The sequence below is a fragment of the Acartia tonsa genome, chromosome 2 (assembly GCF_053477335.1).
Source record: "Acartia tonsa isolate MP-2025a chromosome 2, ASM5347733v1, whole genome shotgun sequence".
NCBI classification, from domain to species: Eukaryota; Metazoa; Arthropoda; class Copepoda; order Calanoida; family Acartiidae; genus Acartia; species Acartia tonsa.
The window spans coordinates 54812140-54884228 of NC_137261.1; the positions used below are offsets into that span (position 1 = coordinate 54812140).

The 72089-nt window shown below is 33.9% G+C and overlaps 2 protein-coding genes and 3 long non-coding RNA genes across 5 annotated transcripts; 1 reads left to right on the top strand and 4 right to left on the bottom strand.

Annotated features, from left to right (window-relative positions):
* Positions 1-1958: 1958 nt before the first annotated feature.
* On the bottom strand, positions 1959-12743 carry LOC145312183 (UPAR/Ly6 domain-containing protein rtv-like). Its single transcript, XM_080151372.1, has 5 exons — positions 12629-12743; positions 11993-12067; positions 5891-6021; positions 5321-5429; positions 1959-2213 (listed from the first exon to the last, which is right to left on the bottom strand). The coding sequence occupies exons 2-5, from the start codon at positions 12064-12066 to the stop codon at positions 2063-2065; spliced, it is 465 nt and encodes a 154-aa protein (XP_080007498.1). The 5' UTR covers position 12067; positions 12629-12743; the 3' UTR covers positions 1959-2062.
* LOC145312870 (uncharacterized) lies at positions 8491-9633 on the top strand. Its single transcript, XR_013877153.1, has 2 exons — positions 8491-8645; positions 8830-9633. It is a non-coding gene; the product is annotated as an uncharacterized LOC145312870 (long non-coding RNA).
* Positions 12744-27924: 15181 nt separating the features above from the next.
* Positions 27925-57019, bottom strand: LOC145312622 (uncharacterized). The gene is made up of 9 exons (XM_080151882.1): positions 56850-57019; positions 55737-55853; positions 54821-55195; positions 54090-54188; positions 45919-46038; positions 44573-44680; positions 30227-30336; positions 29105-29173; positions 27925-28142 (listed from the first exon to the last, which is right to left on the bottom strand). The coding sequence occupies exons 1-9, from the start codon at positions 56998-57000 to the stop codon at positions 28065-28067; spliced, it is 1227 nt and encodes a 408-aa protein (XP_080008008.1). The 5' UTR covers positions 57001-57019; the 3' UTR covers positions 27925-28064.
* A 1565-nt stretch (positions 57020-58584) lies between these two features.
* LOC145312871 (uncharacterized) lies at positions 58585-59962 on the bottom strand. The gene is made up of 3 exons (XR_013877154.1): positions 59814-59962; positions 59241-59303; positions 58585-58753 (listed from the first exon to the last, which is right to left on the bottom strand). It is a non-coding gene; the product is annotated as an uncharacterized LOC145312871 (long non-coding RNA).
* A 1789-nt stretch (positions 59963-61751) lies between these two features.
* Positions 61752-64544, bottom strand: LOC145312872 (uncharacterized). Its single transcript, XR_013877155.1, has 3 exons — positions 64478-64544; positions 62871-62900; positions 61752-61859 (listed from the first exon to the last, which is right to left on the bottom strand). It is a non-coding gene; the product is annotated as an uncharacterized LOC145312872 (long non-coding RNA).
* Between the last annotated feature and the right edge of the window lie 7545 nt (positions 64545-72089).

A 72089-nucleotide genomic window follows, 5' to 3' on the forward strand; every position in this document is an offset into this window, starting at 1 on the left:
TATGTCTAGCATCGTATTATATCCAGTTTTCTACGAATATAGAAATGTACAATCATAAAATTAAAACCAGTTTTTTTAGCCGTTGCCTTCGGCACCTCGGGGCTAAAAAAACTAGTTTTAATCTTATAATTGTACATTCTATATCCGCGGAAAGCCGTTTATAATACGATACGAGAAATAACTATTATGTTATCTTGGCATTTTTTCAGAAGCGCATCAACTCAAGAAAAGTCGATTTATAGGTCCCACAGTACCAGATTTAAATCTTAGATCATTTTACAACCGTTGAATAGTTCTCTAATAAAGTGAATCACGCAACGGGCTAAAATAATGATTCCCTATTCCACCCCCATTACTCCACCCCCTCCCTTCCTAGTAGATGAAAAAACTGACCTAGTGGATGTTCCATGTTATTGACGACAATTTTCCCCTGTCATAATATCCACGTATATTCTACATCTAGATTGCCCTAAGGCATTATATCAGAAACATATTTATATTTTTTTTAAATTATAACAAATTCTATTATGGTCATATAATCATATTTATTGATCAAAACATACAGAAATCAAATATATTTAATATAAATTGTATTTTATATAATATCTTTACATACAGTAATTTTAAATGATGGAGTATTATATTTTTTAAAATATTAAGCAATTCAAGTTTTAAAAAATTAAGGTAAAGGGATAGTTTCACGAAGTGCATTTAAAAAAAAATATTGAACTGTAAGTTTTTTCTATTTTAAATAACGTAGTAGTGCATAACTTAAAGTTATTGATTAAAATTAAAAGATTTGACCAGGGATTTTCCTTAAAAAATGAGTTTTTCATTTTTATTTTCAACTTCGTTGCGTGTTATATATGGCAAAAACTTTTTTCTCATAAATACAACTTTAGATAGCATTTACTAGTTAATAGAACTTCAAACTTTTTATACAACAAAATACACATAACAACAAAGAATGACCAATAAAATATTTAGTATGGTACTTAGAGTAGTGATCTTTTTATATGTCTTTGTAGAATATATTAGGCATTGAATAGATATGATTGTGATAAAGAATTTTAACATTGACCTGACCAAACTTTTTTTATTTGACAATATCTAAAAGAGTTAGTGATTTGCAACATAAATTACATGAGAATGGTCTTTTTATATATATATATGTTGTATGGTTAGTTGGTATTTCCGCGTGAGATAATGTGTATATTGTAAGTAAACCGGACGGTTTTCTTTATTTTTTTTAAAAAGAATCTATAGAAAACCTGTCCTATAATGAACCGGACGTTATTTTTTATGTTTTTTAAGTAACTTGTCCCAAGGGGAACCCCTGTTCAATTTTTTTATAACTCTTGTGAAATATGTGGAAAAAGATTCTCTGATATTGGTGTTTTGGCTATACATATTTGGAAAAAAATAGACCATTCTCATGTAATTTATGTGGCAAATCACTTTAACTTTTTTCGATATTGTCAAATAAAAAAAGTTTGGTCTGGTCAATGTTAAAAAATTTTTAACATATAATCATATCTATCCAATGCCTAATATATTCTACTAAGACATATAAAAGTTCACTACTCTAAGTACCTTAACTCTTTAAATACACTTCATAGAACTATCCCTTTTGTCGTTTTAGATATAAAATATTTAGTTCAAAAGTAAAAATTTCAGTAAAAAAATATTAGAATATGGTAGTTGTTTTTGCATTTAAACTCTGTTTCAAATAAGATTTTAAAACTCAAGTTTTAGGAGAATCCTTTATTCCAGCTAAATATGAGAGTCAAAAATTTGAAAATAACAATTTCCCCCTCTAAATTCTAAAAATATTCGATTTACTCTAAAACCTTTGAAAACCCTTATTTTACCCCCCTCAAAAAAAGCTTGGACGTCCCTGCTAGCATAGCAATATATTTTTGGTTTTATATTCCTTCCAAATAATATTTTAAGTTCAATATAATCAATCTTTATAGGTCATCTTGAAATAAAACAAAAAAATGTAATACTAGGAATGCGCAATTTAATTATCAAAAAATCTGGGAAAATATTGAGGAGATTATCACAGCCAGAGGAGGGAGAGAAGGATGGAGGGGAGGATTGTTGCCACCAGGGCCATGGTGTTTAGGGAGGGGGCGGAGTTGCAGAGGTCCCCCCGACACATACACATGAACACCTCACGATGTTGCTCCTCAAGAAAAACATTTCCACACCTGACAACAACAAAAAATAATATTAATGTTAATACCCAATGGTTTATCTGTACGTCTTTTATAAAATTAAACCATTTAAGAATCAGTCTCATTCGAAACATGTTGATTTAGTTTTTATACAAATTCATCTTCTAAACATTTGATATTTTTATAAGGTAAAGGGGTTTAGACTCTAGCAACTCTATAAAATGTAAAAAAGGTAAGTATGCTCATGTTTAAAATCTTGCATTAATCTATTTCGCTGTATCTTAAAGACAATAATTTTCTAAATTGTGTAATTTCCATATATATTACTAGCGGTTGCTCCCCTAGCATCTAGGAGCTCTAAATTCGAAAGGATATGGAAGGGCAGAAAAATAGGTTAAAACCATACAAAGACTTAGTTATAAAAATAAAAAATAGCCTCAAACCATTTCAGGGCCTATACAAAACTTCCCTCTAAAGGAGAACCATATCGGTTCAGTGGTTAGCGAGATCCTTCCCTACAGACAAAAAAGGTTAGTACTTTATATAATAGGATAACTAGAATTAGATTAAAAGAATTTTTAATAGTTATTTATCGCATCGTATTATAGACAGCTTTCCGCAGATATTAATATGAAAAATTATAAGATCAAATCAGTTTTGCTTCCCCCGATGGGCCAAAGCCCGGACTAATAAAACTGTTAATATTCATTGAAAATTATCTGTACTACTGTGCTATACATGATATTTTAGAATGGCTGAGAACAGCGGATATTAATCTGTTTAGAAGCCAAACTGGAAAATTAAATGGGGAGGTAGGTTGTGCTAAAATTCCGTAAGTGTGAGTTTTAAGGCTTAAAAACAGTAGTAGAACTATAATATTCAGTAAATATAAATATAAAATTTTGTCTATAGTTCTATTCAATAAGGAATATACATATTTAGTAATATTATCGTTCTACTACTGTTTTTAAGCTTTAAAACTCACACCTTTACGGAATTTTAGCACAATCTACCTCCCCCTTACACAAAAAAAAAATAAGTGACTGTATCTCTGATACTGTCAGACAAGTAATCAAAACCTATGAAAAACAGCTGTAATTTAACAAACTAGCAAATGATTAGATTTCTATACTTTTTTCGTACCCAACTACACTATAGGTGATTGTGACCGTCAGTCTCTTAGTCTCTCATTATGTCTGTCTGTAATGCTACGTTGGTCCGTTTTTTATAGGTCCATAATCTTTTACCACAAGAATTTTTGCAAAATAAGGAGAATAGTTGTTTCTCTCGTCGTATTTTAAACAGCTTTCCGCGTATGTAGAATGTACAATTATAAGATTAAAACCAGTTTTTTTAGCCCCGAAATCCCGAAGTCACGGGCTAAACAAACTGGTTTTAATCTCATGATTGTATATTATTATATTCCTAAAAAACTGGGTATAATACGATGCTAGACAGTTTTTTCGTATGGATGAGAACCGGTTCTAATCCTTAGGATATTGATAAGTTTCGAAAAGGGGGGGGGGTTTAATGCAACCATCTCGTAATCAATGTATAAATGGCACTTAAAATTAGATTTTTTATATGAAATTTTGCATGAGTAATCCTTGGTAGGTCTATTCTCCCTAAATCGAACAAAAATATGAAAAAGTAACGGCTAACGGCTCAGCCGTTTAGCCGCTTTTTTGGCTATTTTTAGGGCAAATCTGTCATAAATTACGTTTGTAAACGTTTTAGAGCGGGAAAGAGTATTATGTTGAGATAGGTTTCGTGGTGGATTTAACTTCAAAATAGCTTAAAAATGGCTATATGGCTGAGCCGCCAGCCGTTAGCCGTTACTTTTCCAACGTTTTGTTCGATTTAGGGAAAATAGACCTACCAAGAATCCTACTCATGCAAAATTTATTCGAATTATATGTAAGTGCCATTTATACATTGATTACGAGATGGTTGCATTAAAAAAAAAACCTTATTTAGGTTACTTTTTTTGCTATTTTTTCTTTTCTCAATTCTCTTGGTGGTTGGCCATACTAGTGGTCATAATTTTGAATAGTATCGCTATTTTTGGCTATAATCACCCTTGTAAGACTGAAACAAATCAACTTTTCCATAACCATAAATTATATGTCTACAAAAAATTGTACTTAATGTAAGAACTATAAATTAATTAATTCATTGATATCCCATCATATAAAGTAGTAAGGTTTTTCTGTCTGATGCTTAGCTTTCAATAGCTACTTCTACGATTAAGTTCTCCATTTTAGAGAAGCATCAAATAGATCCCAAAATGGTATTACACTATTTTATTTTTTGTTTTCTATACCGATATATTTCTCTTTTAAAAAGTAGCTTCTCAGAGGTCATGGGAAGGTGTATAATTATTTTGGGGGAGGGGTAACACGTCCACCACCCACCCAAGAGAATTCGCCCCTAGAAAATAGATCAACTAAAACATAAAATCAACCCTTTTTGATTACATCATAATATAGAAACTATTTGCTAGACAGCCCCACAGGAAGTACCAAAAATCCAAAACCCTACAGGGCCAAAAGGGATAATTGCATTAAGTGCATTTCAGAAAATTAATTTCAAGCCTAAGCTACATGTAAACCAACAAACATATATAATTTTGTATTACAATAAATAATAAACAATTAGACTTCAAAAAGGGGGGGGGGGGGGGGGTTAATGCAACCATCTCGTAATCAGTGAGCAAATGGGACTTAGAATTCGAATTTTGATCTGAAATTTTGCATGAGTAATCCTTGGTAGGTCTATTTTCCCTAAATTGAGGAAAAAGTTGGAAAAGTCACGGCTCAGCCGTTAAACCATTTTTAAAACTATTTTCAAGGCAAATCATCACGAAACCTATCTCCACATAATACTCTTTGCTGCTCCAAAACGTCTTCAAACGGTTTTAGCCGCTAGTTGCTGATACTATAAATCTAAAAATGTTTTTTCTTTTTGTATCATATGATTTGAAGCAAAAATATGTTTCAAAAAGTTAATTGCTTCATAATTTATGGCAGATTTCTTTTAAATATATGCCCTATAAATGTAGTTTAAACCATTGAACAGGATAAAATATGCGGTTCACTAAATGCAAGTTTAAATGCATTTCGTGCAACTACCCCATTTACCTTTCTTGTCCATCACTAGGCCCTCTGGCCAGACAATCCCTTTCCGTTGCCAGATCAAAGTTTTCAATTGTGTTCTTGTCATTTCCATCTAGAACCTTTGAACACCATCCTGAAAAATAAATCATTTGCCAGTATGGCTCCGAAACCGATTATTATTCGCTGGATTAGAACCGGTTGTAAGCCATACTGAACAATCATGTATCGAATCGTACCATATCCAGATTTTATGAATATAAAAATGTACATTTTATAATAACCCCCAGATTCGATACTCTAACTCCCAAGGATTTTAGGTAAAGTATTATCCAACAGACAACCAACTCTCACTACTAGTGTCACATGCAGGACATAGCAGCAGAAAGTACTATTTATAACGTCTCTAGTATGCTGTAGATTACAATTAGTGGTTGTAACGTTTAGACACTCAACTTAATAAATAAACTAATTAAAATTCATTAAAAGTCCCCATAGTTGTTGAGCCAACAAATAAAAAACGTTATTAGTAAACTTTAGGGACTAGTGTAATAAACAGCTATTGTCCCCGCCATCCCTGGGATTGCTATACTTTACCTGAAGAACATGGAAGCTCTGAAATAGGATTTGAGTGTGCCTCAGTTAGGGCCCCGGGTACTTTAGATTCGGGGGTTATGAACGGGTCCCGACAATCACCTTTCTCGCCCCGGGAACGGCAAACATAGCACCTAAAACAATAAATCATATATCCTTGAAATAAAGGAACAGTTTTTCTGTCTGTCTGTACCGAAAGATCTCGCTAACCACAGAACCGATGGTTCTCATTTACAGTGTAGCTTTTCATAGGTCCTGGGAAAGTTCAAAACTATTTTGGGGGAGAGTATTACCATTATCCCAAGAGAAATTGTCCCTAGAAAAAAAGATCCCCCAAAGAAAATTTTTAAACTATAATATAAGGTGTATAGATTGACTAAGAACAATAGTCAGAGAGAAGGGATAATTACCTTCTTTGTGTAGTTTGACTAAGAACTATAGCAGGGAGAAGGGATAAGGGGGGGGGAAGTTTTGCCACTTTCGCGTAATCCGTGATTATTAGGCTAGGTATTGATGTGAGACTATAGGTTATTTGGGATAAAAGTTTACTTTTGGGTAGTACTTTACGTATATTTAATCATTTTTTGGATAGGTCTCCAGGTTCAGGTGCTGCAGGCTGGAAGGTGGTTTCTGGACAGGTAAAAAATTTTTAAAATTTTAGTTTGAAGAGTTAGAGATCAAATTATAAAACAAAATATGCATCTTTATGGATATTATTGACATATCAGAAGAAAAAATTAAAATCAGCCTCCAGGTTCAGGTGCTGCAGGCCCCCAGGTCCACTCTGGACAGGTAAAAAACCAAGTTTTTTATTTGAAGAGTTAGAGGTTAACTTATAAAACAGAATATGTATATTTTTTTTATATTATTGACATATTTGAAGAAAAAATTAAAATCGGCCTCCAGGTTTTGGTGCTGCAGGCCTCCAGGTCCACTCTGGACAGGTAAAAAACCAAGTTTTTTATTTGAAGAGTTAGAGGTTAACTTATAAAACAGAATATGTATATTTTTTTATATTATTGACATATTTGAAGAAAAAATTAAAATCAGCCTCCAGGTTTTGGTGCTGCAGGCCTCCAGGTCCACTCTGGACAGGTAAAAAACCAAGTTTTTTATTTGAAGAGTTAGAGGTCAACTTTTAAAACAGAATATGCATATTTTTTGATATTATTGACATATTTGAAGAAAAAAATAAAATCGGCCATCAGGTTCAGGTGCTGCAGGCATCCAGGTCAACTCTGGACAGGTAAAAAAATAAAAAATTTTATTTGAAGAGTTAGAGGTCAACTAATAAAACAGAATATGCATCTTTTTTGATATTATTGACATATTTGAAGAAAACATTAAATCGGCCTCCAGGTTCAGGTGCTGCAGGCTTCCAGGTCCACTCTGGACAGGTAAAAAATCATTTTTTTTATTTGAAGAGTTAGAGGTCAACTTATATAACAGAATATGCATCTTTTTTTTATAATATTGACATTTTACAAGAAAAAATCAAAATTAGCCTCCAGGTTCAGGTGCTGCTGGCCTCCAGGTCCAATCTGGAAAGGTAAAAAATCAAAAATTTTTATTTGAAGAGTTAGAGGTCAACTTATAAAACAGAATATGCATCTTTTTTGAAATTATTGACATTTTTGAAGTAAACATAAAATCAGTCTCCAGGTTCAGGTGCTGCAGGCCTCCAGGTCGAAGGTAATTATCCCTTTTCCCTGCTATAGTTCTTGGTCAATCTACACAACGAAGGTAATTATCCCTTTTTCCCTGCTATAGTTCTTAGTCAATCTACACAACGAAGGTAATTATCTCTTCTCCCTGCTGTAGTTCTTAGTAAATCTACATAACAAAGGTAAGGGGGGGGGGGAAGTTTTGCCACTTTCGCGTAATCCGTGATTATTAGGCTAGGTATTGATGTGAGACTATAGGTTATTTGGGATAAAAGTTTACTTTTGGTTAGTACTTCACGTATATTTAATCATTTTTTGGATAGGTCTCCAGGTTCAGGTGCTGCAGGCTGGAAGGTGGTTTCTAGACAGGTAAAAAAATTTTAAAATTTTAGTTTGAAGAGTTAGAGATCAAATTATAAAACAAAATATGCATCTTTATGGATATTATTGACATATCAGAAGAAAAAATTAAAATCGGCCTCCAGGTTCAGGTGCTGCAGGCCTCCAGGTCCACTCTGGACAGGTAAAAAACCAAGTTTTTTATTTGAAGAGTTAGAGGTTAACTTATAAAACAGAATATGTATATTTTTTTATATTATTGACATATTTGAAGAAAAAATTAAAATCGGCCTCCAGGTTTTGGTGCTGCAGGCCTCCAGGTCCACTCTGGACAGGTAAAAAACCAAGTTTTTTATTCGAAGAGTTAGAGGTCAACTTATATACCAGAATATGCATATTTTTTATATTATTGACATATTTGAAGAAAAAATTAAAATCGGCCTCCAGGTTCAGGTGCTGCAGGCCTCCAGGTCCACTATGGACATGTAAATAATCAAATTTTTTATTTGAAGAGTTAGAGGACAACTTACAAAACAGAATATGCATCTTTTTTTATATTACTGACATATTTGAAGAAAAAATTAAAATCAGACTCCATGTTCAGATCCTGCAGGCCTCCAGGTCCACTCTGGACAGGTAAAAATTAAATCTTTTTATCTGAAAAGTTACAGGTCAACTTATAAAACAAAATATGCATTGTTTTGGATATAATAAATGTACTTGAAGATAAAATTGAAATAGGCCTTCAAGTTTAGGTGCTGCATCTTTTAACATATTTGAAGAAAAAATTGAAATCGGCCTCCAGGTCCACTCTGGAAAGGTAAAAAATCAAAAAAATTTATTTAAAGAGTTAGAGGTCAACTTATAAAACAGAATATGCTTCTTTTTTATATTACTGACATATTTGAAGAAAAAATTAAAATAGGCCTTCAAGTTTAGGTGCTGCAGGCTTTCATTTTCAGGTATTTTTGCTTTTTTTCTAATTTTTTTTCCTATTATGAGGTTTTAAAACATGGTAGGTATCATATACATTGATACTTTTTTATATGGACAGTGACACTTTTACCTGGATCCTGGTGAACGCTGGTTGTTGCTGGCCAGGTGAAAATCTCAAATTGTTATTTTGGAATTTAGAAGAAAGAATTTGAAATAAAATAAGGTTCAAATATAATATTATAGTGAAATTTAAGGACCTGGAGCCTGTCTGGACACACATTTTGAAGCCTTACATGATCAATTCTACTATATTATCTTATTTTAACCATTTTTTATATACATACCTTTCATCTAAATTCAAAAATTACCTTTCTGGATATTTTTCTTCAAATATGTCAATTATTTAAAAAAATGCATATTCTGTTTTATAAGTTGACCTCTAACTCTTCAAATGATTTTTTTTATTTTTTTACCTGTCCAGAGTTGACCTGGAGGCCTGCAGCACCTGAACCTGGAGGTCGATTTTAATTTTTTCTTTAAATATGTTAATAATATCAAAAAAGATGCATATTCTGTTTTATAAGTTGACCTCTAACTCTTCAAATAAAAATAAGATTTTTTACCTGTCCAGAGTTGACCTGGAGGCCTGCAGCACCTGAACCTGGAGGTCGATTTTAATATTTTCTTCAAATATGTCAATAATATCAAAAAAGATACATATTCTGTTTTATAAGTTGACCTCCAACTCTTCAAATAAAAAACTTTGTTTTTTACCTGTCCATAGTGGACCTGGAGGCCTGCAGCACCGGATCAGTAATATTTGACATAATATTATTTAACATAAATTCATTTCACATAAAACATTTGACATAAAATCACTTCACATAAAGGTACATTTGACATAAAAACATTTGCCATAAAGGTACACTTCACATAAAAACGTTTCACATAAAGGTACATTTGACATAAAGGTACATTTGACATAAAGGTACATTTGACATAAAGGTACGTTTGACATAAAGGTACACTTGGCATAAAGGTACATTTGACATAAAGGTACACTTGGCATAAAACATTTCACATAAAGATACATTTCAAAGTCTACCCGAGGTTGTCATTTTTTCCCCCGAGCATGGCAACCGGTGAACAGAATCTCAGTTCTGCACCACAAGCCTCGCACGACTGAAGTTCCCATGTCTATACAGTCATATTTATATGAAAATATTTTTAGAAGATTTTTGAATTTTTTTTTGAAGATTTTCCATTTTTTTTAAAGATTTTAAAAATTTTTATTTATTATTAAAAGAAAATCTTCAAAAAAAATTCAAAAATCTTCTAAAAATATTTTCATATAAATATGACTGTATAGACATGGGAACACTCAGTCGTGCGAGGCTTGTGGTGCAGAACTGAGATTCTGTTCACCGGTTGCCATGCTCGGGGTACCTTTATGTGAAATGTACCTTTATGTCAAGTGTACCTTTATGTGAAATGTACCTTTATGTCAAATGTACCTTTATGTCAAGTATACCTTTATATGAAATGTATCTTTATGCCAAATGTACCTTTATGCCAAATGAGTTTATGTGAAACGTTTTTATGTCAAATGAGTTTATGTCAAATGATACTTTATGTCAAATGTTTTATGTGAAATGAATTTATGTGAAGTGATTTTATGTCAAATATTACTGATCCTGCAGCACCTGAACCTGGAGGCTGATTTTAATTTTTTCTTCAAATATGTCAATAATATAAAAAATATGCATATTCTGGTATATAAGTTGACCTCTAACTCTTCGAATAAAAAACTTGGTTTTTTACCTGTCCAGAGTGGACCTGGAGGCCTGCAGCACCAAAACCTGGAGGCCGATTTTAATTTTTTCTTCAAATATGTCAGTAATATAAAAAAGAAGCATATTCTGTTTTATAAGTTGACCTCTAACTCTTTAAATAAATTTTTTTGATTTTTTACCTTTCCAGAGTGGACCTGGAGGCCGATTTCAATTTTTTCTTCAAATATGTTAAAAGATGCAGCACCTAAACTTGAAGGCCTATTTCAATTTTATCTTCAAGTACATTTATTATATCTTATTATATCCAAAACAATGCATATTTTGTTTTATAAGTTGACCTGTAACTTTTCAGATAAAAAGATTTAATTTTTACCTGTCCAGAGTGGACCTGGAGGCCTGCAGGATCTGAACATGGAGTCCGATTTTAATTTTTTCTTCAAATATGTCAGTAATATAAAAAAAGATGCATATTCTGTTTTGTAAGTTGTCCTCTAACTCTTCAAATAAAAAATTTGATTACTTACATGTCCATAGTGGACCTGGAGGCCTGCAGCACCTGAACCTGGAGGCCGATTTTAATTTTTTCTTCAAATATGTCAATAATATAAAAAATATGCATATTCTGGTATATAAGTTGACCTCTAACTCTTCGAATAAAAAACTTGGTTTTTTACCTGTCCAGAGTGGACCTGGAGGCCTGCAGCACCAAAACCTGGAGGCCGATTTTAATTTTTTCTTCAAATATGTCAATAATATAAAAAAATATACATATTCTGTTTTATAAGTTAACCTCTAACTCTTCAAATAAAAAACTTGGTTTTTTACCTGTCCAGAGTGGACCTGGAGGCCTGCAGCACCTGAACCTGGAGGCCGATTTTAATTTTTTCTTCTGATATGTCAATAATATCCATAAAGATGCATATTTTGTTTTATAATTTGATCTCTAACTCTTCAAACTAAAATTTTAAAATTTTTTTACCTGTCCAGAAACCACCTTCCAGCCTGCAGCACCTGAACCTGGAGACCTATCCAAAAAATGATTAAATATACGTGAAGTACTAACCAAAAGTAAACTTTTATCCCAAATAACCTATAGTCTCACATCAATACCTAGCCTAATAATCACGGATTACGCGAAAGTGGCAAAACTTCCCCCCCCCCCCCTTACCTTTGTTATGTAGATTTACTAAGAACTACAGCAGGGAGAAGAGATAATTACCTTCGTTGTGTAGATTGACTAAGAACTATAGCAGGGAAAAAGGGATAATTACCTTCGTTGTGTAGATTGACTAAGAACTATAGCAGGGAAAAGGGATAATTACCTTCGTTGTGTAGATTGATTAAGAATTATAGCAGGGAAAAGGGATAATTACCTTCGTTGTGTAGATTGACTAAGAACTATAGCAGGGAGAAGGAGAAGAATTAATGTTCTTACATTCCAATCCATTCTAAAATAATCATAAAGAAATAAGTAAAAAGACAAAAAAATAATTCAATACAAACTTTTGTCTGCTACAAATTGTGTTTATTTTTCTTGATTGTTGTCTGCTAGGATCATAACTAATTCAGTGGCAATTGTGCGCTAGTCCCTAAAGTCAATCAGAACCAGCAAAATCCTTCACAAACATTTCATATTGAATATTAGATTCATTGTCCTATCTCTAGGGCCCTATAATTGCGCCAACCTTAAAAGATTTTGTGTGAGAAAAAAACACTATCTCCCTATAGTAAAAAAATCAAAATACAAAAAATGCGAGTTGAATAGTTATTTCTCGCATCGTATTATAAACAGATTTCCGCAGTTATAGAATGTACAATTATAAGATTAAAACCCCCGAGATGCCGAAGGCACGGGCTAAAAAACTGGTTTTAATCTTATGATTATACATTTCTATATCCGTAGAAAACTGGTTGTAATGCGATGATAGACATAGTTTTTTCTTATGATGGATGAGAACCGGTTCTAATCCACCGGTTTCGAATAAATACGAGAAAATATTTTACGTTACCTGTAGTTATAAAATATGTGTATTTTTATATTTTTATAAAAATTCTTTAAGCAATAAACATCTAATCTATTGTCTAAATTCTTATTTCACTTAAAACATTTTTTTTTCTGAAAAAAAAATAATTATAGTATTCCATTATATAGTAAGGTTTTTTGTCTTATGTTTTATAGGATTTCGTTAACTGCTCATTGATATCTCCATTTTATGGAAACTTATTATATGGTTTTAGGCTTTTCAATTTTTATATCTAAGTTTAGATTTGGTCTATTTTTCTACTTTTCTTTCGAATACACTGATCCAAGATGCTATGAGAGTAACCGCTAGTAGTTTAAATGGCACACTTCAAATACGTTCCTCCATGGTTAGGGTAGGGGGTGGGGTAAAGTCAAAAGGGGGAAGATTATTGATATATTAGCCAGCTCGGAAAAACATTTTATTATTGTAGGCGAAAATCTTTAACAATGTCTATATATTATACTAGCGGTTGCGCCCTTAGCATCTTGGGGTTCTATATATTCGAAGGGTAAAAAAAAGCATAAAACAATACCCAGACTTATTTTTAAAAATTAAATAGCCTAAAACGATCTCAGAGCCTATAGGAGGCTTCACCTTAAAGAAGCACCATATCGGTTCAGCAGTTAGCGAGATCCTTCGCTACAGACAAATAAAGCTTCATACTTTATATTATAGGATATCCATTAATAAACATGAGCAAACAAGGATGATAACATCCATAAAAGCGAAGCTCTGAAAGGGTAGGACAAACGGACATTAACACTTGTATAATGTCAGAACTGAATAATCAGAATACGAATGTATAAGAGTCAAAGCAAAATTGTAAGTAAATTTGTTAAAAAACTGCTTGATACAGGATAATGATTATGGACATACTTACATTTTTAGTACTTGATTATAGAGTTGCTTCGCTTATAATGTTGTACTTTGTTGTCCCAGTAATCAGTATACCAAAAATCTGACCAATCGGATAATTAGGTCACATACAAATTTGTTGTTAAAATGTAAAAAAAATCAACATGTTTAAAATGGACGTACGGACATTCTAGTAATGATTATAGAGTTGCTACGCTTTTTAACTCGTACCTAATTATCACAGGAATCACCATGCAAAATTTTAAATCGATAGGACAATTCTAACATGCCTAAATTAACGAAAAAAGCTTTTTTAAAAAGTAAAAAAATCAACATGTTTAAAATGGACGCACGGACATTTTGGTAGTGATTATAGAGTTGCTACGCTTTCTAAATTGTACCTAACTACTAAAGTAATCACCATGCAAAATTTGAAATCGATAGGACAATTCTAACATGTCTAAATTAACGAAAAAAGCTATCCGTTACGGACGGACGGACGTACGAACGGACCGACCCTAATTATAGAAAAGCTTCGCTTTTAAAAATGTTGTTTTTTACTTAAACACGAAATGATAAAATGTATTTAGCAAAAATTTGAATAATTACGAAAAATGTTCAAAATTTCACATAATTTTCTTGTATATAATTAATTATGTAGTGTTGCAAGCAAACAGAAAGTGAATAGATTAACAAGGATGACAACCTCCATAAAACCGAAGCTCTTTAACGGTAGGACAAACGAACATTAACACCTGTAGAGTGTCAGAACTGAATAAGCAGAATATGAATGTATATTAGTAAACAAAACTGTAATTATATTTGTTCAAAAATACTTAAATACGGGATAATGTTTAAGGAGGACATACTTACATTTTAGAACTTGATTATAGAGATTCATCGCATAAAATGTACTTTGCTGTAATAGTAATCTTTGTTCTAAAAATTAAATAAATATGATAATTACATTACATAAAATTCTTTTGTAAAAATGGTAAAAATGGCATGTTTTAATTGGACGTACATACGAACATTCTGGTAACGATTATAGAGTTGTTACGCTTTCTAATAGACAATTGCTGAACTTCATGTAAAAGGATTTTGTGTATAAAGATTTAATAATAGAACAATCATTTCTACAATTTTCAGGTAAGTTTACAATTGGTCTAGGGCAAAAAAAAACCTAGAGAAATATGACCTAGAAAAAAATAATCTCCTGGGGGGGGGGGAGATGCGGGCTTATTTATAAATTCTAAAAGCTACTCGTTCGCAAAATCCTGAGCACGCACTGTTACATCATATTTTCTTAGAATAGTTCCGGGTTACAAAACGTTCAAACATAATATGAATTTCAGAAAAAAAAACTTCAAATTTATAAGTTCAAATCACCTACAAAATGCCTTTACAAATAAGCCTATAATCATAATTAATCAGTTATAACAAAAAATATCCAATAAAATGATCACAAACAAAAGTATAATAATCTGCTATACAGATACAGTCTCCTTGCGTTACAATCACTGACATTTTCCCTTGCACTAGCGCTTAGAACTGGTAGGCTAGTTCTAAGGACCAAAAATGGATACATTGCCCTCCTTTTACAGGGTATTCTTCATGCAATGGCAACTGTGAAACCATCCTATTATAAGGCTTTAGAAATAGGCTATTATCCTTGCCCCAATACAGCTTATTGGAATTTTTTCTCTTTTTTGCATAACAAAAAGCTAGCTTGTAAAAAAATTGTATATTTTAGATCTTTTAAATGAATTGTAGCCTAAAGTTTCAAAAATAAAGGTTGAATTTTTTTTTGAAAAAGTCAGCTTTATAAAGAGAAAGTGTTGAAAAAATTCCAAATTGAAGGGTGGTTCTACCTCAAGGTTAGATTCACGCAACTCGCGCATTTTTGTAAATTCCATTTTTAAAAAGAAAAAAACTTGTATTAATTTTAATGTTATTTGTAATCATTTATTAAAATTAAATTCTTGCTTTAAAATTATGAAACATAATTTCACTCAAAGATATTTTTATTAGTTAGATTATTTTTAAATAATCAAATTAAGAGATTTATTAGTGAATCAATTTTGTGAATAAGGGCTGTGAAGGGTTTAGCCACTTTTTCTTAAATTTCATGGGCGAGCTAATGTATTCTGAAAAACTATATTAATAAAGCAAAGCATACAAAAATTTAAAGTAATGGTTGTAGTTAAAAATTATGGGTTGTTAATATTAGTTTTTTATCGCATCGTATTATAGACAGCTTTCCGCGGCTCCGGGCTAATAAAGTGGTTTTAATCCTATAATTTTTGGTTTTTATATTCGTTGAAATGGAAAGGTAGGTTGCGAGTAAGGTTGTGTGTTTTAAGTTAAAAAAGAGAAGTAGAACGATAAAAATCTAACTTTTAAAAAAAATTTGTTGTCTATAGTTCTTTCAATAAGAAATACACATATTTAGTGAATATTATCGTTCTTAAACCACATACTTTTAAGGATTTTACCCGCAACCTACTTTTCCCTTTATCTGTTATACAATGCTATAAGCGATTTTTTTCAGTATGGCTGGGAACCGGTTCTAAACCAGCGGATATTTATCGGTTTCGAAGCAATACTGGAATTAAATTTAATTTTTCTTTTCAGAAGTGTTATCTCTAACCTGTGGACACTGTAGTTGGTTTGGGCCTTTATAGATTAATGATAAGGCATTAACTAGGCCACGATTTGGAGCAGTGCTTGGAGGTGTAGCTCTTCTACAATTCTAGTATGGCTTTGAAACCGATTAATATCCGCAGGATTAGACAGCCGTTTCGCAGCCATACTTAAAAATCATTTACAGCATTGTATTACATACAATTTTCCAAAAATAAAAAAAATTAAGTTATAAAAATTAAAACCAGTTTAAAAACCATTAAATAAGGGGATTTTTTGTTTTTAGGGGAGGTTGGCGTTAGAAGTGTCCAACCCCCAAGAAAATAGCCTAAAACCACCACAGGACCAGTAGGTACATTCCCTGAAGAGTAGAATCCAATCGGTTCAGTGGTTACCTTAAGGGATCTAAAGGGACGCACTTACGGACAGACAGACAGACGGACGGACAAACATCATTCTGCTTTGTATTACAGATATTATGTATATTTTCATCCTTGTTATTAGTTAGCGCCACGTAGTGTATATCACAAATGCTACTGAAACACGCCCTATATACTCAAAGCATACTTGGAAAATTCTTTAAAAAATAAATGTATAGGCATAGATGTATAACCCAGACAAATACCTGGGGCAATTGGTCTGGACCTTTTATGTCTGCTAGCAAATTGCCTGTGTGTGCATAGTTATTGACTCTGGGCAGCTTTAATGCCATTTAATAATAGATAGTTGAACCGTTATCTGCCTTGTTCTACAAACATATATTTGCCCTTATTCAGATTTGATTCAAACCTATTTCTTGATCACTAAAACACCCTCTGCCCACTCTAATTATACAGGGATGTCCAGGGGGGGGGGGGGGTGTAAAGTGGTGATTAACCCTCCCCCCCCCTTGGACGTACGTTCTTATCCTTATATTTAGTTTTTGAAAAACAATTCTCTTGCGCCTGAGGGGTGCTCTAACTGTACAGGTCCCAATCAATCTTCTACCCTTTGAATAACCTAACCTAAACAACATTAATTATGAAAAATATATTTTTCATTAGGTTTGTTGTGGTCAAGGGCGTTCAAGTTTTTTCATTTTTTTTGGGGGGGGAGTAAAAATTCAAAAAAATTGTGGGGGTAATCACCTTTTTACCCCCCTCCCCCCATGGGACGTCCTTGGTTGTGATCCAAATGTGTTATAAGGGGATTCACCGAGTCAACTATATGGCACGATCAGCAATTGGAAAGTAACACTTTTTAAACTAAATTAAATTTAATTAAAATTGTGTTTTGATAGCTAAACTAAATAAATTAAGATGAGCTAAATAATGAATGCGTTCTAAAAATGTTAAATTTTATTAAATAACAACACGTACTAATGGTATCTTTTACTTGAAGTCTATTGTGAATGTGATTTTACTTTTGAAGGAAACAGAAATATAAAACAGAGAAAAAGCAAGTGGTGAGAGACATGTATTCTCAGAAGAAAAGTGGTAGGAGGATGTCTAACTGTTTGTATGTGTGCTGGAGGGGGGTTGGGGCTAGGTAGTTGGAAGATATTTAGCATTTTTGAGGGAGGCCATTATTCAATCTGTTCAAAAAAAAATATCCACCACTACATAAAAAAAGAGACTAGGGGTGAAACAACAAAAGAATAAAAATGTAAATAATGATAGATTTCAGATAATATGTTGATTAATTTGTCTGAGTTATGTGTCTAAATATAAGTATAAATATTGTGTAAACATATATATATTTTTTATATCTTTTTAATCTCCTTTAGTTTAGAGCTACAAAAAAATTGGCCCGCCATTTTAACGTCACCCCCATCCCCCTCTCAACAAAAATAATAAAAAGCTTGGACGTCCTTGTTCTGTATAACAATATTTTTTAACAACATGTCCCTAGCCCTGCGGGGAGTGAATGGGATGAGAGAGAGAGAACGGACATTCCTAACCAATCAAAACTTTGTCAGAGGAATTGTGTATTTTAGTCCGGGGATGATTAGTCGTCTGTGAAATGAACCTCGGATTTCAGACACAAATAAATAGGTATATTCAATAAATTAGAGTAAAATACTAGAGGAAAGAAGTGTTACATAACTGTATCTCCCCATCGCAACCGCCTTTTGCAACCTTTCTATTGGTTCATTGAAAATCAACCAATAATGTCGCTTATATTAACACAGCCAAGTAGCAGAAAATAATTAAGAAGCAGACGAAAGGGAGGTGGCTGTCTGTATATACATCTATATTATAGATCTGATATTCAAAATATTGAAAATCATTCTTATAGAAAAGTAACAGGATGTGTGTAGCAAAGGATCTCACTAATGGCTTAATTAATATGGTCCTTTATTTCAATAAAGCTTCTCATAAGTCCAGCGAAAGTTTTGAGGGAGAACACCACCGCACTCCCTAGAAAACTCCATCTTTACTTTCTTCTTTTAAAAAGTTAAATTGAATATGCAGATCGACTTAACTCCCCCCCCCCCCATTCAAGTGCCCCTAGAGGCCGCTAGTTCTATTATATAAAGAATTAAGCCAAACCTATGCTTCACATAGGTTTGGCCTGAGATGTCTTTGAGTTTTTTATATTTCTAAATAAAAGTTTTGGGATGGTTTTAGTGTGGTAATACGACACCCAGACGGACAGGCCGTTTACAGAGTTGCTTCGCTGTGACTTATGATAACAAACCCCCTGCACTAATCCTATTATATCACCATCTATCTCATGACCGCTGTTGACCCCGCACCCAGCGGTCAAACTGGCCTGCCTAAATGTGGGGAGGGGACTCAAACATGCAACTATCACGAGTCCCTCACGCGCTTATATAACCGGGAGGCGTTGCCTCCCCTTTTACCACCGCTGCCCCCACAGCCTGTCTACCGTCGGGAGCTAAGCCCTAGCGCCCCACACCCCCTTCAAACCTAACCATTGTTATAATCTGTTGTATATATATAGTAAACATAACTTGTAAATATTATTCAGTTTAAATATATAATTTCTGTATGATTGAATCCTGCTTGTTTGTTTGGTAGAATAATTAAAGGCTAGGGCTCGTTGAATCCGAACTCGTTACCCCGTGGGCCGAGAACGCTCGGCTTACCAGAACTTGGTGTCAGCGTGTTTCAATCGAGCCTTACAGAAACTAGCCTATTCTACCTCTGATTGGACCCTTTGGCAAGTAAGGGGACAATCAGCCGCCAACTGACCCGTGAGACGGCCTTTTTAGGTCGAATTTCCATCATTTTGAACGCAATATGTGGGCCTCTGGCCTACGGCAAGCAGATTTAGCCTGCTAAAAGCGCCAGTTAAGACGCTTTTTCCGTGTCGTGTAGGAGTAGCGCTAGGTGCGCAGCCACGGCAATCGGATAATTTAGCTCAGACGGCTACAGAACTGAGTCTAAATTGGCAAGTGTAGCTGGGACAAGCCCCAGGACACCCAGGCCAAATCTACGAGACAGACAGCTGGGTGCTGGTCTCCCTAAGAAGGCAATGTGTGGCTGCGAAGCTTCAGCACACAAGTAAGCCCTACCACTGCGACGGATAGCAGATTTTGAGCCACAGGCACGGCAGGACGGGACATTCCCTGCCGCTGCCTCCGTGGATTCGAACCCGAGGCGCTGCAGGACGGGCCATTCCCTGCCGCCATTTTCGGGATTCGAACCAGCGGCGCTGTAGGACGGGTCATTCCCTACCGCCGTCACCCCTCTGAACCTTGCAGGACGGACATTCCCTGCTGCCAGTGCTTCCAGAATCACACCTAGAGCTCCTAGTGATAACAACACATAAGTGTGTATAAATGTCAACCAAGTGATAAAAATAAATATAAAATTGTTGACCCAGTGATAATTAATAAGCTCTAGTGATTCGAAGCTACAGTCTAAGCCACCATGGTAAGCGATACCACCATAGCTGCGGTTCGGCCACCACCAAAGTTTCTGCCAACCCCAGCCGAACGAGAGGCCCCCTTGTCTCAAGGGTAGGACCTCCACTTCCCCTGCCATGTCAGGGTGAGGTTTCCTACCCCTGACCCTGCCCAGCATGTACAGGTTGATGCCATGATTGATTCTGGCAACCGTGTACCAGGGTCTGCTGTAATTTCTGAGCACCTCATGCACGCGATGGGCGTGCAACGCATGTTGATTCCGGACAACACCCAAATCCTGACTGCTAATGAGGAAGGCCAGCCCCTCCAGGTAATAGGAAAGTTAAAAGAGTTATATATGGCAGTCTCACACACTCTTATACTCCATCTATACCACGTGACTGTGGTCCGGAACCTCTCACACCCTCTGAACCTAGGAGGGTATTTTCTCAAGGAGTTCGGAACTAGGCTCTGTTTCGACATGCAACCACCTTGCTTGTGGGTGCGTGGGGAGTTTATCCCACTCCGTGGCGTCCCCATTGACCGGGAGACAGCCGAGAGAGAGCTAAGTTATGAGGGGCCCCTGCCAGGCCCCCTGCCTGAGCAGCCGCGTGTGGTTGAGAAAGGCACACACTGGGTGGACGCTGAGCTCAACGCACACAAGGGAGCTAACCTGCTAGCCATGGGGTTGCCCCCAGTGCCCAAGGTGCCAAGGGAGAGCCTGCCAACAACGTTTCCTGAGATTGCCAGCCCTCCAGAACCAATCTTCTCCGCCGACACCTTTATCAACGGCCAGCCGTGTCCACCTGGCCCCCTCTACCTGGGACCTCCAGCCAGTCCACCAGCCAAGCCCGAGTCCAGACCCGTCAAGTCGCGGTCTGATGTACCCGGAGCCACACTCAACTCTCAGGCCCCAGCCTCTCCCGGCGCCGTGCCCGTCAAGTCGCGGCCGGACGCCCACGGAGCCAAAGCTGGACCCAGCAATTTGGCCTCTCCCAGCGCCGAGCCCGTCAAATCGTGGCCGGACGCCCTCGGAGCCACACCTGGCTCCGACACGTCAGCCCCTCCAGAAGCCGAGCCCGTCAAGTCGCGGCCGGTGGGTCCCGGAGCCAAAGCTGACCCCGCACCAGCAACGTATAGGCTAAGCGCTGTCACTCCAACTGATGGCCAGCCACCCCAGCTCCGCACAGCCAAGCGGGTGGTCCTGCCTGGCCGCGGAGTTATGGCGGTCCCTGTTGAGCTAGTAGGCCATCGCACCAAGGATGCCATCCAACTAGCTGCCCCAGAACAGAGGTTTGGGGAGGATCTTGTTATTTCAGAGGGCCTGTATGCCCACAGGCCTGGCTCTGCCACTGTGTTTAGGGTACTGGTGGTCAATGAAGGGGAGGTGCCCCTCTTGCTGGATGCTGGCCTCCCAGTGGCAGGGGAGCTGGTCAAACCTGACATTCTAGAGGTCTCTGATACGCCTCCCCCGCGTCTCCACTCGTTCCAAGAACCTGCTGAGCCTATAGACATGCAGGAGTTGTGGGAGGCCCTGGAGATGGTGCTCTCACATTTTCTTTATTCAACACTAGCGGATACGCCCCTAGAGGACTCCCTTAGCACTTTAAATATTTACCCTCCCTCAAAATAGTTATAAACCTTCCCGAGCCCTATGAGAAGCTACCCTGTTTAAGAGAGCCCGATCGGTTCAGCGGTTAGCGAGATCCTTCGGTACACACAGACAAAGAGACATCCTGTTACTTTATTAAGGATACCCGTACAATATACATGTTAGCACACACACTTACGCATTCACAATGACAAAATATCAACGTATAAAAGCACTAATTATCTTTAATATTTTTGCTAATACTTTAAACTAATGTATATCCTTATACTAAAGTAACAGGATGTATGTCTGTGTGTTAGTATGTTTTTTTACCGAAGAATCTCATTGGTTCCGGGAAGGTTTATAACTATTTTGAGGGAGGGTACTACCACCATCCCAAGAAAAATAAAAAAAAATTATAAAAAAAATACGTATTAAGACTTAAACGCAACATAGCTAGGTATCGTATTTTTTTTTAAGTGCCACTAGAGGCCTCTAGGAGAGTAGCCGCTAGTTTATATATAAAATAGTAAGTTTCTTTTGTCTGTAGCTTAGGATCTCAATAAATAGGTCCTGTGATGGTTTTAGGCTTCCTATTTTAAAGATTTAGATGGTTTTAGGCTTCCTTTTTAAAGTTTTAAAAGGTGGGAAGCTTTATTCTAGTCTCTTCTTCTTTTTAAAACAGAGCCCTTAGATGCTAGAGGAATTGCCGCTAGTTAAAACTATTGTAATACAGTAATAATACTGCGCTACTTATGATTACTGATTAGAATATCATTATTAAAAGCGAAGCTACCTATGATTAGGGTCGGTCCGTAACGGATAGCTTTTTTTTGCTAATTTAGGCATGTTAGAATTGTCCTATAGATTTCAAACTTTGCATGATGATTCCTGTAGTAGTTAGGTAAGATTTAGAAGCGTAGCATCTCTATAATCGTTACCAGAATGTCCGTACGTCCATTTTAAGCATATTGATTTTTTTACTTTTTAAAAACAACTTTTTATGTGATAAAATCATCCGGTTAATCTGTTTTTTGGATTAATGATTCCTATTACAATAAGGTACAATTTATTAAGCGAAGCATTTCAATAATCAAGTCCTAAAATGTTAGTATGTCCTTAAAAGGAGTTCTGTATTTAAGAAGTTTTGTAACAAATTTACGTATAAATTTGTCAAAACTTATATATTTAAATTTTGTATATTCAGTTCTGACACTCTACAAGAGTTAATGTTCGTCTGTTCAGTTTCAGAGCTTCGCTTTTATGGATGTTGTCATCCATGTTTTACACAAATAGCACTTGGTGTACATATGTGCAAAGAAAGTAGGAAGCAGCATTCTTCTTTGTTAGATGCATAACATAATTGGAAAAGGGATAAGTTATCTCTTAAACAAAAACTAATTGGACCAAGGATCTTAAGGGATAAGGCAATGGCCGATAATTTGATGTACATTCCCAATAATTACCCCTTCTTTAGATTACAATTAGTGGTTAGAACGTTTGAACACTTAACTTAATAAACCAACTAATCAAAATTCAGTAAAAGTCTCCAAAAAACTTTGAGGACTAGTGCCTTATTTACTCCTGTTAACACTAAAGTGTCAAAACTCCCTCCACCCCCTTATTTTTTTTAATTTTCCTTTTTCAGCTTAGAGTAGAACTTAAATCTAGATTTTAAATTTTATAAAATTATTTTTAGAATATAAATCCCTATCTCTCGGACCGCATATGTAAAATTTCGCGGTTTTTCTGACCGCTTCAGTTTTCCGTGCGATATAGATTAATTTTTATTTCACTTTCCCTTTCTCTCGCGGTCACATTTTGATTTTTCTTTACATATTTTAAGGCTTTTGATTCAATAAAAAAATACAAGAAGAAAAAAGTCATTTAATGTTAAGGGCCGTTGAAAACCTTTGAAAAGGATTGTTGCTTTCCCTGAAAGTGGCAAGCAAGCACAAAAACACCTTTACCTCCTTTTTTTCTTAAATGAATAAGCCCAACCCCTGCGGATGTACAAAACCCTGTGGGGCCTATACCTGCCCTAACCCTGGTAATATAACATAACCTAACCTAAAAACGCAGAAGAATTTTTCATTGATTTCTCATACTTATAAACCCTGATCAACATACTTTATATGTATAAAACACGTGAAACATATTTTTAAAATTAGGATTACGTAATGAAGAGTTGCTAATTACTCAAGCAATAACTGGAAAAATTAGTAAGAAAATTTCTAAACAAATGTTTTTTAAGTACTCGTATTCATTCGAAACCGATTAATATCCAGTGGATTAGAACCGGTTCTCATCCATATAAAAAATTATGTATAGCAACGTATTATATCCAGTTTTCTACATATATATAAAAATTTATGATCATAAGATTAAAATCAGTTTTTTTGCCCGATCCTTCGGCATCTCGGGGCTAAAAAAACTGTTTTTAATCTTACAATTATTACGTTTTATATCCGCGGAAAGCTGTTTATAATACGATGCGAGAAAAACTATTTCTAAACTACTTTTTAAAGGAAGCCTGCAATAAACACCACGCTTTAACTGCTGAAATTTTAAGCATTCAGCTTCAATAACAAAGGCATTTCAAAATGGCATTTTATGTACAATTCAAATTTTGAAAGATTTCGATTGCTCATAATTTAAAAAACAATATTAAATTACATCGCCTAGACACAAAATATAACCTTATCTTTGTCAGTAACCTGCAGGTAACTGAAACATTTTTACAATAAAAAACACCATATTTCATAGTCAAAATCTCTGAAAAAAAATCGGTTTAAATTGCATTTGTAAACGAAAAATCATAGTGGAAACAAATTAAACTAATACAAGCTCAATTGTGATTGGTTGATGAGCTGAATCAGCCTTATGATTGGTTAGAAATACTACTATACTCTCGGTACAACACAAGTTAAACTTAATTTTTTTATTGATTTTGAGTAAAAAATGGAAATTTTTATTATAAAAAATATGATAAGTTACTGGCAACATAAATTTATGACAAAAATAAGCTTAAAATTTTATTTCTAGGCCACGTAGTTTAATTTCAAAACTTCTAACATAAGCAATGAAAATCTTTAAAAATTTTCATTGTACATAAAATGGCATTTCAAAATGCCTGCAACTTTTTTGTTATTGAAGCTGAAGGCTTCAAATCTGGAGTATTGGTCTACTTGTGACAGTCTTTCAGCAGTTAAAGCGTTGTATTTCTTGCAGGCTTCCTTTAATCATAAAGAAAAATAAATGAAATTTAATGTACAAAAAATTTATTTTGCATTGACATTGGTAATAATAATTTACAAGTGGGTATAAATAGAAAGGCTAATGGAAGCTAATTTATATTTTTCTACAATAATAATACAATGTATATTTAATTAAAATCATTATTGAAAAAGATGAGAAAAAAAATATTTTGTGCTTTGCTATATTTAAAGTATTCTTAAATTAGGCCTTTTAACAGCTTTAAAAATTTATTAAAGAAATATCTGACGAGAACGTCCAAGGGGTGGGGATAAAGTGGTAATCCCCCCCCTAAATAAAAAAGCTTGGACATCCTTGCCTCTATGATATAAAGATGATTACCCCCCCCGCAAAAAAATATAAAAAAAACTTGTACGTCCTTGATGGAAGAAAAAATATCTATATTCAAATACATAAATGGTTAAAAGAAATAGAAAGTTATACTTTCTTTATAAAATTATGCTTTAGTCACGTGTATAATTTTTATAAGTAATTAATAAATATGAAAATCAAACGAATATTTTTGAATACTTTTTTTGGGCATAGTCCCTTTCGTAGCAACGATTCGTCGTATTTTAAAATTGGCTTTTGATAGGTTATTTTAGGTTAAGTTAGGTTATATTGGGTTAGGGGATTGCCCCGCAGGGTAAGGCAATTAGCCCCAAAGGATTAGAGTCCCCCGCAGGGGCTAGAAATAGGCGAAAAGCTACTGTGAAAATACAAAGAAACGCCCCTTAAGAGGCGTTGCCACGATAGGGACTATACCTTTTTTTTAAATTATCACCATTAGCAAATATTTATGGCTGTAAAACGGAAGCACCTGTAAAACAAGGATGACAACATCCATAAAAGCGAAGCACTGGAACGGTAGGACAGACGGACATTAATACTTGTATAGTGTCTAAACTGAATAATCAGAATATAAAAGTATAAGTCGAAGCAAAATAATAAGTAAATTTGTTGAAAAACTGCTTGATACAGGATAATTTTTATGGACATACTTACATTTTTAGGACTTGATTATAGAGTTGCTTCGCTTATAATATTGTTTTTAGTTGTCCCAGGAATCAATATACCAAAAATCAGATCAAACGGATAATTAGATCACATAAAAATTTGTTTAAAAAGTAGAAAAATCAACATGTTTAAAATGGAAATACGGACATTCTGGTAATGATTATAGAGTTGCTACGCTTTCTAAATCGTACCTAACTACTACAGGAATAATCATGCAAAGTTTGAAATCGATAGGACAATTCTAACATGCCTAAATTAACGAATAAAAGCTATCTATCTCGGACGGACGGACGGACGTACGGACGGACCGACCCTAATTAAAGAAAAACTTCGCTTTTAAAAAATGCATAAGTGTAATAAAATGTGGCGACATTTAGCTAATTTAAGTTTAAGAATAAGTTTTTCTTATTATATTTTTTCACCGGAAAAACATAAAATTATCAAAACTAAAAATTGTAATTTTTCATTTACAAATGTAAATAATGGATATACTATACGTGGTTATAGTGACAGTAGTAAATTTTTAACTTGATTATTGGACTGTTCGTTTCTCTAGTAGGAGGGGAGGAGGTGGACTTGGGGTATTGTTATTTTAGCCAGCTCCGAGTGTCCATTCATTAGAGTACATGAAAATCTGGTGCAACACCCAAGCAATAATATATCGATTATGTATATCCTATAATAGAAAGTAGCTTGATGTTTGTCTGTCTGTCTGTCCGTCCGTCCGTCCGTCCGTCTGAAGCTTAAGATCTCGGTAACCACTGAACCGGTTGGATTCTACTCTTCTTGGTATATACCTATCGGTCCTGTGGTGGTTTTAAGCTATTTACTTGGGGGGTTGGACACCCCCAACCCCCCCAAAAATGAAAATTTCCCACCCCAATTTTTTTTTTTTTTTGAAGAAGAAGATTTCCTTGGTCCTTTTTTTGCAGAAGATTTCCTTGGTCCTTTTTTATGCAGAAGATTTCCTTGGTCCTTTTTTTATGCTGAAGATTTCCTTGGTCCTTTTACGAATTTCGCCAAAAATCTTTTTTTGATCACCTCTTGGGGCAAAGCTCCTAGAGGCTAGGGGCGAAGCCGCTAGTCCTATAATATAAAGTAGTACAGATTGTTTTTGTCTGTAGCTTAAGATTTCGATAACTACTGAACCGATTGAGTTCCCAATTTTACAGAAGCTTCTTACAGGTCCCTAGATCGTTTTAGGCTATTTAATTTTATATCCAAGTTTGGTTTAAGGCTATGTTCCTACTTTTCTTACTCCTTCAAATACAGAGCTCCTAGATGCTTGGAGCGCAGCCGCTAATACATGAAAAGCTGGGGCAACATCCAAGTAATAATATATCGATTATGTATATTACATTTTAAGAACTGATTAGAAATATCATGCAGGTATTAACAAAGGATCTTAGTATTACTTTTAAATAATTTTCAAGTTATTAATTTGGTGTAAGAAGGGGGGAGGTGGCTAGTAAAACGACTTTTAACTTTTATAGCTTAAAAATTTTCTTTCAACATATATTATTTAAAAAGGGAAATTTTCGCTTTCAAGATCATACACAGAATGGTAAATGGACAAAGTGTCTCAAAAATCGGCAATGTGACGTCATAAAAATGAAAATGAGGGATTATGCATTTCTTTTTGAGGGGTTTTCTTTCCCACTCCTCTCATCCCCCTCATTTTTATGACGTCACATAGCTGATTTTTGAGAGACTTTGTCCAGTTACATAGAATGAAACAAAAATAATACATTGTACAGTTAACAAAACATAACAAACTAAAGTATAAATAATAATAACAAAATTAAATATAATAAAGCTAAACTATGTGACAAAAATAACAAGAGCGATCACGTCCAACAGTAGCTTAATTTTAGTTCTAGAATATTAATACCAAAGGATTTTTTTTAGTATTGAAAATTTTTCAAGGTCTTTTTAATTTTCTCACTTGTACAAAGTATCTCAAAAATAAGCAATATACGTCATAAAAATGAGAGGAGAATTTAGAAAGAAAACCCATAAAAAAGAAATGGATAATCCCCCATTTTTATGACGTCACAAGGCTGATTTTTTAGACACTTTGTCCAATTTTTACCCTCACGCTTGCAGGCGCGCAAAATGTCACTTAAAATTTGATATAAACTTACAAACCATTATAACAAATTTGTAGGGTAGCTTTGCTACTAATTCTTATAAAGTTAATAAAGCTGTTATAAGCTGAGATACTTGTAATCATTCACATTTCTATCAATTTTCTCTATAGCCAACAGGTCTTGGGAATGTAACCCCTGTTAACAAAAAAAGGACGTAGTAGGGAGGGGTGGAAAAATGATTATATGGTTTTCCCGTATGGCTTTTAAACCGATTAATAACCGGTGGGTTAGAACCGGTTCCTGGCCAAGCTGAAAAATTATGTATTGCATCGTACTCCAGACAATTTTCGAAGAATATTAAACTGGTTTTAATCTTATATATTTTTATTTAATATCCACGGAAAGCTGTCATGCTGAAAAATTATGTATTGCATCGTAATACAGACAATTTTCCAAGAATATTAAACTGGTATTAATTTTATATTTTTTTATTTAATATCTATAGATAACTATAATAGCATTTCTAAGCATCAAGAATATTTATAGGTGACGAAGCCCAATCTGAACCTCTTTTGTACCACTTTTGATTCCTGTGACGTCATAAAAATGAGGGATTTTCCATCTCTTTTTTAGGGGTTTTCTTTCCTACTTCTCCCCTCATCTCTTTCATTTTTATGACGTCACGGGAATCAAAAGTGGTACAGATTGGGCTTCGTCTTTATAGGTCCAATTTTATATTATACGTACTTTTCATAAGTCAATGTAAATGTTGTAGTCTTTAAAGAAAAATCCATTAAAATTGTTCGGTAAGAAAAAGTGCAGTCGATATTTTCATGATTTTTCGTCAATAATAAATATCTATATACAGCTTTCCGCGGATATCAAATTTAAAATTTTGAGATTAAGACCGGTCACTCATTGCTAACAAAATATTCGTAGAAAATTGTCTGTAATAATGTACAATGTTATACATGATTTTTCAGTATATGACTTGGAACCGTTTCTAATCCAGCGGATATTAATCGGTTTCGAAGCCATACTGGAAAATTCCTTCTTTTTTGGAAAATGATTTTAGTGTGAATTAGTATAAAATGAATTTTATGAATTTGTGAGAAAATATTCTACAATTGACCCATCCCGTTACTACGTCCTTATACCTGAACATGTGGGTCCTGCATCTGACTATAGTAGTCGTTGTAGTCGTTGTAATCATACGATAGCTCATCCTACACAAGGGAAGCTTTTTATAGTGCCAATAAAAAAATGACGTAATACAATAAAAATGACCAATAATGGGCCAATATACAGACTAAATTACCAATGGCTGACCAGTATATATTTTAATTCACCAGTGCAGTGGTAGGCCAATATGACGTCATAATATACTATATAAAGCTTCTAAATAAGGACAAGTTCTTCATTAATGCTGGTTAATGGCATTAAATAAACTCCCCCTTCCCTTTTGCTATTTTTTCTTATTAATTCCTCACTCACTAAGGGGCCACTTAAAACTAAGTGTATTTATTTGGGCTTTAAAATTTATACAATGCCATCAGATTAAAAATCCTTATAATAAAGTAACAGGATGTCTGTTTGTCTGTCTGTCTGTTTGTGTGTACCGAAGGATCTCGCTAACCGCTCAACCGATCGGGTTCTCTTTAACAGGGTAGCTTCTCATAGGTCCCAGGAAGGTTTATAACTATTTTGGAGGAGGGTACCACCACCCTCCCAAGAAAAAGCAAAAAAAAATAGAAAACTTTTGAATATTCGCAGAGACTTGAACGCAACATAGAAATCGCACAATTTCTAAAAACTTTTTCTTTTAAAATTGGCCGTTGGAATTCAACTCCACTCTTCTTATATTCCCCTAGAGGCTTCTAGGGGCGTAGCCACTAATACGAAATAAAGGTACAATAAAATTAAAATTACTATAACAATTCTATTAAATTCTGCCCGGGTAAACATGAATCGCTTACTTTGAGGGGGAAATACCAAATTATCTCCATTCTAATAAGATTTACGTATAATATGAATTAACAGGTGGACCCGCCTCACGTAATGGGAAGTTCCCCCCCCCCCCCTTCCCGCTACATTATAGAATCGTTCTTAAAGCTGAAATAGAAATATTGCTTACTCTTTGGTAAAATTAAATCCAGGTTAAAAACTTTCGTACTTTCTAAATTTGAGAAGGTTGGGCGTTATTTTTGTTCAGGCGGAGCGGATTCCGAGATCTTAAGCTTCAGACGGACAGTCATCGTTCTACTTTGTATTCTACATACCTTAAATGGATTGATAGACTCCAGAGCATTGTAGATGGCAATTCCAAGTTTGTCTTGAAAATCATCTAGTTTTCTCAGGCCACGCTGGACTTTGTCAATTCTCATTATATCTAAATAACAGATCTATAGTATAGATGTATATTCAGATTACTACCTCCCTTCCTTTTTCAATGACCTTACTGTCAGCTTCCAAATATTTTTCTGCTACTTGGCTGTGTTAATACACACCACACCATTGGTTGATTTTCAATGGCCCAATTGAAAGTCAGCACAAGGACAGTGCGATGGGGAGATACAGCTATTTGACCCTTTCTCCCTCTAGTGTTTTACTATAATATCCAAATAACGAAGTACGAATGCTTGCACAGTTTAAAACAAAAATTATTGATTTTTCTTATATATTGTCATATAAACATACAATAGTACCTAGTATCTGCATTGAATATATACATATATATATACATATTTGTGTAGATTAAAAATCTAGTAAAATTTTTGAAAAAATCTTCTAACTATCTTTTAAAAATCAATTATAGTGACGTATAGTAATAGCAAGAACAAACAGCTAAATATTCTTATAAAGTGTATTAATTCAATACAAGGTTAACATACAATAATAACATTAATAATAAGACAACTGTTCACTTTTATGTTCGTGTCGTGTTGCAGAGCAATGTCTTGCTCCGAAACCGTTGACACAAGAACTAAAAGCTAAACTATATAATACATGCATTGCTCTTAAATCAGGAAGAAAGGGACTATACATCACATTTCTCCCTGGCTTTAACATGAACCTGGATTTCAAACTGTAATATTTCAGATTAAATATACAATAGGTTTTACATGTTAATTATCATAGATATTATAAGTAGCGTTGAACGCTTATTAAATAGATAATAGTTGATCTGGTATGACACCTGCCATATTTTTTTTTTTGTTTTTTATTTTTATTCCAGATCTTTAAACACTTCATATACACATTTTTTTTATTTATTTTGGTTCCTTAGAACTCTTTTTGTGTTTTTTTTTTTATTTTCCTTTTTTCTTTATGTGTTTTTTTTTTCTTTTTAATATTTTTTTAAAAAAAAACATTGATTAACATATAATCATTGAAAAATGCATTGATTAACACCTAATGCATTAATTACATAGTTATCATAAATACATGATATAAAAATAACATTGGTTAACATATAACCATCAGATTTAAGCATGGTATTATAGAGCATTAATATGAAACATGAATTTTAAACTTTTTTTGAGACTACTACTGCCTCAACAAATATTAAATACATATGAATTAATACACATAACTATAATTATTACTTTCTTTTTCCAGATGTTCTGCTCTTCTTGCCAGATTCTTCAATATCCATGGGCATGATAGCTTCATCATCATTCACTCCAAGTTTTGCAGTCTCATCACACAAGCCGTCTTGAGACATCCTTGCCTCAGTATCACCAAGCATATGAAGACATCTTTCAAATCCACTAGTAACCGCAACCGAAATCGAGGTTGCAACGTTATCAACCTCCTCCTGATTATCCAAAATCTTTTGATGCTTACGACTAACCTCCTCTCCAAATTTATCAAGCATCATCAATATTCCAGGCGTGTGTTCCATCCTCATTTCCTCCCTCACTTGTTCATCAACACGCCATTGCTGATTTGACAATTCAAGGTCCAGACAAACAGGAATGTTCGGATTTAAGGGCTGATCCATCTGAACACAAACAGGATCCCCAAACCGAGTAACCAATTTGAAATCACCTTCGAACCACTCATTTACTTTGTGTTCAGGATTAAACTTCCACTCAATATTGGTTGTCAACAAATTTGTATAAACGTTTCCATCCAACTCCAATCTGATTTCCTTCACTACATTCTCTAAAGTGGTACTTGGATCACATAACAATATCTGCTTGGCTAGAGTCGGACGGAGACGCTTGCAGCGCATCTGCATTTCCCAGGTCAGAACTCTTGCGTCTACTTTATCATTCAACAGACTACCTGCATATGTGGCACTCACCAGGTTATCAATTATTTCTCTTTGACCATCCAATCTAACATAACGTATCTCAGCAGGCATCTCTCCACTGGTGATTAAACTCACCGAATTCATGTTTACAATGCGTGGAATGTAGACTGTTAAGTTCATGTATTCATTCACCTGAATGGAGTCAATAAACACTTTAGCACTCAAATCCTGTTCAGACTTTCCATCAAGCCAATCTTTCTGTAACTCTAACAAAGTTGTGGATGGCATTTGCTTCAGAATAAAGCTTACTTTATTCACGACATCTTTCCAATGTGCCAGGAGCCGGATAGCTGACACAACCTGCGTCTTCAACCTCGGATCAACACTATTACCCACCGTTCTCAACACCGTCTGAAGGCTCATTTTACCATCTGCAGGTATGACGTCAATTTTTGAAAGTTGATGCCAATCCTCAAGTTCCCCCATATGTTTGATTATGGGTAACAATTCGCCCAACGTTTGACAGCTTTTTCTCTCATCTCCATCCAGGTATTCAATCTTAGCAAGCAACACCAAACTTGGTAAATTTTCGCAAACAAGCTTAGAGAGAAATATGGTCGCACTCAACTTATTCAAACTAGTTGTCTTGTTCCATGACAACTTTCTATTTATAGCTTTAGAATGCTCACCAGCCGCCATCAGGTTGAGGTGTCTTGAATTCTGGCTGGTAAAGATAGGGATCCTGTCCACAGGCCAGTCTATGGAGTGGATGCATCTCCCCATCTCCAACTGCACCGATAACATGTTTATCAAATTCAACTTAAACCTTGGTTCATTATCAATAAGACGAGCTAAATCTGCCAGTGGCATGTCCTCACTGCTCAAAAATATGTTCCTTGTCGCCCTGCCCACACTCAACGTGGGCAGCTCAACGCGCGACATTACCAACACCAGCCGGGATGCAGAGTTGCTGACCAATGCAGATACTGGTAGACCAGGTTTGACTTGATTTCCTTCATTGACAGATTGTTTGTGGCGGCCATCTTCTTCATTGCTCAATAACTTTTGATTCATTGTTGCCGCCGTAACCAACCTGCAAAAATACAATATAATTAAATTTCAGCATAAGAAATTTAAGATCTAGCATTAAATTCTTCCTCAGTAAATCTTTTTTTATGACACCATGAACAACAACAATACAACAATGCCAACATAGGAATTATACCTAACAACAACATTAACACAATCAAAACAAACTTGGCAAACAATGGTAATATATCTTTGAACAAATGTTCTAAACCAAACCAAGGACCTGTAACCTGTTCGAAAAATGACAACTTATGATCAACAAAATCCAATTTAGAAGCTTGTCCATTAAAATCCTCAAAATCCTCTAATCCCTGATATTTAATAGTCTTATTAAAGTCAGCAATAAACACCTTTTCGTCGTTCAGAAAAATCTTTTGTCCCACGTGTTCTGATTTTTCATTGGCAATATGCAGAAGTTCGAGTCCCTGCCCCTGATTCCCAAGGAACAAATTAGCTGTCAACTTCAAAAATACCGGACTTTGCGAACAATTTAACAATTTTATATCCTCTACTGCTACAATCATTCTACTATATTCTTGTATTCCAACTGTTTCACCTTTATAATCCACCATCAAGTGTCCTACTGCACATCCATAATCCACACCTAACTTTACTGGAATTTCAACCGCTGTACACTTTTCATATTTAGCAATTTCTCCCAGGTATATAATTCTGAACCCATGATGCATCTGTACATTTGACCTAACTTCTGTTTGAGCACATCTGGAAATACTAAAAAGTTCCATCATCCTCTCATTCCTTTCTCTACTAGCCAAAAACATAGCATTCAAATCAAATCTAGCTTCCTGTTTTAACAAATCCCCAAAATAACTTCTAACAGCCGCCTTCGGTTCCTCTAAAAACTTGATACCCTCCAATTCTGTTACAAAAATGTTGAAATCCAGATGCTGCAAAGTAAGTTTCTCTGTTCCCATAATTTTAACTAAAATATTCCTTTCCAAGTTGGAAACAAAAAGTTGTTCATTCCAAGTAGTTAAATTGAATGTATCTTGAAAAACTACCTTAAAATTACTGGCAGGTTTTCGTACTACATACGGAAAATATGGAGAAGTTGATGTTGCCCACAAATGATTACCTTCAAAATTCGCCACAATCGTCTTTTTATCATAATCCATAACAACATTTCCCTTGATCAAAACGGGTGTATTTTTCACTAAAATATGCAAAGTCCCAACAGCAAAACCTAAATTGAACCACATATTGTGCGCGTATATTCCCAGTGTCTTGCATTGAATATTTTCACCACCAACATCCCAGAAAGGTGACAATGTTCCATTAACTGTGAAACTGTGAACAGTTGGCAAGTCTATATTTACTTTAAAACTAATACCATCATGCTGATACTTGCCAGAATGAAAAACCCTTCTACATTCGTCCATACTCAACTCTACCTGTTTTTCATGTGGCACGTCTAGTACGTGCACATGACTCGCGGTACCGCAAAACCAGCGCTCCAATTTTAGTCTAACCTCACAACTAATGGCTTCTGACAATATAAAATCGGTTTCTGCTAACCCCAATAATTCCACAGATCTAACCGGTTCCATCCTATCATGCAAACAGGCAGCTGATCTAAGTTCAACATTACTTATTTGAGAACAATCATAAGCTGCTAGCCGTGGATCCTGTGACGTATACATACCACCAACAACAATCAAACAATAAACCTGCATCACAACAACAAATAACAAAATATCCAAGTACCTGACTCCCCTATCATCCTTGGATTTCTTCACAGGTACTGGTCCAGCACGTCCACTCTTTGAACTACAAGCGTCCGGTGACCTCTTGCGCATACCACGATCTCCATCTCGTCTATTCCGGTCATGTCTATCACCACCGCCGCTTCCTCTCTTGTCATCACGCTCCCTACGGTTTTCGTGGTAATCTCTTCTCCTGCAAATATTATACAAATTATTACAAATATTATTTTTTAATCAATTTTGCGAGGTTCCTAGTTACTACATCTGCTACTGAATAACGTTCTAATCTGTCTTTTTCTCTGTTTTGTCTATCCTCTTCTAATTTTTGTAATTGCACTTCATTTGTAGAACCTTTAGGACGACCCTTAACAGAAATAGTCTCAGACATTTTTTGCAATTTTGCATTATCTAACGATCTATCTAATTCATCCTCCTCAACATCTCTACCTCGTTTAACACTTCCCCTTCGTTGTTCCAAGTTTACAATTTTACTTTGCAGTTTTGGAAAAGTGTCCTCTAAAATACTCATCCGAGACTCTAACTCTCTAGCAGATTCCATGTTAACATCCTCTACACCCAAACTGTTGTCTACTAAACTATTATCAGAGGCATAATCTCCATGAAAAACACTATCCTTACTAATAGTAGAATATGTAGAGTCTAACTTAGTTTTGTCAGTCGTATCATTTGAATCTACACTATCAGAAATATGAGTACTTTCCAAAGTATCACTAAGATCCTCAACTAAATCATCTAAATTTTCATTATCCTGAGATACATTTGACCTTTGCTGTGACAACCCAACACCCAAAAAAGATTTCTCCAAAAAATCTGGTGTTACCTGTCCATCCTTCCGCCTTCCAACCACCTCTGGACTAGCGCCACAACTATTCTCCTCTACAGAAACGCCTGAACAAGTTAAATTTCTCAAAGTATTGGGAAAGTCATAGTTTACTTTCAAGGTATTATCCACAGAGAAACATTCATCTGTAATCACTAAGTCAATCTTTTCATCCGGAGTCAAGTCTAAAGTACTCTCAATAACATATATTTTATCTCTTGGTACAATTCTCACCCCTTTATCTTTCAATCTACACTTTTCTAGGGGTTGAACCTCGAATAAACTATCAGAAATTGCTTTTGTCACTAAACACGGACCCACCCATAACGAGCAGAGTTTACGAGCTACACCAATCGTTGTGACGTCATAAAAAATATAACAATAGGAATTTATAGCTATCGGCCGACCTATCCTTTCTGTATTTTCTACCTGTAAATACTTCTCAGTTCTTTCTTGTCCAGTCCTCCAATTCTTGTCAAGGCACTCCAATAACTCTGAAAAATTCATATGTTTAATTTTCGAGCGTGTTAACGGATCAAATGAGTCAAGTGGAAGCTTAGGGTTTCTTAGGAACATCTTAAAATACGGGGAACATCCTAACCTCCGATTGAAAGAAGTGTTCATACAAAATTGTGTAGCTTTAAGTTTATAAGCCCAATCTCCATCTTGAAAACGTAAATCAGTCTTAAGAAACGAATACACCGATTGGTTGTATCTTTCACTGTAATTCGAATTTGCTGATCTTGGAGGGATAAAAATTTGTTCAATTCCCAACCTTAAACAAACTTCCCTAAAAACTTTTGATTTGAAGCTTTGTGCATTGTCAGTCCTAATTCGCTCACATAGTCCCCAAACAGAAAATAAATTAAACTTCAAACATTCAATAATTGTTTCAGCTTTAACATCCTCAATAGCAAACAACCACACATATCTAGTACAACTGTCAACTACTATTAAAATGTGCTTACAAATGACTCCATTATATTCACACTCATTCAAAGGACCTAAAGCATCTATGGCCAACTCTGCCATAGCTTCCCCAGCCAAAGGAGAAAATTCTATATTATGATTATGTTTAGGTTTTTTACGTCTATTCAAACAAATGACACAATTTGCAACTGCCGCCGCTACATATTTAGACACATAGGGAAAAATGAAGTGACGATTAATCCTGCTCAAAGTTTCCAAATAACCCCTATGCCCCGCTGTAACATCTGCATGAGCTAACAAGAAAACTTTATTGTACATTCCAATAGGTACCACTACCCGTTCAATAAATTGAAATTCTTTCTGGAGCCGCATAGGTGAAGTCAGGATAATTAAACCATCCTTATAACTTAGATGTTCAAAAAATCTTAATATTTGTTTACCACGATAAGGCATTTGAGACAATTCTCTGGACGTAGGTTTGACATTATTAACAATAAATTTCCTCACCTCAACTAAAACAGGATCCTTCTCCAGGCTACGACTAAATTCTCTCGCCTTCAATCTGGATGATATTTGACTGGCCGTCTCTGCTCCAATTCCTGCAATAAGACATAATTTAGGATCTTCCAATTGATATACAGTATCCAATATTAACTCTCCTTGTTCGTCTGTCGATAATTTAGATATCCTATCTTTACTATCCTTTAATGCAGTACGTGACAATATATCAACATTAGTATGCATCTTGCCCTGCCTATGTACAACCTCATAACTGAAGGTGGATAAAAAATTTATCCACCTTATGGTGAGACCAACAAAATATCCGTTCTGCCTCCAAGTAGATAGATGTTTCAGTGCAGCTGAATCAGTTCTCACGATAAACTTCTTGTGTCTCAAATAACATTCAAATCTTTCAACAGCATTTACTAATGCACATAATTCTCCTTTATGTGCTGCATAATTGGCTTCATGAGTTGAACAAACACGTGACCAACACGATATCATCTTCTCTTGTCCATTTTGTTTTTGACTTAACACCGCAGACATAGCTGTAGATGACCAATCTGTATCCAACACAAATGGTTCAGCCTCCATTCTCCAATCCGGGAACGATTTACTTATTTCTTCACAGAACAATTCTCTAGTCTTTGTAAAAGCTTCCATACTTTTTTCATCCCATTCTATTTTACTACTGTTTCTGAATTTGTTCAATGGTGCTGTAATATCAGAAAAATTCTTGAAATATGAACCATAATAATTTATGAAACCAGTAAATCTTTGAATATCTTTACCTGTTTCAGGTACTGGCCAATTCTTAATCTTTTCAATATATGCTTGGTCCATAAATATGCCTTCTGCATTTATAATATGGCCCAGAAATTTCACTTCCTCTGCAAACAATGTACATTTTCCAAGATTAATCTTGAGGCCTGCTTCACAGAATGTTCGTAGTAGAATATTCAAATGTTCCAGATGTTCCTCCACATTCATACTATATACAAGAACATCGTCCAAATAAACTAGGCAAAATGCCCTTAATTCAGGACTCAAATCCATTACTCTATCCATCAACTTTACAAATGCACTTGGAGCATTGGTCAATCCAAACGGAAGCCTCTTGAAGCAATATTGCCGTCCATTAGAGCAAAATGCTGTATATTTCCTGACAGATTCCTTCAAATGCATTGAATTATACGCTGAAGTTAGGTCAATAGACGTAAAAATCTTCTTTCCTCCAAGTTTGTCAAATAGCTCACCAATGTTAGGCAAAGGGTAACAGATCTTCTCAGTTATCTCATTTAATGAGCGGTAGTCCAGGACAAAACGGACTTTCACCTCGTTAGTATTTCCAACCTTCTTCTTAACAGCAAAAATTCCAGAATTAAACGGTGAATTACATTCTTCTATTACATCTGTTTCCAACCATAAATCAATCTGTTCTTTTAGTTTCTCTGCATGATGAGGATTGAGTCTAATCATCCTATTCTTGAAAGGTTGAGCTCCAGGAACCAACTGAATATCATACTCCTCCAAAGTACAAGATCCAATATCCGTAGGATCAATCGATAACGCCTTGAAATTCTTTAAAAACAAACCAACTATCCTTCCTTTCAAAGAAACATTATCCTTTAAAAACGGAACTTTATCCAACTTCAATTTATCTTTAATAAAACGAATCTTCTTTAATGTTGTTGACACATCTTCTTTAACCCTGTTCTCTTGCAGCATTGCTATCTTCTCCGCCACAAACAAATTTCCAACCAAAGTACCAGCAGGAACAGATTTCGTAACAGTTTCAAAATTCGTGATTTTAGTCATAATTTTACCGTTCTTTCCCACCTCAGTAATTCCTTCGTTTATCAACAAGTTGTTTCGGCTACAGTAACCTTGTCTAGGAGCTATATAACACAACTGTCCTTCAGGCATATTTCCCTTAGTTGAAACTTCTACCACCACTGTACTCAATGCAGGAATTTCTATTCGATTTTTCAATGAACAAATCCATTTTTGGTCTTGTAACTCAGCTACATTAATCTCAGGTTTCTTAGTTCTTGCTTTCTCCATTTTCTCCAAAACTGTATGAACCAAATTCTTCACTACAATTTTCCGTTTAGCTACTAAATTCACACTGATTCCATGCATCTCAATCCTGTTGCCGTCTTTGGCAAATATCGTCTTCACGTTATTTTTGTTCAGCCAATAACTGCCTAGGTTCATAGGTACAGTCATGCCGGAAATAACAAAGCAATCTTCTTGAAAACTGTGACCTCCAATCTGAAATTCAACATTCCGAACAACACCATCAATCTTGATGCTGGAACCCTGCACGCCTGTTGCTTTCGAATCCGTTTCTTCAATCACACAATCAAGCTTTCTAGCCAACACTTGAGATATCAGGCAGCCTCTTGCATTGCCGCTATCAATTAAGGTCAGGATTTCCATGCCACCAATCTTTGTTGGAACATAGACTTCAGCCGCTCCAGCCGCCATCTCAGAATCTTCATGAAACTTATAAAACAGCTATCTAACTCACACCAACAGTTATGAGGTTGTAACTATCCAATTGTCTATCAAATAACTATCTATCTGACTACAACAAATAACAAAAGAACTGAATAAAACAATTCACTCACCGACAATATTTCATCCACCAACAGAAATCCACAATCAACAACAGAAATTCTCCGGCCAACAGAAACTCCCCAAACTATTTGTTAATCCACAATCAGTAAACTTCTCTCCGACCAATCTAAAATATTACAAACTTTTAGATGCCAATTGATGGAAAATCACTGTATATAAGAATTAATATCGATATTAATATATATATAACAAATTTACAAGACTATTTTTCGAACAGCAATATATATATATAATGGTAATCAAATGGTAACAACATGAAACCATAACAACTCACCATCAAATAAATAATGATGACAGTATCTCCCAATCACCACAAACACTCTTCTCAGCCAATCTAAAATAAATACAATGATTTTAGATGCCATAAATAAATGTTTCACTGAACCAATAACTTGTAACACAATAAAAGAAGTTGTATTAAGAAATATGACATGATCAAACATTATCAATCACCAAGCAAATTAATCTTTCCAAATACCATAAGTTCAATTCTTTGAAATTCAATAAAATATTACCTAACAAAACTATTATTGTCAGATTAAACTGAGATGTATAAAAGGTTTAAAAGTCGAAATTCAACTAACTATATATCTCAATACCTGAGAGTACTTTCTTGCGCAGCTTTGCTTCTCTGCGCAGCTCAACTTTCTGCGCATGGCGCGCTCCACGCCCGATAATCATTGCAGCTACCTCTATACACCGCCCCATGTTGCGCATACCAGCTCTGAGAGATAGTGCAAATTTCTTTGCAAATATGGTCACTCCCCCTTTCTCTCAAACAAAAGAGACAGCTCCCCCATATCTGCGCATACCAACTCTGAGAGGTAGTGCAATATTCGTTGCAAATATGTTCACTCCCCCTTTCTCCTCCAACAAAAGAGACAGCTCCACCATATTTGTGTATACCAGCTCCGAGAGACAGCCCCTCCCTTCCTTCATAGAAAGAGACTTCTCCACAATTATATCTAATGCATTATAACAATTTTGCTTCATGAAATTCTAAACTTCATTAAAAATTTTGCTGAATCAACATCACTAAATCGCAATATAATTGTTTTAAAATCGAATACTTTAAATCACAATAACTGACTCATCTTTTAAAACAATTTTCCACATTTCATCAAAATTTAATACTTTTCAAATATCTATTTTCACATTTTTATCAAATTTAATTCAATTTAATATTTTCAATAGCAATTTTACAAAATTGTATTCCTAATTCATTTTTCATTTTCACTTTTTATTATTCTTATCTCTGTTAGACTCCACAACAGTCTGAAACAAAAATGAATTTTCATAATTTCAACAAAACATAATCAAAAACTAAATTAATTATTTTGATTTCCATTATAACATAATCTCGTAATTTCATATAGGCTTATAAACAATATGTTATCTTTTCATAATTCAAAATAAACCATCAAAATAAATTATCACAAAATTAAAGTTGCTTCGTTCACTCTTTATCATTAATTTTGTTTTGTTGTTGTTTATTTACAATGCGCATAAATCAAAACAATGCCGCGTAACAAGTAGAAAATGGAATAAGGTTTATGATTATAATACATTCAAAACATTAAAACCATAAAATGTCATCTATAATAGCATTATTCCATGCCTCGACTTCCGCTACAAGGTCGTCTTCATAATCGCTTGTCCCTAAACCATCGACATGCGCCACTTCCTTCGTATCCTCCCCTTCTTTCACCTCTCCTTCAATTTCACCAACCAATTTCTTTTTATCCAAACTATTTTCATTCTTTTTAAAACTCTTTTGCCCCGTCTTATAAGGAACAAAAGGCTTGTTTCCCCACCGCAAAAAGTATTTTCCTTTAGGATTAGGCAACTTTTTATCTCTAATATCAAAACAATCCCTCATCATGTGACCCTTTCTGTTGCAATAATAACAAATAAAACCACCTTGAATTGCGCCAATTAAAGGAATAAGTTCAGCTGGTCCACCAAATTCATCAGCTAAATCAATTTCACATTGATTTATTTCATATGACAAATTATCTTCATCACTAACCTGATCAATAGTTACAGGATTTGACTTGGAACCAACGCCACCAACCATCGTCTTAGCCAAAGCCATCTGGTTTGTTGTACATCCTCTAGCCATTGACCCTGAAATTTGATTAAATTGTAACCCTTTAACAATCAATTGTGCTTTAACTATTAACTCTGTCCGAAACTTCGTTATCATTCGCACTTGTCCGTCACGCTCCAAATCCAATGCAAATTGACGCATCTGATTAGCCAAAAGTGGAGATAAAACCACATTACACACTTGAGAATAGAAATCCATAAACATATCATCAGTTGGTTTCGGATACGCACGTTTCCAGAAAGATAGTATCTTATCAAAAAATGCATCAATCTTATCATTCTCATGTTGCTTAACACTCAAATACGCATCTTTACACACATTTTTCATGTCGGGTGGTAAAAATGTCTCCCGCATCTTACACAAGTACCCCTTTAATGTTAATTGTCTATTCTCCATATCAGCAGGTTTTAGTGTATAACCACAAGCGGTTCTTACACCCACACATTTATCAAACAAAATTTCCTTACACACTTGATGATTAGTCATATGATAACGTCTAGTAGTCATCCAAAATCTCTCCAAATAATCATCAAAGAAAATCACATCATCGTCAACTGCAAATTCAGGCGCATTTTTTCTGAACTGATCATCAAGTTTAGCACACGTTTCATTGTACCTATGCAAATTCTCCTCCCCCTGCGAAACATACAGAGATCTATCTGGTACATAAACAAGAGATTTACACCAACTAACCTGCGAATCACTCAGTCCAGCTTCAAAAAAATTGAGCGTATTAAAATCCTCCGCATCAACCTCAGAAAGGGCTGGCCACCACATGAGAACTCCATTATAGATATTATCCACTCTAGACAATTCCCAAAGTTTTATGATCTTATCTTCATTTCCCTGCATACCACCAAAAATAGGCCGAGAACCACCAGCAAACAACTTAGGCTTCTCTTCTGATCCTCCAAATCCTCCAGATCCACCAGCCGTCCTCTGCCACAGCATAGAGTTATTTAAACCATTCTGCTGGTTATTCGACCCATTCTGCTGGGTATTCGAACCATTCTGCTGGTCATTCAAACTATTCTGCTGGGCAATCTTTTCAAGAATTCGCTGCTGGCCAGTCATAAACTCATTCACAACAGTCACATTTTCAGTCTTGATATCATTATCAACACTAGGCTCCACCACCTTATTAAGACGATCTTCCAAATCGTCTATCCGAGTAGCCAGTCCAGTAACCGCAGCAACATTAGTATCAACATTATCCGTCAATTCCTGAACTTTCGCCTCCAGCGGCGCCATTCTTCCAGTAAGATTATCCAGCTTATCCCCATTGGAATGAATATCACCCTGCAGCGAGGCCAACAATTGGAGCATATACTCCTCCTTCTCCGCCGGGGACAACTTCTTGTAATAATCAATGTCCACCTTCATGGCGTCCAAAAATTCCTGAACAAAACTAAAGCAAAGAAATAATACAATTAAAAGAAAATCTGAGCCGTAGATTCGTACTACACTACTGCGCCAAAATGACGTATAGTAATAGCAAGAACAAACAGCTAAATATTCTTATAAAGTGTATTAATTCAATACAAGGTTAACATACAATAATAACATTAATAATAAGACAACTGTTCACTTTTATGTTCGTGTCGTGTTGCAGAGCAATGTCTTGCTCCGAAACCGTTGACACAAGAACTAAAAGCTAAACTATATAATACATGCATTGCTCTTAAATCAGGAAGAAAGGGACTATACATCACAATAGTATCTTTCTGAAGATTGCGAAAAAATGAAACTTAAAGGATCTCGCTAACCGTTGAACCGATCGGATTCTCCTTAACAGGGTAGCTTCTCATAGGTCCCTGGAATGTTTATAACTATTTTGGGGGAGGGTGCCACCACCTTCCCGAAAGAAATCGCCCCTAGAAAAAAAATTTCCTTGCAAAAAAAATTAAATTACAACAAAAAATTGGGTTAGTGAGGTCTAAAATCTAAAGTAAAAAAATTAATTTTGGTATTCAACTTCCCCCTCCTAAAGTTCCCCTAGAGGCCTCTAAGGGCATAGCCTCTAGAAGATAATATAATGATATCTAAAAGAGGCCTTGAACCAATTAGTAAACACTTTCCTAAATACTAATTAACAGCTTGTAAGAATTTCTAACCAAAGCCACAAATTTCTTTGAATATTAATCAGCTTCAACTGTGATTCACTAACTTGGTTTTCTATGCAAAAATATCTGGAATAAGGACTAACACATGCAGGGATCTAAAGGGATAAGACAATTGCCAATAAATTATACATCTCCAATGATGATCCACGAAATTACCCCTTCTATAGATTGCAATTGTTTGTTGAAACGATTTAACAGTTAACTTAATGAATCTACCGATAAATCTTAAACATTTTCCTGTATTTTAACAAATTTACCAAAAACTTTGTTACGACTTTTATACATTTATGTAAATTCTTTTATTTAGTTCTGACACTCTACAAGTCTTTATATTCGTTTGTCCTACCGTTTCAGAGCTTCGTTATTATTGATGTTGTCATCCTTATTCTTATAACTTTCTCCTTACTTGAAACAACTGTATCAATCTGTTTAGGATGTGTGTGCACGTAGGTGAAGAAATATAACAAGGACAGAAATCCAAGTGTTGATAGAATCGCTGCTATTGCGTTGATCTCTGAAATATCGATTATTAATATATATAAAAACAGCCAAGCTAACATAAAATTAGTATTTTTATAAAAATCCAGGGCTTGGCAGCCGTGCATCAGCTTCAAATTTGTACCTGATTGAGCGAAAAAGAAATTCGAAATAATGGATTGGTTGTTTAGGAACAGGTTTAAATAACCAGCTTAATTTTAAACTTAGTTAAAGGCTTATGCACCGCTGCCGAGCCCTGATAAAAACAGGATATAATAGACAATAGACGATAAATTAATGTAGATTGTTTATCCCCAATGATGATAAACAGAATTTTCCTTATTGTGGATTTGAATTAATGTTGAAAATTTAAGAAAATAGTTTTTTGAAACCTATAAAGATTTCCAAAAGTAATAATAATGATTTACAGTCCAATGTCCTCTCCCTCCCATGTTCAATCAAATGGGATGGTTGTCTGATAGGTGTTCAATTACCTAATGCCTGGATGTTAAAGTGCTTGCAATAGCTAAATGACCCGAAACCTGTGCTATTTGCCAACAAGCAATAGATCTCAATGAGTATTACTTTTCCAGTATGACTTCGAAACGGATTAATATCCGGTGGATTAGAACCGGTTCTCAGCCATACTGAGAAATTATTCATACCCTTAAAGCGAACAAAACAAACTGTTTTTTATAATTTTTCATATTAATATCCACGGAAAGCTGGATATGGCAAGATATATACAAAACTTCCTATTCAAATATTATACCTGGAACCCTGAGGTATGGCCAGGTGGCCCAGGAATACAGAACTTCCTATTCAAATATTGTACCTGGAACCCTGAGGTATGGCCAGTTGGCCCAGGGATACAGAACTTCCTATTTAAATATTATACCTGGAACCCTGAGGTATGGCCAGGTGGCCCAGGGGTACAGAACTTCCTATTTAAATATTATACCTGGAACCCTGAGGTATGGCCAAGTGGCCCAGGGGTACAGAACTTCCTATTTAAATATTATACCTGGAACCCTGAGGTATGGCCAGGTGGCCCAGGGGTACAGAACTTCTTATTCAAATATTATACCTGGAACTCTGAGGTATGGCCAGGTGGCCCAAGGATACAGAACTTCTTATTCAAATATTATACCTGGAACTCTGAGGTATGGCCAGGTGGCCCAAGGATACAGAACTTCCTATTTAAATATTATACCTGGAACCCTGGGTATGGCCAGGTGGCCCAGGGGTACAGAAATTCTTATTCAAATATTATACCTGGAACTCTGAGGTACGGCCAGGTTGCCCAGGGGTACAGAATCTCCTGGCCCTCCTGCTGGTTGATCACTACCTTGGAATCCAAAATGGAGAGGATTGAGGTGGGTGCTACAAAAGCAACTAAAATAGGTTTAATTTTGTATAATTAGATAAGTATTTTTGTAAAAAATATTTTAATTGAGTTTATATTTGACATCTTAAGAATGCAGATAGATAGATAGATAGATAGATAGATAGATAGATAGATAGATAGATAGATAGATAGATAGATAGATAGATAGATAGATAGATAGATAGATAGATAGATAGATAGATAGATAGATAGATAGATAGATAGATAGATATATAGATAGATAGATAGATAGATAGATAGATAGATATATAGATAGATAGATAGATAGATAGATAGATACATAGATACATAGATAGATAGATAGATACCCAGCCGACAAATTTGCGAAATTTTCGCCAACTTTCGCAAATAAATTGCGAAAAAATGGCGAATTCGCGAAATATTTGCGATTATATGTTGCGAAAATCAGCGAAAGTTTGAAAAATCGCATATTTTGCGAAACCTTGCGAAATCACGACAAAACATGCAAAAAAAAATTTGCGAAAATGTGCGAAAATGCTTTTTTTTGGCGAATTTTTTTGGGTTGCTAAAATATACAAAATCGCAAAAAAAATTTAATAAAAGTTGCAAATTCGCAATAAATCTTAAAATGTGCTAAAACTTGCTAATTCTCTTAAAATGAAAACTTCCAAATTACCTATCTTGCTAATAATTGCTAATGATTGCAATTTAGCACTAATTAGATTTATTCCCAATCTTGCTAATTAGCAAGTTTTAGAAAATTTTGAGATATAGTGCGATTTTGCAACTTTTATCTTAGCTTTATATTTGCGATTTTGCATACTTTATCAACCTTAAAAATTTGCCAAAAAAAAAACTTTTTCGCTTATTTTCTCCCTAATTTTTATAATTTATAATCTTGCTAATTAGCTAGTTTATCACATTTTGAGATTTAGTGCGATTTTGTATATTTTTGCCAAATTTTTCAAAATTCCCAATCTTAATTAGCAAGTTTAGCATATGAGATTAAGTGCGATTTTGCATATTTTCGCCAATTTTTGAAAATTTTCAATCTTAAGCTAATTAGCAAGTTTAGCATATGAGATTAAGTGCGATTTTGCATATTTTTGCAAATTGTTGAAAATTTTTAAGCTAGCTAATTAGCAAGTTAAGCATATGAGAATTAGTGAGATTTTGCATATTTTTGCCAATTTTTTTAATTTTCAATCTTGCTAATTAGCAAGTTTAGCATATGAGATTTTGTGCGATTTTGCATATTTTTGCCAATTTTTGAAAATTTTCAATCTTAAGCTAGTTAGCAAGTTTAGCATATGAGATTAAGTGCAATTTTGCATATTTTTGCCAATTTTTGAAAATTTTCAAGCTAGCTAATTAGCAAGTTAAGCATATGAGATTTAGTGCGATTTTGCATATTTTTGCCAATTTTTTTAATTTTCAATCTTGCTAATTAGCAAGTTTAGCATATGAGATTTTGTGCGATTTTGCATATTTTCGCCAATTTTTTAAAATTTTTAATCTTGCTAATTAGCAAGTTTAGCATATGAGATTTTGTGCAATTTTGCATATTTTCGCCAATTTTTGAAAATTTTCAAGCTAGCTAATTAGCAAGTTAAGCATATGAGATTTAGTGCGATTTTGCATATTTTTGCCAATTTTTTTAATTTTCAATCTTGCTAATTAGCAAGTTTAGCATATGAGATTTTGTGCGATTTTGCATATTTTCGCCAATTTTTTAAAATTTTTAATCTTGCTAATTAGCAAGTTTAGCAAATGAGATTTAGTGCAATTTTGCATATTTTCGCCAATTTTTTAAAATTTTCAATCTTGCTAATTAGCAAGTTTAGCATATGAGATTTAGTGCAATTTTGCATATTTTCGCCAATTTTTAAATTTTTTTTAAAATTTTCAATCTTGTTAATTAGCAAGTTTAGCATATGAGATTTAGTGCAATTTTGCATATTTTCGCCAATTTTTTTAAATTTTCAATCTTGCTAATTAGCAAGTTTAGCAAATGAGATTTAGTGCAATTTTGCATATTTTCATCAATTTTTTAAAATTTTCATCAATTTTTTAAAATTTTCATCAATTTTTTAAAATTTTCAATCTTGCTAATTAGCAAGTTTAGCATATGAGATTTAGTGCGATTTTGAATATTTTCGCCAATTTTTTTAAATTCCCAATTTTGCTAATTAGCAAGTTTAGCATATGAGATTTAGTGTGATTTTGCATATTTTAGCCAAATTTTTTTAAGTTCCCAATTTCCCTAATTAGCAAGTTTAGCATATAAGATTTAGTGCAATTTTGCATATTTTCGCCAATTTTTTAAAATTTTCAATCTAGCTAATTAGCATACATATACATATATTAAAAACGCCTAAAAAAAAAGTTTTTCTAAAAAGTAAGAGACACCTAGCGGCAAATATTTGAACTATATAAAGTAAAAATTTGTTTAACTCTATTTTAAATGTGCAATGGAAAAGACAGCTCTCCACAATTTTATACAAAGGGAGGGAGGGGACATTGGGCTGTTTTTTACACTAGTCCCCAAAGTTTTAGTATTGTTCCTTGGCTTAACAACTTTAGGGACTTTATTGAATTTTCATTGGTTGTGTTATTAAGTTGAGTATTTAAACATTTCAATCACGAAAACTAATCTACAGAAGAGGTAATTTTGTGTGTCACCATTGAGGATATGCAAATCCATTTAGATTTTATTGAGAACATTTCCCGTTAGATAGACAATTGATGTTTTTTGGGTATTAATAGGGATGATGTGAATTGTCTTTCTTATATACCCATTATTTAGTTCAAAGATGAAAACGCACGAGCATTGTTGGTCAAATATGCGCACTAGACCAATAACAGTTACATGAGGTGCATGTGAGAGCATATGAGCGGTCAAACTGGAAACGTAATAAACAGGGAGGGATTGGGGATTGGAATTCAAAATATGCTGCTACCCAAATTTTATAAAACGTTTGCTCATTTTGGTTGGCTTTTAAAAGTTGGATACTTTTCTAAAATTTATATAAATATTTATCTCAAACTAAATCAAATACAGGATGCCTAACATTTGAAAATTAAAAAAACAGTGGTGCTTCGCTGATAACTTTGTGTTTGTTCGTTAAGATCTCGGTAATCATTAAACTGATTAAGTAATTCATTTTAGGGAAGCTTCCATAGGTCCGTTTTTAAGCAATTTTAGTTTATCATCTTATCTTGTTTATCAACATTGGGAATGTATGTATATCAATTTATGATCCTCGGCCTCTCAGGGCTAATTAATTTTATCTTATAATTGTACATTATAATATCCGCGAAAAGCTGTTTATAATACGATGTTAGCTTATGAAATAAAATCTTTATGTTTTTTCTTCCAATATGTGAATAATATTCAAAAAGATGCATATTTTGTTTTATAAGTTGACCTCTAACTCATCAAAAAAAGTTGATTTTTAACTTTTACCTGTACAGAGACCACCTGGAGGCCTGGAGCTCCGGAAACTGGAGGACTATCCAAAAAATCTTAAAACTTGGGAAATTCATCATATAAGAATGATTTTACGTATGTAACATAAGTTGTGTATAGAGAGAGATAGTTGTGTATGTATATTTATATATTTTTAAAAGCGAAGCTTTTCTATAATTAGGGTAGGTCCGTCCGTCCGTACGTCCGTCCGAGATAGATAGCATTTATTCGTTAATTTAGGCAGGTTAGAATTGTCCTATCGATTTCAAATTTTGCATGATGATTCCTGTAGTAGTTGGGTACGATTTAGAAAGCGTAGCAACTCTATAATCATTACCAGAATGTCCGTACGTCCATTTTAAACATGTCGATTTTTCTACTTTTTTAACAACAAATTTTTATGTGATCTAGTTATCCGTTTGATCTGATTTTTTGTATATTGATTCATGGGACAACAAGGAACAATAGTATAAGCGACACAACTCTATAATCAAGTTCTAAAAATGTAAGTATGTCCAGAAACATTATCCCGTATCAAGCAGTTTTTGAACAAATTTACTTACAATTTTGCTTCGACTGTTTCGATTCTTTTATATTCTGATTATTCAGTTCAGACACTATACAAGTGTTAATGTCCGTTTGTCCTACCGTTTCAGTGCTTCACTTTTATGGATGTTGTCATCCTTGTTAAAGAGCAATTGAAAATTTAATGCAAACTCAGGGATCTAAAGTGATAAGACATTGAATGACAAAATTACCCCTTATATTATCAAAATTAGTGGCTGAAACGTTTGAACACTTAACTTAATTAACCAACCAATCAAAATTCTCCAAAGAAAAAAAATATTACTATAAATATTATAAAACTTTGGGGACTAGTACATTAAACAGCCCATTGTCCCCTCTTTCTCTTCAAACTTTTCCAACAAATAATCTAATTGTTCATAAGGGGTAATTGTCAAAAAAAAATCAATCTTTTATCTTTTATAAGAGCCGAGAAAATCACGTTTCCCCCAAACTAAGACAGACGGACATTTCAAATTATAGAGTAGCTTCGCTACTGATAAAAAAAAACAATAAATATCAGAGAGAGAGAAAGGGGACAATGGTTATATTACACTGGTCCCCAAAGTTTTACAATAACGTTTTCTTATCGGTTGACTTAAAAACTTTGGGGACTTTAGTGAATTTTGATAAGTTGGTTTATTAAGTTGAGTGTTCAAACTTTTAAACCACAAATTTTTAATCTACAGAAGGGGTAATTTTGTATATCAATTTATCGGCCATTTTCCTATCCCTGTATAACATACACTTAATCATAGAATAGTTGCATTTATTCAATTGTTCATTAAAATTTTTCCAGTTTGGCTTAAAAACTGACTATTATCCCCTTGATTAGAACCGGTTCTATGTTCTGAAGCTTAAGATCTCAATAACTACTGAACCGATTGGGCTTTCTATTTTAGGTAAGCTTAATATTTGTCTTGTGATAGTTTTAGGCTATTTCATTTTAAGTCGTGGATTGGTTTTAGGCTATTCTATTTTAAGTCTTGGGAAGGTTTTAGGCTTTTTAACTCTCCCCTTTGAATACAGAGCCACTAGAAGCTAGGGGCGTAACCGCTAGTATTATTACATGGATTTTACACAAGATTATCATGTTCTTTAATAAATTGAAACTATTAGCTGGCTAAAAGAACAAACGCTCTTATCCACCCACTTTACCCCACCCCTCCCCTCCTACTGGAAGAACAAACTAACAAATAAATGATATTCAAGTTAGTGAACCATTCAATGAAAATTCAATAAAAGTAACTTATATAGTTAAAAATTTTCTAAGTTGTACCTACGTACTACAGGAATCACCTTGCAAAGTTTTAAATCGGTGGGACAATTCTAACCTGCCTAAATTGACGAAAAATATGACAATTCTAACTACTTAAATCTATAATACAAAGTAGAACGATGTCTGTCTGTCCGTCTGAAGCTTAAGATCTCAGTAACCACTGAACCGTTTGGGCTCTACTCTTCAGAGAATATACCAACTGGTCCTGAGATGGTTTTAAGCTATTTTCTTGGGGGGTGGGACACCTTCACCGAATGAAAAATCAGGTTAATCAAACATCTTGGTGCAAAGCCCCTAGAGGCTTTATATATCTATAATACAAAGTAGAACGATGTCTGTCCGTCTGTCTGTCCGTCTGTCCGTCTGTCCGTCTGAAGCTTAAGATCTCGGTAACCGCTGAACCGAATGGGCTCTACTCTTCAGGGAATATACCTACTGGTCCTGTGGTGGTTTTAAGCTATTTTCTTGGGGGGTGGGACACCCCCAACCCCCCCAAAAATGAAAATTTACCCCCCCCAAAAAAATACTCCTGGTGCTGCTGGTGCAGCTGGTGCTGCTGGTGCAGGTGGTGCAGCTGGTGCTGCTGGTGCTGGTGCAGAAAATTATTTTTTTCTAGGGGCAAAGCCCCTAGAGGCTAGGGGCGAAGCCGCTAGTCCTATATAAAGTAGTAAGCTTTTTTTGTCTGTCCCGAAGGATCTCGCTAACCGCTAAACTGATATTGTTCCCCTTTACAGTGAAGCTTCTTATAGGTCCTGGTAAGGTTTTAAACTATTTTTGGAGAGGGTGTCTTCACTTCCCTCCTCCCAAAAAAAAGAAAATAGGTTGAAATCTTTATTTTCATCAAATCCTAAAAGGAATAGATTATTTCATCGTTAGATGGTTGTCCGCGGATAGTAAAATGAAAACTTGTAAGATTAACTCCAGTGTTATTGATTTTATTTTACCCTATGCGGAAAAGTGTTTATTGTGATACATGACCCAAGAACCGGTTCTAATCCAGCATAAATTTATCAGATTCAATACCATACCGGTTAAATATTTGTCTGTTCTTGTATATGGAAATTTACGGATAATTAAAATTGACATTGAATTTGAAATTCACTTAATATAAGGTGTAGAAAACAGGGATCTAAAGGGATAGGACAATGGCAAATGAATTCATGTACATCCTCAATGATGACACACAAAATTACCCCTTCTGTAGATTAGAATTAGTGATTGAAATGTCTGAGCACTTAACTTATTAAGGCAACCAATAAAAGTTCAATAAAAGTCCCCAAAGTTGTAAATCCAACGAAAAATACTAAGACTTTGGGGACTAGTGTAAAAAACAATGTCCGCTCCCTCCCTGTGTATAAAATTGTGGCGAGTTGTTTTTATATTTTTTCAATTTGCCATTTACATTGGATTTCAACAAATTTATACTTCATATAGTTTTAATTTTTGCCGCTAGATGTCTCTAACATTTTAGAAAATCATAATTTTTTTTGGTATTTTTGATATAAGTATGGTTGTTTAAAAATTAAATAAGTATATCATATTTATAATAATTTTCTTTCTCATTTTTTTCCGGTATTTTGAAATTTTTTGTAAGGAAGAATAACAAAATCTGAACAACAGACAACAGTATACAAAATTTGAAAATTTTCAGCATACGATGGAAAGTATTATAGCCTTTATCACCTAAGAATAAGTATATGAGATTCTCATTACTTAACTTCTGAACCAGAGGCTAAAGTTAAGCATATCTCAAGTAAAGTAATATGAATCCGCCAATGTTTGCAAGGAAGATTAGAAAAACATTGGCGAATTTGCAATACTTCTTGAGCCAGAGCTTACAATGTTTAGTTGAAATATGACGTAAAATTTGGTGAAAAATCTGCAATTAAACATACGGATCCGCTGGGTAGATTTAGATTAGGAGAATGACTGCTAATTTGCAATGATACGTAAGCTAGAGCTATAATAATAGCCGCGAAAATAAATAGACAAAATTCGCGAATTAGCAAGAATTTGGAGGGAATAAAATAGAGAAAAGCCGCAAATTCGCAATTATTTTGAGGAAAAAAGAGAATAGCCGCAAAAATAAAAAGATAAAAGTCGCGAATTTGCAAGAATTTTGAGGAAAAATATAGAGAATATCCCCGAATTTGCAAGGATTTCTTGAAAAAAAGCCGCGAATTCGCTAGTTTTATCTGCGATTTTTTTGCGATTTATAAAAGGCGAATTTATTAAAGGTGATGACAAAGAATCGCAAATATTTTGCGAAAAATGCTAATTCGCGAATTTTCTCTATTTTTTTTCGCTAAAAATTAGCGAATTTGCATATTTTCGTTCTCTCAAAAATCTAATTAACACAGTCGCAATTATTAGCAACTTTTAGCTTGCTAATTCACAATTTTTAGCAACTTTTAGCTTGCTAATTCGCAATTTTTAGCCTTTACATTTCGCAAAATTTTCGCGAATTCGAAATTTTTCGCAAAAAATACAAAAATTTTGCTAAAAACTGCTAATTCGGCTTTAATCCCTTGCTAAAGTTCGCGATTTTGCCTGGCGAAATCGCAAATTTGTCCGCTGGGTAGATAGATAGATAGATAGATAGATAGATAGATAGATAGATAGATAGATAAATAGATAGATAGATAGATAGATAGATATATAGATAGATAGATAGATAGATAGATAGATGGATAGATGGATAGATAGATAGATAGATAGATAGATAGATAGATAGATAGATAGATAAATAGATAGATAATGTATACCTGAATACCCAGAAGAGATAACAATGTATTGTCCCAGGTTGATGTTTATGATTGTTCTTGTAAATGTAGATGGTTTCAATATGTTCAACTCCTCAGATACTAAATTTGTATGGCAAAATTTAGGATTATTTTGTAGCTGGAAAAATTGTCTCAAAAAATCAGCCTTGTTACGTCATAAAAATGAGGGATTTTCCATCTCTTTTTCAGGGGTTTTTCCCGCCACTTCTCCTCTCATCTCCCTCATTTTTATTACGTCACATGGCTGATTTCTTTTGAAAATTTGTCCTGCTACATCAATTTAGAAAAAGTAGGATTGAATATTTCACTATTAGTATTATTACATACTGTTTCATTTTTTGGTAGCAAAGTTACTCTATAATTGACTTTGTCTGTCTGTCTGTCAGTAAGTAAGACCGTAATTCTAAGGGAGAAATGTATACAGCTGAAATATCTAGTGATGATTCTTCAACATGTGCGCATTTATTTAAACAGTGTTTTGTACGTCTGTCTGTCAGTCAGTATGCTTCAAGAGTCATAATAAACCTTATCTTTTTAAAGGTTTCGTGATTTATTTTAATTTATGTATACTATCTATTTTTCTATTATACAATTCAACATCTGTTCTATGACTAATTATGTCCGTTTGCTCTCTCCATGATCTGTTTAGTTTCACTACATGTTTTTGTTTATGTTGTCATCCTTGTTCATCTGCTAATTAATTATGCCATAACCTTTGTCTTCAATAGAATCATCATCATCAGCATCACTTTCATAATCCTCATATGATTCTTGGCTAGCAACTACTGCAGCTGCTTTGTTAGGCGCAGCAGTTGCTTCTATTTTATTTTCCTCATTCTCCTCATAATATTCGTCATCATCAAAATACGAAATTTTTTTTAATTTTAATTCGGAAGATGAAAATTTTCTTTCGCCCGAATAGTTATCATCAAAATAGGATATTTTATCTTGTAAGAAATTTGGTTTCTGGCCCTTGCGTCGCTTTTTTATGGTTTTAGCTGGTTGTTGGTCGACGTTTATGATGTTTTGTTGTTGTGAGCTAGTGTCGTCGACTTGGGTTATTCGTTGCATTACAGCCATGCATTTACCTTTTTCATACAATGTGATTAATATGTGATTACAAGTATTTTGAAATAAATCAATTTTAGGGTCAGGTTTTAACGATCTTGAACGTTTTCTAAATCGCACCTGGAAAAAATATCCCCAACCCTTAAATTATTTATTTTGCTTCTCTTTTAAAACACAAAGATTAATAAATGGTGTGGGTGACCTCTCCCCCTCTACTAGAGGGCCTCTAGGGGCACAACTATTGACAATTAATTTATTAAGAATGAAAGTTACTCCAATTAACCCGTATAATAAAGTCAAATGAGATTTGTGTGCCTGTACCGAAGGATCTCGCTAACCGCTGAACCAATATTGTTTTCATTTACAGTGTAGCTTCTAATAGGTTATGGGAAGGTTTTTAGCTATTTTGGGGGAAGGTACCACCAACCTCCCAAGGGAGATCTCCTAGCGAATATTTTTGGTAAAAATCTAATCTTAACATAGATTGAAAAGAAAACATTTTACGTGCCCCTTGAGGCCTCTAGGGGCGTAGCTGCTAGCTTATAAATAAAATCACATTGCCTTTAAGGTCTTCCCAAACAAGACCATCCACATCCAAAGTTCCGTCTCCTTGACCAATAATATAGGCAATCTTAACAGCCTCCACGTTTCCTTCCAGATCTTGGCATCTATCTTTACCTGATAAAATTAGAAACAAGTATGACAAAATCTATTAAACTGACAGACAAACGAAAATTGAAATATATAAAGATTTAAGTCTATTTAAAATTTATCTCAAAATAACTTTTACAGAATAAGGAGTAGATTATTAGGGTATAGTCCCTTACGTGGTAATGCCTCCTAAGGGGTGTTTCGTCGTATTTTTACAGTAGATTTTCTCCTTTTTCTAGCACCTGCGGGGGACTCTAACCCTGTGGGTTAACCACCTAATCTAATATAACCTAACCTAACCTAAATTAACCTTTCTAAAGCTTCTGTGAAAATACGACGAAACGCCCCTTAAGAGGCGTTGCCGCGAAAGGGACTAAACCGATTATTACAACATACTTAAATTTAAGACTTAATTAAAAATATTTTTTGGCCTACAAACTGTTACAGTACTAGGAATCAGATAAAAGAGGATAATTATATTATCATATAAAATATTGTTGTCAAAAACGTAAAAAAAATCTAGATGTTTTAAATGGACTTTCTGGTAATGAGTATAGACTTGCTACGCTTTCTAAGTTTTACCCAACTATTACAGGAATCATCAAGTTTGGATTTGATATAGTATGCCCCCTTCAACAACCTGAGCTATCCGTTACGGTCTTACAGACCAACTAAAATACAGCAAGACCTCGCGTTTAAAATGAAAATTCAGGGTTTATCAGTAGGTATGTGCTTTTGTCCTTCAGAAACAGTTTCATTTGATCTGAGGTGGATTCTTTTTAAAAATTAGGGTCGCTGTATCGCTAGTGGGGCAAAATTGTTTTTGTGAAAAATCCTCCAAAACCACGTAAAAAATCTACAAAAATTAAATTAAATCTTAATAACCATTTATGATTTTATTCAATTTTTGTAGATTTTTTTATGTGATGCAGCGATCCAGCGATGCAGCGATCCTAACTTTTTAAAGAATCCACCTCTGATCTGAATATAATCAATATATTAGGGCAAAAATCTTTGTAAAACCTGAAATGAGCCAAACTTCTGGAAGGGCATTGTCATTTCTGAACAAATCCTTGGTTCTTGTCTGAAATTGGCAGAGTAGCCGCACTTTATCAAACTCTGTCCGCTCAACTGTCAGGTTTACCAGTGACTGGCCGTCCCTGTCGACACACATAGATTAGTAAATCAGGGATCTAAAGGGATAAGGCAAATTAATGTACTTCCCTACTGATGATACACAAAATTTACCCTTCTGTAGATTTCAATTAGTGGTTGAAACGTTTGAACACTCAACAAACAAAATCAAAATTAAAAATAGTCCCCAAAGTTGTTGGGCCAGTGAGTAAGCAACGCTATTATAAAAACTTTGGGAACTAGTGTAATTAACAGCCCTACCTGTGTATAAATACATTTCTCGTATTCATTCGAATCCGGTGGATAGGAACCGGTTCTCATGAATACGAAAAAACTATGTCTAGCATCGTATTATATCCAGTTTTCTACGAATATAGAAATGTACAATCATAAGATTAAAACTAGTTTTTTTAGCCCCGTGGTGCCGAAGGCACCGGCTATATCCGCGGAAAGCCGTTTATAATACGATACGAGAAATAACTATTATGAAAAACTCTTATAGTTATATTATATTTTAGTGGTCAGTTCGTGTATCCAGTAGAAGTGGAGGGGATTGGGAAAAGGGGTTGGATGGGGGGGGGGGTATCATTATTTTAACCAGCTGTATCATTTTATTAGAGTGCATAAAAATCTGGTGCAACATCCAAGTAATTATATATATCCAATAATTATTATAATCTCTAGTTCCTGCTGATCATAGCGTAGTTTGCAGTGTTGTCTTCAAGTGATATTTCTGTAGCATTCATCATTTATACTTTATCCGGGTATAGTCCATTTCGTGTAATTCCTCTAAAGGGGCGTTTCTTCGTATTTTCGCAGGAACTTTTCTCCTATTTCTAGCCCCTTTGGGGGGCTCTAACCCTTCGGGTCTAATTGCCTAACCCTGGAGGGCAATCACCTAACCCAATATAAACTAACCTAACATATCAAAAGCCTTTTTGAAAATACGATAAATACCAAAATCGCCCCTTAAGAGGCGTTGCCTCGAAAGAGACTATTACCCCTTATCCTTTTTAGAATACTAGCGGATACGCCCCTAGCATCTAGAGACTCTGTATTAAAAGGGAGTAAAGGCTAAAATAGTTATTTCTCGCATTGTATTTTCATATCAGCTTTCCGCAGATATAAAATGTACAACGAGATGACAAAGGCACGGGCTAAAAAACTGGTTTTAATCTTATGATTGTACATTTTTATAATCATAGAAAACTGGATATAATAGTATGCTAGACATAATTTTTTCGTATGGATGAGAACCGGTTCTTATCCACCGGATTCAAATGAATACGAGCAAATAAATTAAAACCATCCCAAAACATATAAATTTTAAATAAAATATCCTAAAACCATCAATGAGCCTACGTAAAGCTTTGTTAAGATAGAGAACCCAATCAGCACAGTCGTTATTGAGATCTTAAGCTTCAGACAAAAAAAAACTCATAGTACTTTTTATAATAGAATTATTTTTAATTAAAAATAGTTGTAAAATATATTCATTTTTAATAAGAATTTAAATTTTCTGATCATAGTTTGGTCTAATTTTTATCAAAAGATAATATCAAAGTGAGTAGTCGTTTAAGAGATTTTTTCATATTAGTATTATTGCTGTAAGTTTAAAGTATACAATCCTTCATCGTCTAAAAAGTCAGTTTTATCATTAGCTTCATTGGAGGATTTTGTTGCAACATCTGCAGTTGATTTTGTTGATGTTGATGTAGTTGTAGTTGTAGTTGCTGTTGTGGTTGAAGTAGATGAAGTGCTTGTTGTTGATTTGGTTTTCTCTTCAGAGTTTTCTAAAATTATTATGGATTTTATTGAAAAAAAACCGGATTAATTCCCATTTTGTTGACCATAGGAAAACACGGCATAATCCATTGAATAAATGAGAATATAAACACAAAAAATTCATGGGAGGACAAATGGACAAAGTGGATCATATAAAAGATGTTCAGTTGATAAAAAAAATCAAAGTACTTGTGTCTTTGGATGAATTCCCCCCCCCCCCCCCTAAAAAAAAACGGATCAGGAAAATTATATACTGTATTCTCATTGATATAGAGAAGTTAACCAAAAATGTCAGCTATCTATTTGAAATAGCAGCAAAGAAAATCAACCATAGCGTTATTTACTGGCTGACGGACAGATAAGGTTAATTATAGAAAAGTTTGTTTGTCTGGAATAGATTTTACGCACAAGTTTTGAATATATTGAATCTTAAAACTATGAATATGATAATTTGTGTTTAATTATAAAGTAGATATTTTTAGACTGAAAACTCACCATATTCATATTCTTCATAGCTGCCATTCTCATAACTTGTATTTTCTTCGCTACCATCTGCATCTTCATTTACATATCACAGGGTGATTAAATTCAAATTTATTTTATTTTTTGTTGGTCTTCCCAGATATATTGGCAGCTGTCAAGCCCTGCATTTTTTTAATTTCTATAAATAGAATCGGTCAGTCCCTAATCCGTTCCGTCCTAGCTATTTTCGTTAATTTAGACATGATAGAATTGTCCTATAAATTAGAAAATTGCTTGATGATTCATATAACAGCTAGTTACGGTTTAGAAAGCGTAGCAACTCCCTAATCGTTACCAGGAAGTCAATTTAAAACATGCTAATTTCTAACTTTTTGATGACAACTTTTTGTATGATAAAATAATCCTATTTATTTGTTTATTGGAATTATGATTCCCAGGTTAATAAGGTACAATATAATAAGCGAAATATCTTAAGAATCAAATTCTGTATTTGCGCATTTTCAGATTTTAGAGCTTTGCAATATAGATGTAGTCATCCTTGTTGATATAGCGTTTATACAAAAGTTAACACATGGTTTCAATCACCCTGTATATCCACACGATCAATTGATGCTGGTTTATCATTTGTTGTCTCAGCTGATGAATATTCATAATCATCAAAGTACGCGGTGTTTTTATCCTTCAGCTGGTTAGCTTTTTTTATCAGGTCTTCCTCGCTTAGGTTTATTTTTAGTTCACTGTCAGTTTATGTTATGTTATGATGGCGTCAATTTAGGTATATTTCCCCTGTCATTTATTGGTGAGTGCGTTCATCCAGTATGTGGGGAGGGGCTAGAGTGAAGGGAATGAAAGGAGGAATTGATATTTTAGCCAGCTGTATGTTTCATTTTATTTAAGAAAATAAAAATATGGTTTAAAATCCAAATAATAATATATCCATTAATACATTGTCATAACATTTGGTTTCACCCAAAAATTTTATAAAATTTTCTCTACAAAATTTGGTTCAATTTTAGTTTAACAAAATTCAACATGTTTCTTATAGAGCAAATGATTGCAGGGATATAAAGAGACAAGACAATGGCCGGTAAATTTAAGAACATCCCCAATGATGATGCACAAAATTACCCCTTCTGTAGATTACAATTATTAGTTAAAACGATTGGACATTTAACTTAATGAACCAGTCAAACAAAATTCAATAAAAGTCTCCAAAGTTGGTGAGATACTGAATAAGAAAACTTTTTTTATAAAACTTTTGGGACAAGTGTAATAAACAGGTCCAATAAACCCTCCCTTCCTAAAATGATTATGATTGTGAATCTTTACCAAAAATTGAAATGCTTATGTATTAAAGTAAATGATATAACATAATAATATTCCTAGAAGGTATTACTACTGGTGGCAAGAGTTTGCTTGCTAGAGGTTGGATAGAATATTCTCTCTCTAGAGGTGGCTGTGTACATGTATATTGTTTTTAAATACTTTGTTAGCTATTTCATCAAATTGGGAGGTGTGACCATACCCAGGGATCTAAAGGGATATGACAATGGCAAATAAATTTATAATATACAAAATTAACCCTTCTGTAGGTTACAATAAGTGGTTGAAACATTTGGACACTCAAGTTAATAAACCAACAAACTAAAATTCATTAAAAGTCCCTAATGAATTTGAGCCAACGGATAAGAAAACGTTATCATAAAACTTTGGGTACTAAAGTAATAAACAGCCCATTGGCCCCCTCACTCTCTCTGGATAGATAGTGGAAGATGGTGATCATAACTATTTTCAAATATCTTCAAACTTGATATAACCCCCTCTCTTTTTACGTTCCCTTTAAAGTGGATTATTCTGGATTATCTATTATGTGATAAGGTGTTTATACAAGTGCGCCAATGTTTTTTTTATAAAATTGTTAAAAAATTGTTTGGTTTTCCTTTGCAATTAAGCTTTTTTTAGGTACAGGGAAGGTTTTTAACTATTTTGGGAGAGCGTATCTCCACCCTCCCAATTTAAAATCCCCCCCCCCAAATTTTTTTTCTGAATATTTCTTATTAAAACTCAAATTAAAAAGTAGAAGGGCGGTTGACTTATCCCCCTCCCACCTTAAGAACACTTAGAGGCTTCTTGGGGGCGTTTGTTGCCCCTAGTCTTTCTTAAAATAAAAGCTATGTCTTGCATTTTTTTTTCAATTTGATGTTTGATCACGAATTTCATATGGTAAAAATATTTTTCTTATATAATTGTTATCCTAATAAGATAAAAGTTAAGCTTGAAAATTGTTTTAATAGCTATTATTATATGTTGCATTTTTAGATAAACGTGAGAGTTGTGATCAGAATTTGCGTATCATTTGTACTCTTTTACGTCATTGCGAATTTTCTGATATGTATTACCCGTCATCCTCTGGATAATACCCTTCTTAAAATTAAAAATATGAAGAATTCATCCCCTCAAGAAATGCCCCCCCCCCCCTAACTTGTGCATACCACTGGTTGCGAATATTACAATATTTTTAAGAACAATCCTGTAGTCTTGACTCTAAGGCTAGATTTGGAGGTTTCTTGGGTTTCAAATATTTTGTCTTGTACTTGGAATAACTATTGTCTGTTGTTAAACTTGAAGAACCTGCAATTAATATCCTTGTAAAAACTTAGGCCTATCTTAGACAAGCGATTTCATTAAATCGACTACATGGCAATAAATAAAATAGTCATTTCTGACGTATTATAAGGCAAGCAATAATTGTAATGGCATCTTTAAATTATAGTTTTGAAAAGAAAAAGTTTCGACACCCTTTTTTGAAGAGCCCAGTTAGTCAAACAATAGCGGCACCTAGCGGCAAATTAAATATTTTTGGGGTTTTTCTCTTTTCTAAGGCGATTTCTTATGGGAGGGTGGTTATGGTTATACCATCTCCCAAAATAGTTATATCCCTTCCTAAGATCTATAAGAAGCTATATTGTAAAGGAAAACCATATTGGTTCAGTGGTTAGTGCGATCCTTTGGTACAGACAGACAAACAAACAGACATCCTGTTACATTATATAAGGATTTGAAAGGCTTTTTATCATTACTTTGTGAATTTCAAAACAGGAATGGAAAAGCTGGGTTGAAGTCTGTTTGGGGTTTAGAAAAATGGCAAATTATGACGACATTTAAATCTACATCATTTATAATTTATTTATAATTAATATTTTATCGTTTTAGAGGGGGTTGTAAACTGTAAAAATTGGGGTTGACTTCCTTTTAATTTTTTCACCGCATTGAGAGGTTCAAACTATCCCCAACAAATCTCTATGCACCCACTTGTTTAAACTTTATTTTAAGAATAAAATTTTAAAGAGAAAATATCTAAAATAAGCAACGACTGGATTGATATAATTCAGAATTGATCCAAAGGACAATGGCTGATAAATTGATGTACACCCCCATTGATTGCATACAAAATTAGGCTTTCTGTAGATTAAAATATAGTAGTTGAAACGTTTGAACACTCAACTTAATGAACCAACTATTCAAAATTTAGTAAAAGTCCTTAAAGTTGCTGAGCCAACGAATAAGAAACTTTTAAAAACTTTGGGGACTAGTGTAATAAACAGCTGAATGTCCCCTCCCTCCCTGGATATAAATTATTACCATCAAACTGTGCTTCTGTGATGAATGGAACTGTTTCATTGAATTTTAACCATTTTTCTCCTCGAATTTTGAATATTAAATTTCATAAACTAAAGTTTGAATTAAGCCTAATATTGATCTTAGAAAGAAGATTTTTGTGAAATGGTCAAAAGTAACAAGGATGACAAAATACATTTTAAGGAGCATGTATTCAGTGGTCTTTACTCAAGAATATATATAGATTTTTAAAAATCACAAAACCCCTAAAAGCCGATGAAATCTTTACGAACTAGGTGACAAACGGACAGACAAAGTTATTTATAGAGTAGTTTCGCTACTAAATCTTGTATTTGTCGATAATGATACAATTGACGTCGATTTAATGAATTTACTTTTTATCACATTTTTTAGAGTAGTCCTTGATATTAAAGTAAAATACTAGAGGGAGAAAGGGTTAAATAACTGTATTTCCCTATCAAAATGACCTTGTGCCGACTCTCAATTGAGTTTTTGAAAATCAACCAATGGAAACGGGAATATTAACAAAGCCAAGTAGCATAAAAAATTTGCTAGCAGACGAAAAAGGTCATTGAAAAGGGGGGGAGGTAGTTATCTGTCTATATATCTATACTATAGATCAGTTGCTTTGATGATACAACCAGAACGATTTCGTCCAGTAGTTGCGAAGCTGATTCAAATTGCAAACTAAAGATATGGTCATATGAGATAGAGATAAAGTTAGAAAGAAAAGAACAAGAATGACAACATCCAAAAGTAGCGAAGCACTAAAAATTCATGGAATGGTTAAACAGAAAAAATGAAGTACAGAGAAGATGTTCAGCTGAAGCCTTTCTCAAATATTAATCAAAAATATTGTCAGTGTCTTTTATGCATGACTGTCAGACAGATGGACAAATTAGATTATGCACTTGATGCTAATTGATATAAGAAATCTTCACTAAAAAATTCAGCTCTCTATTTTCAATAGTAGCCTAGAAAATCGCATTTTCCCAATAGCGCTGCGGACGGACTGACGGACAGACAAAGTGGATAATAGAGTAACAACGTTACTAAAAAGGATGACATCATCCATAGAAGCGAAGTTCTGAAATGGTATGACAAACGAACATTACTTTTGTATAGTGTCAGAACTGACTATACAAAATATAAATATAGAAGTTTTGACAAAACTTCTTAAATACAGAATTCTGTTTAAGAACATACTGACATTTTTAAGACTTGATTGTAGAGATGCTACGCTTATAATATTGTACCTTATTGTAATAGGAATCCTGAATCAGTACCCCAAAAATCAGATCAATCGGATGATTATATCACATAAACAATTGCTATTTAAAAAAGTTAAAAATTAACATGTCTAAAATGGACGCACGGACATTCTGGTAATGATTATAGTGTTGCTACGCTTTCTAAATCGTACCTAACTAGTACAGGAATCATCATGCAAAGTTTGAAATCGATAGGACAATTCTAACATTCTAACTAAATAAACGGAAAAAGCTATCCGTTACGGACGTACGGACGGACGGAACGACCCTAATCAAAGAATAGCTTCGCTTTTAAAAATTGAGAACAAAAGAAAATATTATTTAAGGAGAAAACTAGACCTATGGCAGCTAGGAGTGCCGTAACTATTGTTGTCTTAAGCTCCATCCCCTTCAACATATAATAACCAACTGATTTAGTACGCAAACATGATTCTTTAATTCTACATATTGCCTTTTTGAATATGTGTGTGTGTGTGTGTTTTTGCGTGTGTGTTTATATATATTTAGTTTCACTTAGTCACTTTTTGCAAGGTCCCTAACAAAATTACTTTTTTCGGGGTTGTTGATAGAATTAACAACTACAAAAAAAAATTATGTCATACGATAAAAATAACCAATGAGAGACCAGTATAAATTTTACTATTGGTCAATTACAGTGTATACTGGCCTCTCATTGGTCAATTTTATTGTATGACGTCATTTTTTGTGATACTTTACGCAGTCTCAAAAAAAAACTAATACGTGCAAGGTATAAATTTCGCAATCACCTCCCCGCCCCCCCAATCATTTTTAAATATATCAGAGTTTTATGTGGTTTTCGCTAGATGTTTTAAAGGCTATATGAACCTACCCACCCCTCCCCCCCCCCAAAAAAAAAAGGACATAAATAATTCTTAAAAACATTTCTAGATTATAACTCATTATTTAATATTTATATTATCAAATAAGTAATTTTAATTATCAAAATAAGTAATTTAAAAGAAATAAAGATTTAAAATAATTTTTTGGGTAAAAATAAAAACTCAATCAAAAACCATAGATTTTATATTTATAGTGAGTTTTCAAGGGACCTATTTAAATTCTATGTACATGTGTGTGTGTGTGTATAGTGTTAATGGTCAAAATGCAAAAAAAATTGCGGAACGGGAAACGGGAAGATATGGTATTCGGGGACAAGTATTCGAAAGAAATTTTCATGACAGGTTATTTTTTAGTAGCGAAGCTACTTTATAATACCCTTTGACTGTCTGTGTGTTGGAGAAAATTGAATACAGCTGCTACTAAAGATAAATGACTGAATCTTTTTGTAAAGATTCCCTCTACCATTGAGCATCCAGTATATAATTTACTTGGATCATAGGTATGTCAGTTTTGCTACACAATTTAAATATAATATCGCTTTTAAGAATGTTTTCATCCTTTTTATTGTACTTTTTAGTTTTATAATTTTTACCATCTTTAACTTTTGAAAGCGTATAATTAGGATCTGTTCGTTCGTCCTTGACGGATTTTTTCGTTAATTTAGGCATGTTAGAATTGTCCTATAGATTTCAAACTTTGCATGATGTTTCCTGTAGTAGTTAGGTACAATTTAGAAAGCGTAGCAACTCTATAATTGTTACCAGAATGTTGATTTTTAACTTTTTTAACAACAATTTTTAAAGTGATATAATCATCCAATTGATACGATTTCTAAAGTACTGATTCCTATTACAAAAAGGTACAATATTATAAGCGAAGTATTCTAAAATCAAGTTCTATATTCAGACTTTAAGAAGTTTTGAAACAATTTAACCTATAATATTGTCAAAACTTATTATATATTGTATATTCAGTTCTGACACTCTACAAGAGTCAATGATCGTCTATCAGACCTTCGCTTTTATGGATTTGTCATCCTTGTTTTCTTATATATGTCCCCCTCTTTGGTTTAACAAAAAAATGTCGGAGTAAGATTAAAGCGAATTTTTTCAATTGATATTAATTCAATTTAACAACTGAAAATTTCAGCCGTCAATCTTCAATAGATAGTTAAGATAGAAATGGCCTCGGGACTAAAATTAACCTCTACCCGTTTTTTTACTCTTTTGTGTATCATTGGGGATGTACATAGATTTTTAAGCCATTGTCTTATCCCTTTAGATCTCTGGTACTTAACACATTAGGAATTGTGAATTAAATGCCTAATAACAAAAACAAATACATCAGAGGAACAAATCTTGCAAAATTTTTAATGTTTTTAGTATGGGAGGGATATGTCATGGGAAGAAAAACTATTTTGTGCCCTTCTTTTATGCTAGTCAACATTTTAAACAATCTCGGCATCTCGGGGCTAAAAATAACTTTTTTTATATCCGCGGAAAGCTGTGAATAATACGATGCGATATATAACTATTATCATAGTGATTCATTGGTAGATATAAAATGATAAACATGTTCAATTATGATTAACAAATTACCCCCACTGGAGTTGAAACTATTGCTTGAAAAGTGGTACAGGTTTGTAACCAACCAATTACAAGTTTTTAAGCAAACAAACAAGGAAATGTAGTTGGGTACCACTGTGATTTACAGTCCAATGTTCTCTTTCTCCCTTCCTCTGAGTCTGAGGTTCATAACAGGGATCTAAAGAGAGATAAATTGATGTACATACCCAATGATAATACACAAAATTACCCCTTCTATAGTTTAAAGTTTAGATTGATTGAAACTTTAGAACACTCAACATAATCAAACAACCATTCAAAATTCAGTTAGGTACTTAAAGTTGTGAACCCCAAAAATAAGAAAACGTATAAAACTTTGGGGACTAGTGTATTAAACAGCCCAATGTCCCCTCTCTCTATCCCTCTGAATTTTATAGACTTGAATACAAGGTAAATTATGGAATAGCTATGCTTCTAATAAAGGTGTAAGAGTATATTTCCGTATAATTATGATACTGCATATTATATAAATATGCAATCAGATGCAGGAATCTAAAGGGGTAGGACAATGTCCGAAATATTGATGTACATCCCCCAATGATTATACACAAAATTACTCCTTATGTAGAGTACAAATATTGGTTGAAATGTTTGGACACTCAACTTTATGAACCAACCAATCAAAATTTAATAAAAATCCCAAAAATTTGTTAAGCCAATGAATGAGAAGACATTATTATAAAACTTTGGGGACTAGTATAATTAACAGTCCAATGTCCCTTTCCTCCCTGAATCAGATTTATCCTGTTAAACCTAGAAACAATTTGTTATCACTGAGTTTCGTCGACTACAATCGCATAAAAAGTGGTCATTGCTGATATGCTATCAGGTGGATATTAAACTGTAAATTACACAGGTACCCAAAGTTTTTAATAACATTTTCTTATTCGTTGAATCATAAACTTTGGGTACTATCATTGAATTGTGATTGCTTGGTTAGAAACTGAAAACTTTGAAACCCAATCATTTTTTAATAAATCTTTGGAACCCCTCATTTTAACCCCCTTAAAATAAAAAGCGTTGACGTTCCTGTGTTGATATAATAACAGCACTGAGGTTTAATAGGGTTTTACTTACATTGCAAGTAGCTAATTAATGTTGCTATGTAGTTAAATTAACGGGTAGGCAATTTAAAATGGGATTTCTAACATCATAAGGTTTCGTGATTTTTTTGTTTGTTAACGCAACTCTATAAGTCGACAGAAGATCTGTAATTTTGTAATTCTAAAAAAAACGAACATATTATTTTTTTATCTAATGGTTTTGCAGCAATTCTACTCTACAAGTATTTGTATCTGTTAGTTTATCGGATGATCTGTCTGATATGTTATCCTGGCCATTATTTTGTGCCAATAATTTACCTTTAACTTTGTGCCGACTTTCGATTAGGTCTTTAACTATCCGCCAATAGCGTATAAAATAATAACACAGGCAAGTCGCTACAAAAGAGCAGAAAGTAATTTGCTATGAGACGAAAAAAGTCACCACCATTTGTGCCAGGTATTAGTCTGGGTTATAAATCTATACTTTTACATTTATTAACAAACCTTTCTCTATATGATAAGACTATTTATTGCTTCTAATTATAGAGAGACATTTAACATGAATGATTATAAATTATTTAAAAATCAATTAACGCATCGTATTATAGCCAGCTTTCCGCAGGTATTGTCAATAAAACTCTCAATTGTCAAACCTTTAAGTGACTTTTCAAAGTGTCCCAATCAGCCATGTGACGTCATAAAAATAAGAGAGATGAGAAGAAAACCCCTAAAAAAGATATTTATAATCCCTCATTTTAATGACGTATCATAACTGATTTTCAAGACACTTCATAAAGTTTCAACCTTGAAGTAAAGTATGCTTGAAGGTAATGTGTTGATTATTGACAAGACACGAAGTTTCTTCAATTTAAATATGTTCCTAAAGCCCTTATTTTTATATGATCACAGTACACTATTCAATTTATTAAATTGAGTTTTATTAAAATTTTAAAAGCGAGGCTTTTCTATAATTAGGGTCAGTCGGTTAGGTACGATTTAGAAAGAGTAGCAAATTTATAATATTTACCAGAAAGTCCGTACGTTCATTTTAGAAAATGCAGATTTTTGACATTTTAGTATAACATCATCACCCTATTAATCTGATTTTTGGAATGCTGATTCCTAGGACAACAAGGTACAATGTTATAAGCGAAGCATCACTATAATCAAGTCCTTAAAAGTATTCTATAATTGAGCAGTTTTGCAACAAACTTACTTACAATTTTGTTTATACCTTAATACATTAACATTCTGCTTATTCAGTTCTGACACCCTACAAATGTTAATGTTCGTTTTTCCGACCGTTTCAGAGCTTTAGTTATATGTTAATCATATAAATATAAATTAATGAAAGAAAAAGTAATCTGTTATTATATGAGAAACAAAAATCCGTAGAAACCACGTACAAAATAGTAATCTAATAGTTTAGATGATTTGCCAACTTTAATTCTTAATCAAAGGTCCTTAACATAATAGAACAAAATAAAAGTTTAATTTCTTTAAGAGCCATTTAAAAGAAAACCAAGAATTTAAAGGGATAATACAATAGCCGATAAATTGATGTATATCCCCAATGATGATATACAAAATTACCCCTTGCATTGAGTACAAATAGTGGCGAAACGTTAAACACTAAATGAACCAACCAACCAATCAAAATTAAATTAAATTTCCCAAAGTTGTTAAGCCAACGAATAAGAAAACGCTATTATAAAACTTTTAGGACTAGTTAGATAAACAGCCTATTGTCCCCTCTCTCTCTCTCTCTCTCTGCAAACATCATGTTCCATTGATTGTGTATTGTGTAAATAATTTTGTTATATCGGGGACCCATAGTAAGGTTAAGTTGCGAATTGTTGCAAATTTAATTTCAAAGTTTAACATGTTCTATTGTCATTTTCTTATAATGAATAACATTATAGTATTAAGTATTCATAGGTTTGTTATAAGACCAAAGATTCTCTAAAATAGAATTTTTACGTTTACCTATCAATTCGTCTGTTACACATAATGATTTAATAGTTATTTCTCGCATCGTATTATAAACAACTTTCCGCGGATATAGAATGTACAATTATAAGATTAAAACTAGTTTTTTTGCCCCGAGGTGCCGAAGGCACCGGCTAAAAAACTGGTTTTAATCTTATGATTGTACATTTTTATATTCGTGGAAAGCTGGATATAACACGATGCTAGACATAGTTTTTTTCGTATGGATAAGAACCGGTTCCTATCCACCGGATTCGAATGAATACGAGAAAATATTTTATTATTTCAAGTGCAATGGGGAGGAGTAATGAGGTTATTTACAGCATCATAAACGGATATTAAAATGAAAAATTAAAACCAGTTTTGTTAGACCCAAGGGGGCGGAAAGCAAGAGCAAACAAAACTGGTATCAATTTTATGATTTTTATTTTAAGATTCGTAAAAAATTGTCTGTAATATGATGCATGATTTTTTAGTATGGCTGAGAACCGGACTCAATCGGTTGTTTCTGATTGCGGAGCTCCGCTATTGTCATGTCCTTGTTCTCCTGTAAATATAATTTACTTGTACTGTACACATTTGCAAATTTGAAAAACTACTACAAAACTCATTCTGTTTGTGTGTTTAATTTTTATAAATTATTGTTTATTGACAATAAATATTTATTTTTTACTGTTATATTTTTAACTCATTACAATTACCGGTAACTGGACAAAGTGTCTCAAAAATCAGCCATGTGACGTCACAAAAATGAGGGATTATCCATCTCTTTTTTTGGGGGGTTTCTTTCCCACTTCGCCACTCATCTCCCTCATTTTTTCGGAGTGGATACAAAACCGCGACAATAACAAAAATATAACTATGTAGGAATTTTTGTAGGAATACATGGCCGCAGCGTTTTGTAATGGGGCGGTTTTGTAACTGTCGCGGTTTTGTATCCACTCTATTTTTTCGACGTCACATGGCTGATTTTTGAGACACTTTGTCTAGTTACCAGGAATTATAATGAGTTAAAAATGTAAATAATAAATATAAAAATATATTCCCTTAAACATTTTTGACGGATTTACAGTCTGAAAGAACCACTTGGTAGACATTTATCAAATTTTAATTTAACCTAAAATCTTTAAAAATTGTATATTCATTTTTTATCTAATTATATTTCTAAAAATTTAACAACTTTATTTATATCCAAAATAGCTCTTATCTTTATGATCATATTAAAAAGCGAAGCTTTTCTGTAATTAGGGCCGCCCGTCCGTTGTCCTAGTGATTTCAAACTATGGATGATGATTCCTGTTAGAAAGCTTAAAAACTCTATAATCGTTTAAAATATACTGATTTTTAACTTTTTTGTCAACAATTTTTGTATGTTACAATCATCCTAGCCATCTGATTTTTAGAACAATGATTCCTAGAACAATAGAGTACAATAATTTAAGCAAAGGATCTCTTTATCAAAATCATAAAAATTTAAGTATGTCCTTAAACAGAATTCTGTACTTTTGCAACAAGTTTATGTACAATTTTGTTTATACCTTTACATTAAGTTAAGACACTCTACAAGTGTTCAAGTTCGTTTATTCTTCTCTTTGATTTCAGAGATTCTCTTTTATGGATGTTGTCATCCTTGTTTTATTTCCCCTAAACTTGTCTTATATCAATTTCTTATTTAAAAAACTTTGACAAAAAATATTGTCAAGTGGCTCTTCAGAATATAAATACTTTTTCCATTTAATTTTGCAAATGTTTCAATTTAACATTCAAGTGATTCCTTGTTAACGATTTTAAACCAATATCACAGTAGAATATTAGTATATAGTCTATTGTGATTTTCATACTTTACATATTTCTAGGAGCCAAGCTTATGTTTGGACCCGCTAAAATCTTTCACGGTGATTGATTCTGAATAGGCAAAATTTTCAGGAATTTATGGATTATTGGTTTCAGTTTAGTTATCTATAATACAAAGGGAATATACCTCTTAGTCCTGTGGTGGTTTTAAACTATTTTCTCGAGGGATGGAAGTGGGGGTCCCAAAAAAGATCTTTGGAGAGTGAAAGTACCCTCATCTTAAAAATAATTTTAAACCTGCGCTGGACCTAATAAAAGCTTCACTGTAAAGAGGAACCACATTGGTTCAGTGATTAGCGAGATATTTATAACATAATCTTCAAATCACATTTAGAATATAATTTTCTATCTTTTCTATGGATGTCTATATTCTAAAAGAATTAAATGGAACTAAAGACTTTTTGATAATGATTATAGAGTTCCTACACTTTTAAGATTTTAAACGTTATTATTACAAGAAGATTGTAAAATGCTTACATTTTCCATCAGAGCTATCCGTTACGAACGTTGAGGCACAAATTTAAAAAGCTTCGCTCTAAAAAAAACTTACTACATACGTATAACCCCTGTAATTCCTGA

What these genes read in the sequence shown, in the direction of transcription:
- LOC145312183 (XM_080151372.1), bottom strand. Translation starts at nt 12,066, where the DNA reads ATGGATTGGAATGTAAGAACATTAATTCTTCTCCTTCTCCCTGCTATA. An exon ending in AGAGCTTCCATGTTCTTCAG is followed by an intron (nt 5,430 to 5,890) that starts GTAAAGTATAGC and finishes TTTATTTTTCAG; the next exon opens with GATGGTGTTCAAAGGTTCTA. An exon ending in CCTAGTGATGGACAAGAAAG is followed by an intron (nt 2,214 to 5,320) that starts GTAAATGGGGTA and finishes TGTTGTTGTCAG; the next exon opens with GTGTGGAAATGTTTTTCTTG.
- LOC145312622 (XM_080151882.1), bottom strand. Translation starts at nt 57,000, where the DNA reads ATGTGTGTCGACAGGGACGGCCAGTCACTGGTAAACCTGACAGTTGAG. An exon ending in GCCGTACCTCAGAGTTCCAG is followed by an intron (nt 44,681 to 45,918) that starts GTATAATATTTG and finishes TCGATATTTCAG; the next exon opens with AGATCAACGCAATAGCAGCG. An exon ending in TGCAGGACCCACATGTTCAG is followed by an intron (nt 28,143 to 29,104) that starts GTATAAGGACGT and finishes TTTTGTTAACAG; the next exon opens with GGGTTACATTCCCAAGACCT.